Source organism: Erinaceus europaeus, chromosome 8, assembly GCF_950295315.1.
Source record: "Erinaceus europaeus chromosome 8, mEriEur2.1, whole genome shotgun sequence".
Taxonomy (NCBI): Eukaryota; Metazoa; Chordata; class Mammalia; order Eulipotyphla; family Erinaceidae; genus Erinaceus; species Erinaceus europaeus.
Genome location: NC_080169.1, coordinates 37,199,449 through 37,271,537, shown reverse-complemented (window position 1 = coordinate 37,271,537; position 72,089 = coordinate 37,199,449).

The following is a 72,089-nucleotide window of genomic DNA, read 5'->3' as shown; positions in this document are numbered from 1 at the left end:
CTAAATGCCACTGTTCGTAGCCAAACACCCCGCTTAAGCTGGCTTTCTAATGAGCCTGTCTGGGTGGAACAGTGGCCTTTACCTAGGGATAAGCTAAAACTTTTAAAAGAGCTCATCCGAGATCAGTTGTCCTTAGGACTCATTCGCCATTCTCGAAGCCCATGGAATACTCCTGTCTTCGTGATTAAAAAGCGCTCAGGAAAATGGTGCCTCCTTCAAGATCTCCATGCAGTAAATAAGACCATGCAGGTCTGGGGCTCCCCTCAAAGGGTTTTGCCTTTTGCTACTGCAATTCCCACAGGAATTCCAATCATAGCTATTGATATACAAGATTGTTTTTTCTCTATTCCCTTGCATCCACAAGATTGTAAACGTTTTGCCTTCTCTGTTCCGTCTATTAATAACGCCAGCCCTGCTGATAGATTTGAATGGGTGGTGCTGCCCTAGGGTATGGCCAACAGTACTATAATTTGTCAGGAGGCTGTTAAATCTGCCCTTATCCCATATATTCATGAGGGCCTTAAAGTTTTTCATTATACAGATGATATTTTAATATGGGGAAAATCAGATACAGATCTCTATGCCTTACGTGATTTTCTCATTCCTGCATTAAAGAAAAGCGGCCTTAATGTAGCCCCTGAGAAGATACAGCTAATCCCTCCAATATCCTTCCTAGGTTCAGAGATTTCTCTAACGCAAATTCGTCCCTTAAAACCTAATGTTACCTTCCCTTCTAACCTTACTCTTGCTTCTTTACAAAGTTTTCTAGGAAATTTAAATTGGCTTAGGTAGTATCTATCTGCCTACAAGCTGCCTCCAACCACTGTTTGACCTGTTAAAAGGAAACAAACAGCCCTCCTCAAAACGTAAGTTAACTCCTGAGGCCTCCTTGGCACTGGAAAGGGTTAACCAGGCCCTCCAGGACATGCACCTTGTTTGATTCTCTCCCTCCTCTCCGGTAAACCTTCTAATCTTCAACTCCACCCCCACAGTAGTAGGGGCATTGTGGCAAGACCATGGGGTTCTCATTTTAATAATTTTCTGTTTGTTGTTAAATGTTAGTTTTACTCCACTGTGGTCTGAGAAGATACTTGGGATGGTTTCGATGCTCTTCAATTTATTGATGCTTTCTTTGTGGCCTAACATGTGGTCTATCCTTGAGTATGTGTTATGTGGATTTGAAAAGAAGGTGTATTCCAGTTTTTTTGGGGTGAAGGACTCTGAAAACGTCCAAGAGGTCTAGTCTGTCAATATCTTCATTTAATTCTCTTGTATCTTTGTTGATTCTCTGCTTTGTTGATCTGTCTAAGTGTGAGAGTAGGGTATTTAAGTCTCCCACTATTATTGTATTACTATTGATGTATTTTTGAAATTCTTTCAGTAGGTGCTTGATTTATTTAGATGGTCCCTCATTGGGTGCATAGATGTTAATAATTGTTAAATCTTCTTGGCTGATTGATGCTTTAATGATTATGTAGTGTCCTTGCCTATCTTTTATTACTTTATTTAATTTAAAATCTATTGTGTCTGAGATGAGGATGGCTGTTTCTGCCCTTTTTTGTTGTCTGTTAGCCTGTATGATAGTTTTCCATCCTTTCACTTTAAGTCTGTGTTTATCTTGTTGAGTCAGATGGGATTTTTGTAAGCAGCATATGGTTGGGTTATGGTTTCTGATCCACCCCCTCCCCACTATGTACTTTTTATGGGTGAGTTTAAGCCATTGACATTTATTGATATTATGGATTTAATGTATTGTAGTGCCATTGTTCAACAAATTTGTATTTGCTCTGATATATTGCAAGTATTATAGTGCTGTTCTTGTTTATAAAAGGTCTTTTAGGAACTCTTTTAGAGCCGGTTTGGTGATGTTTTCCTCCTTTAACTGTTGTTTGTCTAAGAAGGTTTTGATTCCTCCATCTAGTTTGAATGAAAGTCTAGCAGGATATATTATCCTTGGTTGAAACCCTTTTTCATTCAGGGCTCGGTAGATATTTTGCCATTCTCTTCTGGCTTTTAGAGTTTGAGTGGAGAAGTCTGCAGATAATCTTATGGGTTTTCCCCTGTATGTGACTTTTTGTTTCTCTCTTGCACCCTTTAGGATCCTTTCTTTATCCTTACTCCTTCTCATTGTGACTATGATGTGTCCTGGTGTCTTCAGGTCTGGGTTCATTCTGTTTGTTACTCTCTGTGCCTCTTGAATCGTGATGTCCTTTCTGTTATTCAGGTCTGAGAAGTTTTCTTCTATTATTTCCTCTAGAATGTTTGCTTCCCCTTCCTCTCTTTCTTCCACTGGCAGGCCAATTATATGAATGTTACTTCTTTTGAGATCATCCCATATGTCTCTGTTGTTGTTTTCAGTGTCTCTCAATTTCTTTTTGATCTCTTTCACCTCTTTCTTAGTTTTTCTAACTCATCTTTTTTTGAGATCATCCCATATGTCTCTGTTACTTCTTTTGAGATCATCCCATATGTCTCTGTTGCTGTTTTCAGTGTCTCTCAATCTCTTATTGATCTCTTTCACCTCTTTCTTTGTTTTATCTAACTCATCCTCTGTCTAATCCTTTTTTTCTGCTTCTGTTAGTCTGCTTTCCCTTCCCTCAGCTTCTTTCTTCAGTTCAGCTATTTCAGCTTTCAGTTCTCTAATTGCCTCAAGATAATCCGTATTTTCCTTGGGGGTCTCAACTGTTGTTTCCCTAATCCTGCTATTCCTATCCTCCAATGTTGTTTTCATTTCTGTGATTAATAAGTTTATTATTGCTTGCATACTTTTCTTATCTATGCTTATTTCTGGCTGATTTGTAGTTTCTTCTGAGCTCTTGTCTTCTTTCATTGGAGTAGCAGTTTTATTTGTTTTTGATTTACCCATTTTTTGATTTATGTGTTTCTTTTTTATGCTCTGTTGTTCCTCAGTTGTTGTGTCTTAAGTACAAGCAACACTGTACTAAATACTTTTATGACAAATGCAATCACCAACCTCAGGAATTACAATAGCAACTGAAGCAAGTATTGAAGCAGTTTAATCAATACCTGTTAGCCAAACAATGTCTCTAGTCCATGAAAAATTAGCAACCAAGTCCAAGTGAAGAAGAAAGAGAATGGAAAAGGGAAGAAGGGATCCAAGAATAGACAATTATGCAAATCTACTATCCACCGTATATTCTAGCGGTAGCAAGAGGAGAAAGGGAAGTAGAGCAAAGATACACACATAGAGAGTCCTCTCTAAGTCATATTTCTTCCCCAAAATAATTCACAAATTCAGAGAGACAAAGAACGAAGAAATGTATGATAAGATTAAAAAAAAGAGAGAGAGAAACAAGAGAGAGAAAAGAGAAAAGATAAGAAAAAGAGCTGTAAAGAGCAGTGAAAGGAAATTTTTTTAATTAATTACTTATTTTTTAATTTTATTATTATTTTTTAATTTGCTAGGAGGAAGAAGGGGAGAGTCTGTAGAGGAGGTATGAGTAAGGAGACAAGTTCCTCTCACAATAGATAAGATGCCCACTACCATAGCAATGAAAGATACCCTAAGAGTCAATTCTGGTCAACCTAAAGGAGGGTGGGGTAAGAGATATGCCTTTATATTAATAATAAAATAGAGTAGGGTAAAAAACCCTGTCCCAGATTGCCTAAAGTCTCCTGAGCAGAGGCAGCTGATTGTTAAGAAAGAAAGGAAAAAAAAAAAAACCTCAGGACTAAACAAGAATAGCAGGAATAGACAGTTATGCAAATCTACTATCCACTGTATATTCTAGGGGTAGCTAAAGGAGAAAGGGAAGTTGAGCAGAGATACATTGAGAGAGAGTCCACACTGAGTCAAACTTCTTCCCCAAAATAATTCCCAAACGTGTACCAGTGAATTCAGAAAGCTGAATAAGGAAGGAAGGAAGGATGACAAGAATGAGAAAAAAAAGAAAAAAAGAAAGAGAAAAAAGAAAAAGATAACAAAAAGAACAGTAATAAAAAGAGCAGTGAAAGGAAAGAGTTTTTTATTTATTTATTTTTTATTGTTTAATTAGCTATGTGGGGGGGAGAGAATGGGTAGGGGCAGTAGGAAAAGTGAGACAAGTTATTTTAGCAGTGAATAAGTCACCCGGTCCCCTAGCAATGGAAAATACACTAAGAGTTAATTCTGGTCAACCTGAAGGAGAGGGGGAAAGGGGTACACATTTACCTTGTATTAATAATAAAATAGAACAGAGTCAAAAAACCTGTCCTGTCTTCAGCTTGGATGGCTGCAGATTGCCTCAGGCCCCCTGAGCAGAGGCAGCTGGTTGGCTACTTAGAAAGAAAAAAGGCCAAAGGTTTAGAATGAATGACACTCCCTGGTGGGACAGGAATCTTGGTAAGGAAAGAAACTCAGCAGGGGAGCCTGCTAGGAGCATATCTCTGGTCCCCAGGGACTGGTTATGGTGGGTAGGGGGGATGTGGTGCGCTTGGGGAATAATAATTTAAAAGAAAAAAATGTTTTCCCTTTCTTTTTACTCTATTTTGTAACCCAAATTAAGTTATAGTCACCTCCTTGGTGTCACCGCTAGGACCCCTTATTGACTGGCCTACTAAAGGCAGAAAACCCTACCGTTTCCAGTCGATGTGGTCAGAGCTCAATCCACTAGCAGTTTCTCAGTCCGCCATCTTCCTGGGGAGCCTCTACTATATAGCTGTTGTTTTTGCCGGGCTATGTTGTTTTTGCCGGACTAGCTTCATGGGTGTGTAACAGACGACCAGGGACTCATGGTTGAGCTGTAGGCTGCATGGTTGAGCTGTAGGTTGAGCTCTTTATTCATGCAGGATGCAGCACAATCTAAGCCGAGCTAAGCTAAACTCAAGGTACTCTAAAACTCACAATGCTGTCTTTATATATACTTGCCAAGTAGGGTGAAAACAGGATGTGACATAGAGAGGGTGGAGAGAAAAGTGACTGGTGAAAATCAGAGTCTGACAAGGAGGGGGCAGAGCAGGCGAGAATCCTATCACTGAACCACCAATGCCCTGGAGGGAGGGTGGTGCTTGTTAACAGTGGTTATGCAAATAGAATGCAGTGGTTATGTAAATAGAATAGTGTTAAGCAGGGGGGATTTAAACCAAATGAAACAGAAGGGGTCTCATGCATACCAACAATTCCACCTTTCTTTTTAACTAATGGCCATAGTATTAGGATTGTGGGGTGAACAGAAACCTATATCGTACAGGCATTTTCAAAAGAACTGGCATAAGACATGGAAAACAAAATAGGCGAGCAGCAATAACCAGTGTGATGCCAAGGGGAATGTTTCTTACCTCAAAGGGCAATGCCTAGCAGGTGAAAGGGCATTTCTTGCCTCTGGGAGTGCTTCATGCCTCTGGGGGCATCTCTTGCCTCAAAGGGCGTTTCCTGCCTCTGTGGACATCTCCTGCCTTTTGGGGCACTTCATGCCTCTGTGGGCATAACCTAATAAGGAGGGGGAGTTTTCTGCCTCTGGGGAAGAGCCTGCAGGCGAGGGGACATGGTCTATAAAGTCTCAAGGCAATTGGCTGAAGTTAGTCTTTGAGAAACACAGCAATGTGTACCAGTAAGTCCGATGGAGGTGTCAGTCCAAAGTAGCTGACCACAGAAGAAAATGCCAGAGGATGAAACGCTGCACATCTGTCTCGATGGGGAATGTCGGCCACCAGAATTCTGCTTTTCTGTAGAGAGTGAGCTTTGGAGTCTGTGAATCTGTTTCTTTAGGTCGTGCCAGGTCACCTCATTGGTTTCCGGGGCGGGGGGGGTGTAGTCATTCCATCTTGTGGGCGATGTCAGAGAACAGGATCCAAATGGATTTCCAGAAATTTTCATTTGAGTAGATGCTTTTTCATGTGAAGACTTGACAGCTGAAATTCACTTACTTGTCAAACAAAACTTGTAGCAGATTAGAAGTTTACTATAATTGATAACTCCATTAAAATTGGAAGTCCTTTCTAGTATGATTTTAAGGTTTGTTTAAACAGTTTAAACTCAATATAATGTGGAAAGGTAAACAGAAGAACCACAGTTAAAAGCCTCAGGCATGAGAATAATTAACATAATCATTGCACTATCTGCCCCACCCATAACTCATACAGTTTTCAGGATTAAACATTTCAGATTCATGTCAAGACATAAAAGAGAAATCAAAGGAGGGAAAAAACAATTTTTTGGATTGTTTCTGGATGTCTCTAGAAATCATGGCTGCTGCATTCAGCATTTTTTTTAAGTCAATGTCAAACAAAAATTCAGTCATTCAAATCATTCTCTTATGAAACATAACTTGAACCAGATTATCAAGATCTCACCATGTAGGATTAAGAGTCCCCGGAGGGTGTCCTAGTCCAAAAAGCTCCTCGAAATTCCATTTAGGGTGCTTCTGACTGTTCCTGCTGGATTGCTTCAGGCACCCATTTTATAAGTGTCTTCACATCGAAGAAAGAATCCAATCAGGAGAGTAGAACTAACCACGTGTCTCCATACTTGGGAACTGCCAGGGTACTCGAGAATGTTCTTCAAATCAGAGTAGTCCTTCTCCATGGGAAACATGCGAGAAGAAGTCCAGAAAGTCCCAGGGAAAATCCCCATGCATATCCCAAGGTCTACGATCACGGTCATAAAGAACCAAACTGTGGCCCGTAGCAAAATGTAGTCCTTTTCCTTAGGTAACATGGGAGAGGGAATCCAGAAAGTCCAAGGAGAAATCTCCATGCATCTCCCAAGCTCTATGATCCTGGTCATAATAAACCAAAGTTCCTGGTCAGGGAACCGAAATGTGGCCCAGAGTAAAATGTTCCAGAGACAAAGAAACTGTCTCATAATGAAACAGTAGAGGCTTTGGCAAACCTCTTCATAAGTAGAAGAGAAGACCACAATGCATAGGTAGGCAAAGTCTTCACTTATCTGGTCTAGTCCCACGTTGTAGTGCCATATGTTGTTTTCGACGGGTTATGTTGTTTTCGCCGGGCGGGCTTCACGGGCGGGTAACAGACGACCAGGGACTCATGGTTGAGCTGTAGGCAGTATCTCTTTATTCATGCAGGATGCAGTACAATCTAAGATATAGCATTCTATCAGTCTATACTGTACAGTTCTAATACAGCATGTTTGTTTTTTAAGCAAAGTAATTACTTCAAATTTCATTATTATTTAGATCATGTTTTATCTAACATATTGTTTTAAATAATATTTATTTGTATGTACATAAATAAGTGTACAAATTTAAACTTAAGTTTTTTAAAATATTTATTTATTTATCTTTATTTATTTATTGGATAGAGATAGCCAGAAATTGAGAGGGAAGGAGACGATAGAGAAGGATAGAGACAGAGACACACCTGCAACACTGCTTCACCACTTGCAAAGCTTTCCCCCTAATGGTGGGGAAGAGGGGCTTGAACCAGAGTAGTTGCACATTGTAACATGTGTGCTCAAAAGGCCCTAAACTTACATTTTATTAAATGATCCCCCAAGCTTCTAATTTCACCAAGTTACGTCTAAATCTATTTTCCTGATTAACATTTTAATTCCTTCTATAGCTAGTAGTTGAAATGTTGACTCGGATATAATAATGTAAAAACTTTACAATATCTTTTCTCAGAATATGTTCAGTCAATCTTCTTCTTTTCTCTTTCAATATGCATTTATTGAGTACCTTGGTTGTTCCAGGGACTATTCTAAATTCTGAAGGTAATAGTGGTTGTTTTTTTTAATGTTTCTTATCTTTCCCTCCGTCCCTTCCTTCCTTCCTTCCTTCCTTCCTTCCTTTCTTTCTTTCTCTATTGGTATACATCCAAAAATTGAGAGGGAAGGGGAGATAGAGAGAGAGAGGGACAGAGAGACACCCGCAGCCCAGTTTCACCACTTGTGAAGCTTTCCCCTACAGTTGGGGACCAGGAGCTTGAACCTAGTTCCTTGTAAACTGTAACCCAGGTGTGCCACAGCCTGGCCCCAGTGAAGGTAATAGTGTTAAACAAGATAATTCATTGCCTTTTTGAAACCTTCAAAAAGTTTCTAGAAGAGACAATCAGTGATAAAATATGCAACTTTTAGCAAAGACAGTTTAATACTTCTTAAACTTACTTTTCAGAATGCTGATATGATATAACAAATATGAATGATCTTTTTTCATTTTTATGAGCATAAGGCATTTTATTTAGCTTAGCAATGAAGACGGCAATAAGGTATTTATTACTCATGTTAAAAAATAAATAAAAACATAACAAACCAAAAAAAAAAGCAGAAAGCACAGATTGTGTCAATAGGTACAAAACTGACTCCTCATAATAGGTAAATTTCTTTCATAAAATTTAAAATCTTTTCCATTGCTGTCAGTTTCTATAATTTATAGATTTTTAAGATAGTTCAAAGGCCCTTTTCTTTTCTAAGTCACACCTACACCTATTACTACTTCTGAATGCCTTTTATTTTTCTTTCTTTTCTCTTCAAGTTCTGATGGAATTGTCACTTGGGGCCCCTGATCACCTTCCCTCTTCCTCTGGGAATATGGACTAAAATTCTTTATGGAGTACAGGGGTGGGAGTCCTGGATTCTGTTATTGCTTCTCCACTGGATATGCCCATATATTTTTAAAGTCCGCCTATATAGCAATGTATTATTTCTTTTTTAAAAAATTTTTTTATTGTATTTATTTATTTTCCCTTTTGTTGCCCTTGTTGTTTTATTGTTGCTGTTGTTGTTTTTGGATAGGACAGAGAGAAATGGAGAGAGGAGGGGAAAACAGAGAGGGGGAGAGAAAGACAGACACCTGCAGACTTGCTTCACCGCCTGTGAAACGACCCCCCTGCAGGTGGGGAGCCAGGGACTAGAGTTGCGCCATGTGCTCTTAAGCGCTGTGCTACTGCCCAACTCCCAACAATGTATTATTTCTATGGGCCTGCTACCACATAACCTTGAAATAGTTATATTCTAAATTAATATAAAATTGTATTGCATCTTACTATCAACAAAATAACAGAACAAATCTATATTATTTCTTAGGGAACTTTTGGGAAACCTTAAAAATCATTTCAGGCATAGTGAAATTGTTTAGGTGTCTTGAACTGTTTTCATTATTTTTTCAGTTCATAGATAGATTTCAGGAGTTAACAGAGGCAGCCTGAACTCTTTAGTAAAGTATTATTATGGGTGTCTGAGTACTTGCCACCTGTTTAACCTAAATGACAATTTTTTTAAATTAAAAAAATGCTGTATTAGAACTGTTCAATTATGATTGGTCTTAACATTCCTCTTAATAGGTGAACAGATGAGAGAAGATTTTCACAGTAAACACACACACAAATCCCCGTGAATAAACTAAAAGGCATAAGACAATTAACAAGTCATGCAAAAGATTTCTGTTTATCAAAAATCTGAGTGAACAATATTACCATAGGGAAATAAAGTATTTATAACTTACTGGAATCTTCCAGAAATAAAGTAAAAACTTTTGTGTGACAGTGTGAAAAAAAAGGCAAATAATACTAAAATGTTATCTTGAATATCTTCTTTTCCAATATAGATAATATAAATAAACGCTAATTAATTCCATCATTTCAATTCTTGGCTTTTTTTCATATTCACGACACTCAGTGTTTATTGTAGGGGACATGAGATTTAAGCATGCCTGGAAATTACTTAGGAGGTGGTTTGTGACATAAAGCTATTTTCATCATATTAAGGTTTTATTTGCATTTATCATTTTCATTATCTCACAGTATGCACTGGAATTTCCAGAACTACATGCTGTGTGTTATATTGCAGTGGACTTGGATCAGAAGCAGGTTGTCATTTGCTATGTAATTGAACTTCATTAATTGATTTATATATTAAAGACATTTACAAAAAATATAAAGTGCAATCACACTTATAGCTAACTTATTCTTTTTTAATTTTTGGTAAAACTAGGGCCTCACACAGGTATGATTTCACCACTTCAGCCCATTTTCTTCATTCAGGTAGAGATAAAGAAATAGAGACACACAGAGAGAGAGAAATCACAACACTGCTTCCATTGCCATAGCACTTCTTATGTGGTGTCTGGGCTACTACTAATTTTGTTGAATTTTAATTGTTTTCATTTTCATAAAAAGTTATGTTTTAAACATCTAGTTGATGAATTACTTCTGTCTTAAAATAAACCAGTAAACAGTATTTAAGAATATGAAAAATGCTATAGTTCCAAAATACAAAAAATAATTTTGAGGCCTCTGAAGTAAACAATTTATAATAGTTTAAAGCTATGTAGAAACTCAAAAGATTGGGAAAAGCTACTTTTGGAAGATTCAATACCTTTTCTTTAAATCACACACACACACACGCACACACACACACACGCACACACACACACAGATGAGGAGAAAGAGTAGTGTGTCTCTGTCAATATGTTCCTTGTGTTGCCTCAACCACTACATTTACTGTTATTTTTAAGTCTGAATAAGAGTCTTTTGTTTCTGAAATCCTAAAAGGAAACATATTTCTTAAAATGTGACTTGAATGTGTACACAGGCTCTACTTTTATAGGATACACAGAAATTCTGAACTATAGTAAAGGAAGTAACAGCTGGATAATAGCAACAAAATGTAACTCGGAAATATAAGGGGGAATAGAGAAAAAAATAATAAAAAGTCCGTATTTTAGAGATGAACAAAATTTCATTAAAATTACAAGTTATTATACAGAAGAATTACAATGTTCACCAGGAGGAATTTTGAATGTATCAAGAAACAAGAGCACAAGAAGGTCAACTGTCAGAATTACAGCCAAAGCAAGTAAGTTAGGACATGAGTCAGTAACACTGAATAGCTTACACCTCCCAAAAAGGGTTAAAAACTTGCGCTTATCTATGAATTTGCTGAATTCAAAAAGGAAACTGTAAGAAACTTTCCTTATAAAGATGCTTTTAACTCTTGGGGATTTTGTTTTATTCTGAGAAGAAGAAAGAATGAAAAGACAAAAGAAAGGGAAAAAGAGGAAGAATTACATTAGTATCAGTCCTATTATTGTATCTTGTTAGGAAATAGTCAAAGGACAACAGAATATAATGAGTATGGTGAGTGGGAGGAGAGAAAAAGTCAAGCCAATCTGAGGGATTTACAGAAAATGTGTTGTGCTGTCAAGGAGGGTACAACAACACAATAGAGAAAGTTGCCCGTGTATTTATGGACCAAAAAAAGTGCCAGACTCTTAGTTTTTAATAAATCTTCATGAAAATAAGATATATGGAGGTACTAAGTATTAAAAATAATTTTGGAATGTACTGAAAATGATTTTACTAGACTAGAAACACCCATATAATTCAGGAGTGTGTCTTTTCTAGAGGATACTGCACCTCTTAATTAAAGTTTCAAAGTCAAGTCAGTCCATTAATTCATCACTTACATTTCTAGAAACTTACCTTCAAGGAATAGACATTTTACATAGTATTAAAATAGAATTGTAAATATTAATAAAGAAATAAAAGCAGTCTTAATCCAAAATTCACTGAAAAAGCAAAAATTCATTCATGTAATACGATACTCTTGAACCGAGGAAGTGGTTTAGCCTGTAGAATGTATTCTTTTTTTTTTTTTATTTAAGAAAGGAGACATTAACAAAACCATAGAATAAGAGGGGTACAATTCTGCACAATTCCTATAAACCGATCTCCATATCCCATTCCCTCCCCTGATAGCCTTCCCAATCTCTATCTCTCTGGGAGTATGGATCCAGGGTCGTTGTGGGTTGCAGAGGGTGGAACGTCTGGCTTCTGTAATTGCTTCCCCGCTGACTGGTCGATCCATACTCCCAGTATGCCTCTCTCTTTCCCTAGTAGGGTGGGGCTCTGAGGAAGTGGAGCTCCAGTACACATTGATGGGGTCGTCTGTGAAGGCATAAGACCCACGGCTTAACCACAGGTACCACATATGATGGAGTAATGGTCTTTCTCTTTCCAATAGGATAATAAATATTATAATAAATAATAAATATTTCTAAAGCATAAGTGATATCTATAGGTAATGAAGTTTTATCATTGTCATGTTTATCACATAAGATAAATCTGAAATATTAGTGTCCACCTAGATAAGAATAGTAATAATTTTTCATTATTTCCTCATTCACTCAATCAAAATTCAAGAGTTCATAAAGTGTTGATGCTGTTCTGCCCATAGGGCATACAAAAATAAATTTTAGGGGATCAGGCGGTAGTGCAGCGGGTTAAGCATACATGGCGCAAAGCATAAGGACCAGCTAAGGATCCTGGTTCAAGCCCCCCTGGCTCCCCACCTGCAGGGGGTTCACTTCACAAGCAGTAAAGCAGGTCTGCAGGTGTCTTTCTCTCCCCATCCATGTCTTCCCCTCCTTTCTCTTGATTTCTCTCTGTCCTATCCAACAATGACAACAATAACACCAATAATAAGAACAATGATAAAAACAACAAGGGCAACAAAAGGAAAAATATGGCCTCCAAGAGCAGTGGATTCACAGTGTAGGCACTGAGCCCCAGTGATAACCCTAGTGGCAAAAAATAAATTAATAAAAAATAAATTTTAAAAAAGATAAAAAAATATCTCTCCTCCTGGAACTCTCATTCTAGTTGGAAAAACAAACACAAAGACAACAATAAAAAAGTATACATAATAGGTTATCTTAGTACTAAGGAGGAAAAAAAAAGCAAAGAAATTGGATGGTGTAGGTTTAAATAAAGAGGCCAAGGAAGGATACACTGAGATGGTGAAATTTTTATTAAGATATAAAATAAGAAAAAAAAAAGCACAGAAATTTCTAGAGGAGTAACATCATACACAGAGAACAATAATGACAAGGTCCCTGAAGGCTAAACATAGATGGACAGGAGTGAGCAATGAGATATGCCATAAGAGAGGACACCGTATGCAATGGAAAGGATTTTGTCATTGGAAAGAACAGAGGAGGACAATATAGTGATTAAAAAATAAAAACTTCATGTGACTTTGGCTGGGATTTAAACAAATGGGAGGTTTATTACATAGCAGGTTATTTAGGTACAGCAAAATAGCAAAGGGGCTAAGATCTGCTAGTCATGATGGCGGAGAGCCTTGACTATCTTAGGTTTGTTAGCAGTGCTTGGCTACACATGTTCAGGTCCAGGGGAAGTGATATGGTGGTCAGAGGAAAAGAACAGCAGGCAAAGAGCAGGAAGAACAGAGAGAGCAGGACCAGAGAGTGCAGGAACCTCTCCAGACTTTGTCAGACATTCGCTTAAATAACTTTCTATAAACCTAGATAGAATCCTTTGTAGGTTAGTGTAAGCCTGTAATATGCTTGGCAGACTGATGTCAGCCATATGCTAACTATGCTCATGTCCCAAAAGCAGGAATGTTCTATGTCTTACATTAGAACAAATTTACTTGGCTGTTCAGAGTAGATTGAACTGAGCTAATAGTAGAAAGGTGTAAACTTTCTAGTTAAGTCAACAAAAAAACAAGAGATTTGGACTTGAATATAGTAATGGAGATGGCAAGAAGTAAGGAATGGGGATTATTTTAAAAATCAACAGAATGTTATGTCAGATTCAGATATAAATGAAATATATCATCAAGATTTATTTCTTGTATAGCAAAGGAATGTAGTCATTTTTGCTGAGTCAGGAAAAAAGAGTATGTGTATGATTAATAACATAATTTGGTTGGAAGTTGACCTTGGCAGTTTTAAATATTAAGTTTTAGGCAATTATGAAAGCTCCAAATAGGCAATTTTATTTATCAGTCAGGAATTCAAAGGAGAAAGCCAACCTAGAGCTAAATATTTGAAAATGTCAAACATATTAAAAAGTCATTGATGAAATACTATTAAAATATTGCTAATGATGACATATTACATTTTTATAATGAATATCTATTACCCTTACTATCATAAAGAACAAATTCAAGCAATTCTCAATAAAATCAGGAACAAAAATATATCATAAACAATAAGATAATCATCATTATGATAAAGATGTGTGTAAGATAAAGAATAAGCTAAATGATATTGAGTTCCTCTTAAATTAGGATATGTTTTGGAAATTTTTATTGTAAAATACATTTGTATTCAAGCTAAACACTTGATAAAGTACACAGAGCTCTTTTTCTTATACTGTGAATTATTATTTAGTAGAGAGTGTTCTTTTACTTAAAAATAAAAAATCTGATTTTAATTGTTCTTACTGGTCTTAAAACAAGATGGTGCATTAAAAAAAACCTCATGAGAATATGTATTATAATATTGTAATTTCATCTTTTCCATACAAACTTATTTTTTAGTTCATCTATAGCACAATGTATGTTTACTATAGTAACATACTTTAAACATTTAAATAATGATACTTTGCAAAGGCCTCAGTTTACCAGCAATATCTTTAAACATAATCATGATCCAGGAAGCAGCTGTATCCCATTTCCGGGGGTGGGGAGGTAGGAGGTGGGAGGTGGAATTGGGGGTTTCAGCATACTGAATTGTTTAAAAGAAGCAATATAGTGGTGAGTTTTTTTCCTTGTGATTTAGTTTGAAATACTGTGTCTAAAATGCTGAGCTTCAAGTCCCATAAAGCTTGGTATGCTTTGCAAAAAGCATTCCCAGTTTAATTTAGGCCAGGCTTTCTTTTGCTTTGAAGGGATAAAAAAGAAACAATAACCATTCTTGGTTTTTGCCTTAGGATTTAATGTAAGATTTCCTCTATGTTCATAATGACATTCATAGCAAGCTGAGATAATTACTTAATCAAGGAATGAATGGATGAACCACTGAAATAAAAATAAACCTTCAAGTCACATTTTATCTAAATAAGATATAGATGTAAGCCTTAAATATGAATGTAAAAACTAGTGGGCATTTTTTACGTATTTATTTATTTGTTAGATAGAGACAGAGAGAAATCAAGAGGGAAGGAGGGGATAGAGAGGGACAGAGAGATTCCTGCAGCACCACTTCATCACTTATGAAGCTTTTCCCCTGCAGGTGGGAACTAGGATTTGAACCTGGGTCCTTGTGCACTGTAACATGTAACCAGGTGCATTCCCACCCAGCCCCAAGAGCGCATTATATATATTTTATTTATTTATTTATTTTGGATAGAGAAAGAAATTGAGAGGAAAGAGGGAGATAAAGTGAGAGAAAGACACTTGCAGCATTGCTTCACAGCTTGTGAAGCTTCCCCCACCAGTTAGGCACCTGGGTCCTTGTTCAGGGCAAGGTCACCACAACTAGGCCCCTTAAAGGGATTTTTTTTTAATTATAAGATTTACCTTTCAGTTGTAGTCTTAGACATACATTGTATTTAAAACCAATTTTTCAATGTGCCCCATTTTAAAATTATAAAATTTTAAAATTTAATAAAACATAGCATTACAATTTATCGATTTGTAGTTAGTTACTGGAGAGGTGTGGCCATGGAATAAAAAGGATTGAATGGTTTCTCCTCCCCGAACATTAAATAAATACAACAAGGGACCCAACTGAAGTCATAATCTACAGCTGAGGGTTCTGCAGCCTCAGGTGGGTAGTCATAAGTGGTTGGGGCAAAAAGGGGCGGGGGTGAGGAACAGAGAAGTCAGCTCATAGCTCCTCCAGGCAACATGGTGCTGAACTGTGCCATTTTGGCAATTTCACTTTAAACATAACAAGCAATGAAGGTTGTACTAAATGCTGAAAGAAATGATAAAGGGGCTTAAAACCTCTCAATCTTTTACTCAGGGTATTTAGCCTTCTGAATCTGATGCATGCAAGGACACAATATAAAACAGAGCATTTGTGGGGAATCGGGTGTTAGCACAGTGGACTAAGCGCACATGGTGTGAAGCACAAGAACTGGTGGAAGGATCCCGGTTCAAGCCCCCTGCTCCCCATCTGCAGGGGAGTCGCTTCACAAGCTGTGAAGCAGATCTGCAGGTGTCTATCTTTCTCTCCCTGTCTCTTTCTTCCCCTCCTCTCTCCATTTCTCTCTGTCCTATCCAACAATGACGACATCAATAAAAACAACAATAATAACTACAACAATAAAATGAAAAGGGCAACAAAAGGGAAGATATATATATATATATATAGGCATTTATGACCACAAAACAGCACAAAGCACCCCCCTCCCCACTCCATTCCTCCTGGTGTGGATCATACAAACAAGAGAAACCTGGAGAACACAATAGCACCACATGCTGGCCATCAATAACCAGCACAGAGCAGCAGCAGCTGCATCTCTCTACTCTCTCCAGTCAGACACAAGTCAATCCAGGCAAGTATGATTAGTGGATTGAATGGTACTGAGAGAGGGACCTCATAACACACCATATACAATGGTTAAACCAAAAAGAAACGTTGGAGAAATAAATCATGACAAAGTCCCAGATAAACCCCACCCCCCAAAGGGTTTTGAGGACAAGATACAAACACTAATTGAGCTATTAGTCACAGGAGTGAGGAGAGAGTCTAAAAATAATATCCTCAGAAATGGGGAAATAGCAAATAAGACTCCGAAAGAAAGCATTAACTCTCTGGAGGTAACTGGAGAGCAGAAAGCTAAAATAACTGAGCTAAGAGCACAACTAGCTAAACATGATAATATAGTATCATAACAGGTTACAAAATAACTGACCTATAGAAAACAACAAAGGGGAGAGAGAATAGAATAAATGAGACAGAAAACAGAATTAGCAAGATTGAGGACGAATTAGAGAAAACTAAGAAAGAAGTAAAAGATCTCAAAAAGAGCCTAAGAAATACTGAAAACAACAACAGAGACATATGGGGTGACTTCAAAAGAAGTAATATGTGCATTATTGGCATGCATCTGTCCTATCAATTTCATATGAAGGCAGAATTTAAATTTAAGATAATAACCACATGGAATATATATTCTAGTTTATATTATCAAAAGTCTATAAAATAATAACTAAAATGTTAAAGAATAAAATGTAAATACAATTACTAAAGGAAATAATAGGAACTACCTGAAAATATTTGGTTACTTAAAGAAAATGAAGTGAAAAAAATGAGGGCAGAGTGGTGGCCCCCACACCCCACCTGCAGCATGTCCACTTCACAAGTGGTGTAGTAGGTGAAGCAGGTCTCTCCGTATCTCTCTGTCCTCTCTCAATTTCTCTCTGTCCTAAAATAAAGTAGAAGAAAAAAATCAAAAAATGAATTGCATAAGAAGAAATCTCAATAAACACAGCAGCAGCAACAACAATAGAACAAAAAATGGAGAGAATATGAACAGAATCTTGACCAAAGAAGAGATATAAAGGATTAACAGACATATGGAAAACTGTTTACAGTCACTGATAATGACTAAATATGAATAAAGACAATAATGAGATACTTTTATTTTTGTGAGAATATTGTACATTAAAAAGGCCAGAAACAAGTAATGGTAAGTCTCTCTCTCTCTCTTTCTCTCTCTCGTGTGTGAGAGAGTGTGTGTGTGTGTGTGTGTGTGTGTGTGTGTGTGTGTGTGCAGTGGGGTGTAACTTCCACACTTCTGGTGGGAATGTAAAATGATCCAAGCCCTGTGGAAAACAGTCTGGAAAATTCTCATAACACTAGAAATGGATGTATTCTATGAGCCAGGAATTTCTCTCCTGGGGATTTAGCCAAAGAAAATACAAGCACCTATCCAAAGATCTATATATGCTTAAGTTCATAGAACCATGATTTATAATCCAAAGATCTATATATGCTTAAGTTCATAGAACCATGATTTATAATAGTTCAATCATGGAAACTTTATTCATAATGGGCTTAGCTCCAAAAAGATGTTTATAGACTTGCAAATGAGCAAATAAATAATTTTTGCATCTATTTCTATCAGAAGTGAAAAAAATACAAAATGAATTTCAAATTTGTTTTTTTGAAGAAGATAATTTTGACAAAGAGATGTGTATATTATTTATATAAAATTATAAAAATGGCTGGGCAGTGGTTTACCCAATTGAGCTCACACAATGCCATGGTGCAACAAACCAGGTTCAAGCCTCTAAGCACCACCTGTAGTGGTGTGCTTCATGCCAAGTGAAGTAGAGCTTCATGTAGCTACCTTTCTCTGTCCCTTACTATCTTCTCCTTCCCTCTCAATTTCTCTGATCTATCAAGACAAAGAAAGAAAGAAAAGAATGAAGAAAGAAAGGGAGGGAGGAAAGGAGGGAGGGAGGGAGGGAGGGAGGGAGGGAGGGAGGGAGGGAGGAAGAAAGGAAGGAAGGAAGGAAGGAAGGAAGGAAGGAAGGAAGGAAGGAAGGAAAGAAGGAAAGGAAAGAAAGGAAGAAAGGGAGGAAGGAAGAAGAAAAAGAGAAAGGAGAGAAATGACTGCTGGAAGTGGTGGATTCATTGTGCATGCATTGAGCCCCAATGACCCTTGTACTATTAAAAAAATATTTTAGAAAAACACAAATTAAATGATTTTGATGAAAATTATAACAATATTTTCTTGGTGGCAAATGAAAATTGGCTGGTAAGGAACAGATGAAATTTTGTAGATTGGTAAACTTTTTTACATCTTTATTAATTTACAGGTTACATGTATGTAAACATTTGTGATGAGTTTCAATCTTCAAATCTAAAAATCATGCATCATATTGTTATTTGTTTTTAATGTAACCACATTATGAAACCATTGCTAGTGGCATTTACCTGTTGAGTTGAAGCAATGTGTTCCTCAAGTACACATTCTAAAGACTACTGCTGTCATAAGATGCTATAAAAATTCTTACAATGCAGGAAATTTTAAAAACAAACAATTTTCTTTTGTCCTTAGTTTAATGCGTCCATCATGACAAAAAAAATGTATTATAAAACAAATTGAATTTCTTCTTCTCTCCTTTGCCTTAAAGTAATTTCTTCAGGTAAGTAAACAAGTATTCCATGTCATAAATGAAGAAACAGAGATTTGTTGGTAGAACATAGAAGAAAAAAATGGGTTTTTTTAACCAATAAGCAGTCTTGTTTCAATATACTTATATGTAGAATAACCAACTTTTAAGAAACTGAATGATTGTCCAGTTCAACACTACACACTGATCTTCAGGTTAAACTGTTGAATTATAAAGTTAACCTGAGACTATTATCTTCAATGAAATAATGTAGAATATCTTTTTAAACCAGACTTATTCATTTGCTTTCATTGAGAGAGAGAGAGATGTCAGCACATATCTTATCTCTGGTTTATGACAGTCTTGGCATTGAATATGAGACCTTAGGGTCTCAGGTAAGCCAGTCTGATAAGATTCTAGCTGATCTAGCTTCTGAGACAACTCATGAAAACTGAAATGAAACAATGAAAACTATGCAAGATAGTTCATTAAAAATGGGTTGGATAATAAGACATAAGATCTGAAACTATAAAATACATGCAGTAAAATAAGGGATGCACTTGTTGACATTCATTTGATGGGTTTGGGAATTCAGTTCCAATGGCAAGGAAAATACAAGCAAAAATAAACAGAATGGGCACACCTGCTAAAAAACACATTAGCATTAATGAGCACTCAGATTCAAGTCCCTGGTCCTAACGTGCATTGAGGGAAGCTTTGCCAATGGTGAAACAGAGCTGCAGGTGTCTCTCCTTCTCTTTATCCTTCTCTCCTGTCAATTCCTCTATTCCTCCTAAAAAATTTTTTTATAAAAACAAGGAAAATATGGTCACTGTAATTAGTGGATTTGTAATGCAAGAACTGATAATCAGCAATAAGTCTGGTGGCAATAAAATAAGAAATTAAATAGAGATTTTTTAAAAAGTAATAAATGGTACTACAATAAGCTGAAAACCTGTTAAGAGTTGAGAGATAACAAAACAGTTTATACAATATACTTTAATGCCTGAGGTACAGAAATACTAAGTTCAATCTTATTGCCATAATAAGTCAGAGGAGAAGAACAATGTTTTCATATAATAATATTATTATTATCTTCTGCACAGTAAAAAAAAACCTTGCTTTAAAAGCAAAAGTTAGGGAGTTGGGCAGTAGCACAGCGGGCTAAGTGCAGATGGCGCAAAGCACAAGGACCGGTGTAAGGATTCCGGTTCAAGCCCCTGGTTCCCCACCTGCAGAGGAGTCGCTTAACAAGCAGTGAAGCAGATCTGCAGGTGTCTATCTTCCTCTCCCCCTCTGCCTCCCCTCCTCTCTCCATTTCTCTCTGTCCTATCCAACAATGAAGACATCAATAAAAACAACAATAATAACCACAATAATAAAACAACAAAGGCAACAAAAAGGGAAAATGAATAAATAAATATTAAAAAAAGCAAAAGTTATTCTAATGAATAAAATCATATTTGCAATTCAAACATCTGGCAAGGGAATATTTAAGACATTAAAATACACAAATAACTCATAAAACAACAATTAAAAATTAAACAACCCAAGCCAGCCAAATAGCTCACTTGAATATGTACTACTTTGGTATGCATACAACGAGGTTCAAACCCAGCCCCAATAGCACTGAAGGAAGCTTTGGTCTGTAGTCTCTTTCATTTTTTCTTTCTCTTTCTGCCTATATTTTTAATAATAATAATGACTACATACCAAAGAAGTACACCCAGAGAGTAGGAGAAAATAGTTATGTGTCATACATTAAACAGAGGACTGATAACTAAAATACACAAAGAGCTCACCAAACTCAACAATAAAAGACAAAAATTACACTGAAAAATGAGAGTAAGATTTGGAGAGAACCTTCTCCAAAGAAGAGATCCAAGAGGATACAGGCATATAAAAAAAAAAAAAGTTCAAAGTAACTGATGATCAGGGAAATGCAAATAAAACAATAATGAGATGTTGTTTCACAGCTGTGAGAATGTCACACATTAGAAAAGACAGAAATATCTACTGTTGGGGAGACTATGGTAGGACAGCGACACTCTTTCATTGCTGGTGTGAATGTAAATTGGTCCAACTCCTTTAGAAAACAGTCCGGATCTGGCAGTGTGATGCCTCCGGTTCTGTTCTTTTTTTCTCAAGATTGTTTTGGCAATTCTAGGTCTTTTCTGGTTCCAGATAAACATTTGTAGCATTTGTTCTATTCTCCTAAAAAATGTGCTTGGGATCTTGATGGGGATAGCATTAAATTTGTAGATGGCTCTGGGTAATATATTCATTTTGATGATGTTAATTCTTCCTACCCATGAACATGGAATATCTTTCCACTTCTTTGTGTCTTTTTCAATTTCTTTGAGTAGTGACTCATAATTTTCAGTATACAAGTCTTTCACTTCTTTGGTTAGGTTTACTCCTAGATATTTTATTGTTTTTGTTGCTATAGAAAAAGGAACTGATTTCTGGATTTCAATTTCTTCTAACTTAGTGTTTGCATAGAAGAATGCCACTGACTTTTGAATGTTAATTTTATAGCCTGACACATTACTGTATTGCCTGATGATTTCCAAAAGCTTCTTGCTGGATTCCTTAGGTTTTTCCATGTATACTATCATGTCATCTGCAAATAAGGAGAGTTTGACTTCTTCTCTTCCAATCTGTATGCCTTTAATTCCTTGCTCCTGCCTGATTGCTATGGCAAGAACTTCCAACACTATGTTGAATAGTAATGGTGATAGTGGGCAGCCCTGTCTAGTACCTGATCTGAGGGGAAATGCTTCCAGTTTTTCACCATTGAGTATGATGTTGGCTGTAGGTTTTCTATATATAGACTCCACTATCTTGAGGAATTTTCCATCTATTCCCATTTTTTGTAGTGTTTTGATCATGAAGGGATGTTGTATTTTGTCAAAGGCTTTCTCTGCATCTATTGATATGACCATGTGGTTTTTGATCTTGCTTTTGTTGATGTGGTGGATCACATTGATTGATTTACGTATATTAAACCAACCTTGCATGCCTGGGATAAACCCCACTTGGTCATGATGAACTAGAAATGGACCTACCCTATGACCCTGCAATTCCCCTCCTGAGGATATATCCTAAGGAACCCAACACATCCATCCAAAAAGATCTGTGTACACATATGTTCTTGGCAGCACAATTTGTAATAGCCAAAACCTGGAAGCAACCCAGGTGTCCAACAACAGATGAGTGGCTGAGCAAGTTGTGGTATATATACACAATGGAATACTACTCAGCTGTAAAAAATGGTGACTTCACCGTTTTCAGCCGATCTTGGATGGACCTTGAAAAAATAATGTTGAGTGAAATAAGTCAGAAACAGAAGGATGAATACGGGATGATCTCACTCTCAGGCCGAAGTTGAAAAACAAGATTAGAAAAGAAAACACAAGTCGAACTTGAAATGGAATTGGAGTATTACACCAAAGTAAAAGACTCTGGGGTGGGTAGGTGGGTGGGGAGAATACAGGTCCATGAAAAATGATGAATGAAATAGTGGGGGTTGTATTGTTAAATGGGAATCTGGGGAATGTTATGCATGTAAAAAAAAAAAAAAGAAGTAGAAACGCAAAGCAGAAATTGACTGAGTTTGGAGTATGGCACCAAAATAAGAAAGCAGAAGTACACTAGAGTTTGCAGTGAGTACCCTCCCTAACACTTCCTCTCCACTATTCCAAGCTTTGGGTCCATGATTGCTCAACAATTTGTTTGGCTTTGTATGTTAACTCTCTTTTCAGCCACCAGGTTCCAGGTGTCATCAGGATGCCGGCCAGACTTCCCTGGATTGAAGACCCCACCAATGTGTCCTGGAGCTCAGCTTCCCCAGAGACCCACCCTACTAGGGAAAGAGAGAGGCAGACTGGGAGTATGGACTGACCAGTCAACGCCCATGTTCAGCGAGGAAGCAATTAAAGAAGCCAGACCTTCTACCTTCTGCAACCCTCAATGACCCTGGGTCCATGCTCCCAGAGGGATAGAGAATGGGAAAGCTACTGGGGAGGGGGTGGGATATGGAGATTGGGTGGTGGGAATTGTGTGGAATTTTACCCCTCCTACCTTATGGTTTTGTTAATTAATCCTTTCTTAAATAAAAAAAAAAAAGAAAAAAGAAAACAGTCCGGAGGTTCATCAGAACTTTAGAATTGAATTTATCTTATCACCTAACAATCTCTTCTTAAGGATTTACCTAGGGAAAACAAAAACATCAATCTGAAAAGACTTATGAACATCAATTTTCATAGCAGTGAAGTTGGTAATAGCCCAAACTTGGAAGCAGCCCAGATGCCCAACTACGGATGAATGGTTAATGAAGTTGTGGTACATACACACAATGGAGTAATCTGCAGTTGTTAAGAATGATGAGGTCATCTCCTTTGTAATAGCATGATCAGAATTTGAAGGTATTATATTCAGTGAGACAAGGCAGAAAGAGACATGATCTCACATATAAGTAGAACTTAAGAACAAAAATGTTAAGAGTAAACATAGGTGAAACTTGGGCTGTGTGTGGTATATTGCACCAAAACAAAAGACTCTGGGGAAGGAAGGTAATGGACAAGATGAAGGGACATTGGGATCCTGTTACATTTCCTAGGCATCAATCAAGGAGAGATGAGAGCTTGTGTTTATGTGTTAAAGATTATACTGTAGGGGCCTGGTAGTGGCACACCTGGTTGAGTGCACATGTTACAGTACACAAGGACCCAGGTTCGACCTCCTGGTCCCCACCTGCAGGCAGAAAGCTTTGCAAGTGGTGAAGCAGGGCTGCAGGTGTTTCTCTGTCTCTCTCCCTCTCTATCACCTCATTCCCTCTCCATTTCAGGCTGTCTCTATCTAATAAATAAAGATTTTTAAAAAAGATTATACTGTAAACATTAGCCCCCAATACAATTATTATTATTAATAAATAAAAATAAAAAGTAAGTAAAATATTTTATAAAGACATTTATAAACTATCCTATTAAAATGAGGAGATGATGACCAGGGAGTCTTCATAGTAGATAAGTTACTGGGCTCTCAAGCATGAAGTCCATAATTTGATTACAGGCATCCCATGAGCCAGAGTGATTCTATGATTCTCTCCCTCCCCACCCACTCTTCCTGTCATTAATTAGTACATTAATATTTTAAAAAAAAATAGGTAGAGGACCTGGACAGCTATATCTCTAAAGAGGACATGTAGATGAAAAAAATTTTATGAATCAGAAACTGAAAAGCAAAATAATCAGATATCACCCACACTCATAAAAAAATGACTATTATTCAAAATGTAAGAAAAAAGCATGGAAGCCAATTCTTATACAGTATTGGTAGAAAAGTAAATTGATGCTGGGCTAGCTTCACAAGAGAAAGAGACCAGGAACTCATGAGGTCCTGGTAATACAATTCTTTATTCATATGGGAGCTCCAGAGGCGGGTGTGAGCACTGTGGGTTAAGCCATGTGGTGCCAAACTGCAATGGCCAACTCCAGCTCTACACGCCAGCCCTTCTCCAGGTTGGGACACAGGAGAGAAAAGAGAGAGTAAGAGAAGTGAGCCAGCCCTTCTCCAGGTTGGGACACAGGAGAGAAAAGAGAGAGTAAGAGAAGTGAGCGAAACCAGGAACAGAAGTGGGCTTTATAGGGTAAAAACCAGAAGTGGCAAGTGGGGAACAAAGATGGTTGGGAAAGGGCGTGGAGAAAAGGAAGAGCAGGACCCTGGATCTATACTCCCAGAGAGATAGAGAATGGAAAGGCTATCAGGGGAGGGGGTGGGATGTGGAGATCGGGTTATGGGAATTGTGTGGGATTGTACCCCTCTTATTCTATGGTTTTGTTAATGTCTCCTTTCTTAAATAAATTTAAAAAAAATAAAAGAAAGAAAAGGAAGAGCAGGAAGGTAGAAAGCTTCCGTAGCAATGGTTGCTAAGGTTTTAACTGGCAGGATTAATGTACCCTGCAGGCAGGGCAGGTCTCGAGGTAGAAAGAAGGTAGGTCAGGCAAAACAATGATTATGTAACTAGGCCACAGTGTCAGCAATGGAGCATGGAGCATAGCAAAAGTGGAGGCTGGCTTAAGGCCCAACAAATTGGCACCACCATTATGGAAAGCAGCATAAAGATTCCTTAAAAGTTTAAAAATAGGTGTCAAGTGGTGGCTCCCCAAGTTGGCAACACTTGTCACCACTCCCAGGAACCCAGGTTCAAGCGCCAGATCTCCACCAGAATGGGAGAGGCAGTGCTTCAGGTGTCTTCTTTCTCTCTCTACCTTTATCTACTCATCTTCTCTCAAATTCTCTCTGCACTATCAAATGTAATCAAGGGAAAAATAGTCACGGCGAACAATGGATCTGTCATGCATGCACCAAGTTCCAGCCACAGCAATAACCCTGATTGATCAACAATATAATTAAAATTAAATATATATTAAACTAAATTAAAAGCAGAAACTCTATTTCAGTTAACTTTCTTCTTTCTAGGTATACATACCTGAAAATTCCAAAAACACATATATAGAAAGATAGTTGAAATCCAGTGTTTATTGTAACATTATTCACAATGGCAAAGAAATGGAAAAAAAAAACTTAAATGTGCATTGACTAATGGATAAATGAAAACAATATGATATGTGTATATAGTGTTAATGTAAAAACAATGAAATTCTGCCATTTACAACAACATGCACAGACTTACTTTGTATTATTCTTAATGGATTAATTAATATGGAAAATTACAAACAACATAATTTTACTCACAGGCGGTTATAGAGAAAATAAACAAGAAACTAAGTAAAGCAAAAACGAGTTTTTGGACTACTTGTCTAATTAGTGTGTGCCAGAAGGTAAGGGGGTAGTTTAATAATGACAACAGGGACAAACATTTGGTGAAGGACTTAGAGTTTAGTATTAAAGGGCAGAATTGGATTTTTAATGTTGAATGTAATGCAGCATAAGTAGATGTTGATTTTGAAGGAGACAGGTCTAAAACTTACATAATGTTATTTTAAAATAAAAATTTTAACTTACATAATGTTATTTTAAAATAAAAAGGTTTTTTATTTTAAAAGAAATTTTTGTCTAAAAGTATAAATTACTTTACAATGATTAAATGTGTATTCCACATTATCTTGTACGCTAAAATTAAATCAGAAATCCTGATCAATAGTCTAGAAAAATGTATTTGTTAAGAAAAAAGACTGAATTTTTAGTTTCTTCAAAACTTGAATAGCAGTTTCATATTGCAGTAGATGCACCCAATAAATGTGTGCCTTTATTTCTCAACTAAAAGTGGAGGGCTCAAAACCCCAGAAAGGAAACATTTGTGTTGGCTTTTTTTTTTAGCTGTCCTCATTGAGAATATATACACAGCTAAGAGAAATAGGCCTGTTAAGTTTCCATAAAACCACCACCCATGACACCACAGAACACTTTGTTCCTTTTATTGGTTTTCACATTCCGTGAAACTTGGAGGTGATGATGGGAAGAAGGTTCATCAGTAAAGAAATGAAGAAGTTATATTGCATTAATTAGAATCTTGGTTCTTCTGTTTAATTTTTTTTTCTAACAAAACTTTATTTTTCTAATACAAGAAATGGTTTCTATTTCATTATGGAAATTAAGTAAATTTTAATTGTTTTGAAGCGATGACTTGCCAAAGATACCATTCAACCCTAATATTTATTTTCTGTTGTACTCTAAAATTTAGAATTATGATTATCAGTTCTGCATTCTTAATGCGTTGAATAAAGCTGTAATACAGTGTTTTAGCTTACCTGGACATATTAAAATTTATAACTTTTAACCTGTGGATAAACAAATGTTATTATTTCTCTCTCTCTCTTTTCCTTTTTCTTTTTTACCTCCAGAGTTATTGCTAGGGCTCAATGCCTGCACTTCAAATCCACTGCTCCTGGAGGCTATGTTCCCCCCCTTTTGTTGCCCTTGTTGTTTTATCATTGTTGTTGTTATTGCTATCATTGCTATTGGATAGGACAGAGAGAAATCAAGAGAAGAGGGGAAGAGTAGGAAAGATAAACACCTGCAGACCTGCTTCATTTCTTGTGAAGCAACCCCCCCTGCAGAGGAGAGCTGGGGCTCCAACCAGGATCCTTCAGCCAGTCCTTGTGCTTTGCACCATGTGCGCTTAACCCGCTAGGCTATGGTCCAGCCCCCATGTTGTTACTATTTTATGTGGCTCTTTTGATATTTGTCCCAAAGCACTGTATAAAACAACTGAAAGTATTATTTACAAATTTATTTCCATTCATTTATTTTTGTTGTCAGTGCTTCACCACTTTTAGACTTTTCTGGGTATAGAGTGACAAAAATGGAGAGACAGAGAGAGAGAAAAGTCACTACAGCACCAGTTTCACCAGAATGTTAAGGCCCAGGCATGGTTTGTGTCAGTGACAAAACAGGGACATAATCCATACTATCTTGCCAGCCCTTGCTTACAACTTTTAACAAATTTAAAGAGTAATTCTTATTTATTATTTTACAAGAGGATAATAATGCGTATTATTCATTTTTCATATAAATGCAGTTTGTTCTTTGTAGATTAATACATTTTTAGACTATAAAATCACTAAAATGAGAATTGTACTAAAAGAAGGTATAAATAGTATTTAATAAGAAAAGTGGTGGGCATTTGAATTCAAAGATTTAATTGGAAGTAACACTAAAGTATTTTGAAAATTTGTTAAATCATGCAGACTGAGTGAAAAGTTTTATCAGAGGAGAAGCAATGTTCATTTCTATTCACTGACGTGTGATCAACTACTGAGAAGATAACTAATTTTGTAACATGTACTTAATCACTTAATACTTAAAGCTTCATTGGATAGGTGTTTGTATTTTCTATAAATTATTTGGGAGAGTTCTTTATCATTAATTTGTGGTATAATTGTGCTTGTAGTTTTAATCTATATACCAAGAACACTTAGTTAATTTGAAAAATCCTAATCAAGATCACAAAACAGAGATTATTACTTGGAGCCTTACATAGCAGAGTGGTGGTCATGAAGTTTAAACAGGTCTGAGTTTAAATCCCTGCTCAGTTAGGTGGCATAGTAATTAGTGTAAGGAAATATAAATATGATTCTCCTATGTTGAAATGAGTATTGAATGAAATAATATGAATTCTATGCACTTCTACTTTTCTTCAGGTGAGGTATAAAAGTGTCACTTAGCTCAATTCCTCAAAGTAGTATCATTGCCTGGAGCAATCTTGGGTTCCCTTCTGACAAGTAGACTAACTTAATTCTGTTACAGGAATGCTTTTGTTGTCACTAGGGTGACATTGCTCCAGAATAAATTTTATTTGTAATGGCAGGGACAGATTTAGAAAGACAGAGACAAAGACACCTCAGCACCGAAGCTTCCCTCAGTGTATCAGGTGCAGGGCTTGCACCTAGGTCATGCCCATAGCAAACGAAACACATTATTCAAGTGAGCTATATAGCCATTCTCAAAATATTTGCTAGTTTGCCTCAGGAGACCCTTTCGTTTAAATTCATTATAAGAATGTCTAAAATAACAAGAAAATTTCATGAAGCTGGTAGGTTGAATTACTTCCTCCTGTGCTTAATAGTAAATGTTACACCCAATTTGACTTAGAATCTGCTTTTATCTTAGCTTCTAAAAGATAGTCAAATTTTGAATGCTCCTAATATCTAGCAAAAGGAATCCAATATTTTTCTACCTTAAATGGCAAGATTTTACATATAGCATTATATAACTATATGGCATATTACATGAGTAATACACTTAAATATTGTGAAATGACTTCTATAGTAAGAAAATATTAATAATTCTAGAGAACTAAACCTGATTTGACTAATTCATAGTTGTTATTAATGTCTTAGAATATCACTTATTTCTTTGCAAAGATCAATATTTTAAGTGAACCAGAACATCATGCATATTATCAGAAGAACACATCACCCTTTTATTTTTATTTATTTATTTTTAATTTAAGAAAGGATTAATTAACAAAACCATAAGGTAGGAGGGGTACAAGTCCACACAATTCCCACCACCCAATCTCCATAACCCACCCCCTCCCATGATAGCTTTCCCATTCTCTATACCTCTGGGAGCATGGACCCAGGGTCATTGAGGGTTGCAGAAGGTAGAAGGTCTGGCTTCTGTAATTGCTTCCCCGCTGAACATGGGCGTTGACTGGTTACTCCATACTCCCAGTCTGCCTCTCTCTTTCCCTAGTAGGGTGGGTCTCTGGGGAAGCTGAGCTCCAGGACACATTGGTGGGGTCTTCAATCCAGGGAAGCCTGGCCAGCATCCTGGTGGCATCTGGAACCTGGTGATTGAAAAGAGAGTTAACATACTAAGCCAAACAAATTGTTGAGCAATCATGGACCCGAAGCTTGGAATAGTGGAGAGGAAGTGTTAGGGGGGTACTCACTGCAAACTCTAGTGTACTTCTGCTTTCAAGTATATATTTTGCAGTAGTTTATGGATACGTGTGCACATAAGCTCTCTCTCTCAGAAACTGGTGTATATCTAGGTTATGGGACTTTGTTAGAAAGTGAACCACCTGAAATTAGAGTATACTATAAAAGGAAAGGTCTCACCCGAGTAATGAAGCTGAAGGGTTGTCATTCCACTCGTGAAGTCTCTGAACACAGACTGAAGTGAAGCATGTTGAGGTGGCAATCGTTGTGTTGGTTAGGTTGTGATCGGCGGATACAATATTATTTAGTATGAATTGGGAGACGCATACGGGAAAGTGGGCCCTATCCAAGGGTTCCAGGACTGGCGGAAGTAGGGGCTCTATAGTGGAGATGTGAGGTTCCTGCTGTCTTAGGGTTCAAAAAGACAATCGATAATTAATGTTATCATCACATTATTTGGTAATTGGGTTAACTTTGAAAAGTCATTTTGTTATGGTTTGCTGTACAGTATCTAGTATCTTGTATATAGCTGTGCTATTGGATGCTTCTAATCTACTTGGTCTAGGCTTTTGAGAGAGCCCGCATATCAAATACACAGCCTATATATTAAAAAGATACAGTTTGTGTTTTGAAAAACTTTGAGATATACAATTGATTTTCCCCCTCTCGTATTAATCAACTACTGATTTATATATCTACATTTTGCTAGGAGTGTACATAAACACCATTCCCACCACCAAAAGACTGTGACCCATCCCTCCCATGCACTCCCACCCCCCAATGGCCCAGGAAGCTGCATGTCTACCCCTCACCACAGGGTTTTTACTTTGGTGCCCTACTTATAATTTGATCAGGCCCTGCTTTTAGTTTCCCTTTCAGATCTTCTTACTCAACTTCTGTTGATGAGTGGGATCATCCCATACTTATCTTTATCTTTCTGACTTAGCTCACTTAACATAATTCCTTCTAGCTCTGTCCAAGATGGGTCAGAGAAGGTGGGTTCATTGTTCTTGATAGCCGCATAGTATTCCATTGTATATATATATACCACAGCTTTCTCAGCCACTCATCTGTTGTTGGGCACCTGGGTTGCTTCCAGGTTTTAGCTATTATGAATTGTGCTGCTATGAACATAGGAGTACACACCTCTTTTTGGTTGGGTGTTATGGAGTACTTGGGGTATAAGCCCAGGAGAGGAATTACTGGATCATATGGAAGGTCCATGTCTAGCCTTCTGAGAGTTTTCCAGACTGCTCTCCACAGAGGCTGTACCAATTTACATTCCCACCAGCAATGTAAAAGGGTTCCTCTGTCCCCACATCCTCTCCAGCATTTGTTGCTGCTGTCCTTTTTGATGTATGCCATTCTTACAGGAGTGAGGTGGTATCTTAGTGTTGTCTTGATTTGCATTTCTCTGACAATCAGTGACCTAGAGCAGTTTTTCATATCTTTGTTAGCCTTTTGGATCTCCTCTGTAGTGAATGTTTTGTTCATATCCTCTGCCCATTTTTGGATGGGGTCATTTGCTTTTTTGGTGCTAAGTTTGCTGAGCTCTTTATATATTTTGGTGATTAGTTTCTTGTCTGATGTATGGCATGTGAAGATCTTCTCCCATTCTGTGAGGGGTCTCTCTGTTTGTTTAATAGTTTCTTTGGATGTGCAGAAGCTTTTCAATTTGATGTAGTCCCATTGATTTGTTTCTGCTTTAGTCTTCCTTGCAATTGGGTTTGATTCATCAAAGATGTCCTTGAGGTGTATGTGGGAAAGTGTTTTACCAATGTTTTCCTTTAAGTATTTGATTGTTTCTGGTCTGACATCTCGGTCTTTGATCCATTTGGAGTTGATTTTTGTTTCTGGTGAGATAAAGTGGTTCAATTTCATTCTTCTGCATGTTACAACCCAGTTTTCCCAGCACCATTTATTGAAGAGAGCCTCCTTTTTCCATTTAATCCTTTGGGCCCCCTTATCAAAGATTAGATTTCCATAGGTTTGGGGATTTATTTCTGGGCTTTGAATTCTGTTCCACTGGTCTGTGTGCCTATTTTTGTTCCAGTACCATGCTGTTTTGATGATTATCACTTTATAATATAGTTTAAGGTCTGGGAGTATGATGCCTCCATTTCTGTTTCTTTTCCTCAAGATGGTTTTGGCAATTCTAGGTGTTTTCAGGTTCCAGATAAATGATTGTAGTGTTTGTTCTATTCCCTTAAATAAGCTTGGTGGAACTTTGATGGGCATTGCATTAAATTTGTATATGGCTCTGGGGAGAATATTCATTTTGATGATATTTATTCTTCCAATCCATGATCATGGGATATCTTTCCATTTCTTGGTATCAGTTTCTATTTCCTTGAGTAGCGACTCATAGTTTTCAGCATACAAGTCTTTCACTTTTTTGGTCAACTTTATTCCTAGGTATTTGATTGATTTTGCTGAAGCAGTAAATGGGAGTAATTTCTGGATGTATTCTTCAGATTTAGTGTTTGCATAAAGAAATGCCACTGATTTTTCTACACATCACCCTTTTAGATCTTATAACTCCTTTAGTTCTTTATTTTGAGTTGACAATGAATTATGTAAAGCACTCATGTATTTTTTATGATTTTTGCCTCCTAGATTGCACACAGAAACATAAGCTTTCTAGAACACTACTAAGTTTTTGAACTTATATTTAGTGTAAGAGGCAAAGAACATGCCTTCTTTCTTTGTTCTTTTTTTAAATTGACACCTCACTTATCAGAATAGGATTTAACCCAGTCTCAGTCACTTTGAGTGTGTTTCCCAGTCCTATGAAACCACAGAATAGTTTCCAAAAAAGTTAGTATAGTTAAGAATTACTTGTGTCTGTCAGTTCATACTTGCTCATGGTAGTTGACTTAGAGCAGGCTGCTCCTATGCTAAGTGAGGACTCTGAAATCCTCACAGTGGTTCACAACTTTTATGCATAAGGTGGCACTTCTCTAGTTGCACTAAGCTATTGTACCCTGATTTTTCTGCCATTTCCTTAGGGTGAAAAAAGCATCTTGGAAATTCTTCCTATTAATAGAATCCCACTATTGGTCACTATTGGAAAAACATCCCTAGTTCCAAGAATGTTAGCATCCTCATTTCCAAGAAAATTTCCCACATACACAAGCACACACACAACTATCACCTTGGTCTCACAATGTTTTCTCCTTACTGTATCTTTCCCCAGAGAAAACTGCTGTTTGATTTTTAAATAGTAGATTAGGTTTATCTGCTCTTAAATCCATATAAGCAGAATTATATAATGTGTTATCATTTTCATGTATGGATTATTTCACTAAACATTTTTTATGATTCCTTTATATTGCTTGCACCATTCATTTTTTTTTCTTTTTTTGCATTTTTAAAATGTATTCATAAAATAAAAAGTAGAAAATATCAACAAAACCATAGGTTAAAGGGGGTAAAATTCCACACATTTCTCAGCACCAGAATTTCATATCCCATCCCCTCCACTGAAAGCTTTTCTATTTTTTTATCTTTGAAAGCATGAACCCAGGGTCATTATGGGGTTCAGAAGGTGGAATGTCTGGCTTCTGTAATTGTTTCCCTGCTGCACATGGGTGTTGGCAGGACGATCCATACTCTCAGCCTGTCCCTATCTTTCCCTAGTGAGGCAGGGCTCTGATGAGATGGAGTTCCATGGTACACGGATGAGGTTGTTTGCCTGGGGAAATTAGAATGGAGTCATGGTAGGACCTGCAACTTGCTGTCTGAAAAAGCATTAAGATATAAAGAAGAAGAAATTGTTTAATAATCTGGAACCTAAAGGCAAGAATGTAGCAGATGAGATTTGGGGTCTCCGTTTTGGAAAAAGTTAGTAGGTCTGTTTTACGTAAGGCTTCCATGACTTTACTAAATTTTTGCCTGATCCTGGCAGCTAACATGCAAGGTGAGCAAAAAGGTATTATCTGGGGAGATGGTATCAGGGCTGGAAATAAGACTAGAAAGCTAGTTCAGGGAACAGTGAACTTTTATGTCCAAGTTACAAGTCTTCAAATTGCCTGAAGCATCCAAATTTGAAAAAAACGAATCTATTGGATACACACACACACACACACACACACACACACACACAAATATCCTCATATTTGCAATGGCTGAAACAGAAATGTAAGTAGATGTTAGTCTGCTATGCCTAATAATTAAAAGGTTTAAAACAAGCTATCAAACTGTTAGTAAAGCATACAGTCCTACACCTTTAGTTCCAGAGTAACCTGAAAGGATAGATTTATAGCTTATGCTTGAATGTGGAAACATGAGGAAGCTAGTCTAAACATCCCTGCCCTCTGGAGTTTCACACCTACCTAGGCCTCCACCCACACAGCGTTAGTTTGCATAATCCAACAATCCAGGCTCGGCATCTGTGTGTTTTCTATATTTCTACATATAATTTTCTCTTAGCCAAACCTTGAATCTAGAAAAGTATACATTAGTGTAGTAAATTAAAACTGGACTGAAGTACGACGGGCAAAGAATTCTGGGCTTGTCCTCATCAGGGTGGTGGGCCATAAGAATGATGGGGTTTACAGTCAACAATATTTATACACCTTTCCCATATTTGGGAGCCACTCTCTTCCCTGATCCAGCTTTCTGGTCCCTTTTCCATCCATGACATCATCTCCCTAGACAATAACTTGGATCCACCTGCAAATCAGATGTCAGGCTCAGGAAAAAAAAAAAAAAAAAAAAAAAAAACCTGGTATAGTCATGGGCCCTTTGGAATGTAACTAAAATAGGCCTACTGTCTACAAAATGGAGACCCACCAAGTCTTCATCTGAACTATTCCAGCCTTTAGGTTCATGACTAGTCAACAATTTGTTTGGCTTTATATGTTAACTCTTTTTTCAGCCACCAGGTTCCAGATGCTAGCATGATGCCAATAAGATTTCCCTGGGCAGACAACCCCACTAATGTGTCCAGGAGCTCCACTTCCCCAGAGCTCTGCCTCAGTAAGGAAAGAGAGAGACAGGTTGGGAGTATGGATCAACCTGTCAACACCCGTGTTTAGCAGGGAAGCAATTACAGAAGCGAGAACTTCCACCTTGAGAACCCCATAATGATTCTGGGTCCATACTCACAGTGGGTTAAAGAATAGGAAAGCTATCAGGGGAGGACATGGGATATGGAGTTTTGGTGGTGACAGTTGTACCCCTCTTATCCTATGGTCTTGTCAGTGTTTCCATTTTATAAATAAAAATTTAAAAAAAAAGAATGTGAAACTTTAAACTATCATACTCCTTGATCCCTACCCAAATTATTCCTTATTGGGAGAAGTGTGGTCGAAGACAAAGGCATAAATCTGAGCATAGCAATGTGAAACTAAAATTTACCCAGAGCTGAGTGGTGCTTTGGTTAAATAAAATTGCTGTAGTGTACTTGCTAGGCAGTGGCAAAGGCAACATTAAAATACAGACAGTCTGGCTGCAGAATCTATAGGCCTGGCCAGGAGGCTAAGCTGGTAGGTCTACTGTGTGTTAGGTGTTTTATGAGGTGTTTTATATAGATTAGCTAATTCAAACTGTGACATAGGTATAATTATCTCTACTTGACATACAAGAAAGTAAAGAGTAACTAATTTGCCAAAATTATATAACTAATAAATGGCTGAGCTCAATTTTACTAACTTGCCAACAAATTCAGTTTCAGACGTGATTGAATTATATTTAGGACACAGCATGTGAAGTCAACACGTAATATTTTCAAAGATGTTTTTTTAAAAAAGTCTGTTTTTTCCTTGAAATTTACATAAAAGAGTCAAGCGAGAGCAAGAGTCAAGCATTCAGGCATTTATTTTACATGCCTCATCTTTTAACAATTCCAAGACAGGAGAGGCATTACTTTACCTCATGACACACAGGGAAGATGTGTGATTTTATTTCCAGTCCTGCAGCCCAAATCAAAGCTTGAGTTGTGAAAGGTATAATTGGCATTAACGGTACTTAATTTTTCTCAGGAAGAAAAAAAATTCTGTTTTTTAGACATGGAAAACAACACAATCATAATGTATTGAACACCTTATTTCATTTCTATATAAATCTATGGATAAGATTACCTTGTGATTTCATATTTCCCTGTGAATACAATAAAATCCTAAAAAAACTGAAGGAAAAAAAATCTTCACCAAATCATTCAATATGCATTCCTCAGTAGATTCCAGAGCTTGGAGCACATACAGGGAAAGTATGGAAAAAATGACTGCCATGGAGCTCCTACTTAGAAAGATTTAATTTTCCTCTGAGCCCTCAGTGTAAGTAGAGCGGCAGCATTTTATTGTACATATGTCACACATTTTAGAGTTGCCACTGACTTGAGCATGTGCTTCTTAAATATAAAAGGAATTAAAATCTAGAAAATGCTCTTAAAGAAAACAGTGCACTTTATATCCATGAACATCAAAGAGATATTTAGCCAGAAATCAAGCTTGCAGAAATATTCATTAATTATTTTTGGCTAAAATTATGCTCTTCAATCTTCTTTTGTTTGTATTTTATTTATTTTATTTTTGAGAGATTCAGAGAGAAAGACACAGAGAAACACCAGAGCACTGATCAGCCCTGGTTTATTGTGGTGTGGGAGACTGAACCTGGGACTTCAGAGCCTCAGGCATAACAGTCTCTTTGCATAACCACTATGCTATCTACTCCCGCCCGCTCTTCAATCTTCTTAATCAAATTTATACAGACTTTGAAAATCATAGAAGACAGGAAAAGAAAGTCCCTTCATCAATAGGCCATTGGTAGTAGCACACTGCTTATTATTCCGTAGTGTGCATGTACCACAGCTTTCTTAGCCACTCATCTGTTGCTAGGTACCTGGGTTGCTTCCAAGTTTGTGCTATTACAAAGTACTGTTATGAACATAGGTATACATACCTCTGTTAGATCTTGAAAGTATCCAGCTGAGTGAAATAAGCCAGCAAGAGAAGAACCAATACCAAATCATCTCACTCATAGGTCAAACTTAAGAAGAAAAGGACAGTAAGAGAAAACATAAGGTGAAACTTGGATTGGGTGTGGACTTTGAGGAAGGGGAGAAAAGGGATGATGGGACATTCAGGTCCTGGTATATGAAGGGGGAGTGTCCTAGGTTGGGAGAGCAAGTGTCTCCCAGACACCTAAATACCTATTATGGGGAAATGAGAGGTTGTGCCTATGTAACTCTTTTGTAAACCACTAACCAACCCCTGCATTTTAACCCCGCACATTTTTTAAGTATGTGAAAAAATAGTAGCAAATTAAGACTGGTAATTAGAAAAAAGCAAAATGAATATAATTATCATAAACTACAAGGGCTTCTATAAGATAGAAATTTCTGCATCACTTTTAATAAGTGATATTTATGGTTATATTAACTATGTAGCATTATTGAGTACCATGTCAAGTATAAGCTTACAACCCTGCCGATTCTGCTGTCACTGTTGCTGTGTGTAACTTTCAGTGGGTGTCTTTTAATTCCTCCCAAACTCTTTTCATAACCACCCTAAAAATGTCAATATTATGGGGCACCTGGTTGAGCGCACAAGTTACAATGCTCAAAGACCCAGGTTCTAGACCCCAGTCCCCATCTGCAGGGGGGAAGCTTAGCGAGTGGTGAAGCAATGCTGCAGATGTCTCTCTGTCACTCTCTCCTCCTCTGTCTCCTTCTTCCCTCTCAATTTCTGACTGTCTCTATTCAATAAAAATAATAAAAAGTTAAATGTATTTTTGCAAAGCATATCTGTGCTGCTTGTATAGTTTTGAAACAGAACTTTTTCAAGAGTGCCTTTCAAGCAGTGAATGAGAGGCCCATGGTGAGAACAGACCCCATACAGATGCTGGCACTGGAGATGCCTGGGTGTAAATCCCACTGAACAGGTACTTAGCAATCCTTCTGGGGCATGGAGCCACCAGTAATCTAGTTGTCACAACTCCCTTCTTCAGTGATAGGTTCTTCTTGGAAGAATGAGAGCCAACCTTAGCAGTAGTTGGGCTTAGGAATAAGCACTTAGAGCAAAGAGAGCAAACTACTTGCTCACTTCCTTGCCAGCACCAATAGTAGGTAAACAAATTCATCAATATGCTGGTTTGGAAAACATCTATCAAAGTGATGCATTTTTTAAATAGAAGTATTTGAACTCTGTCCTTTTATTTATGATTTATAGTTCACAATGTTTATTTTTCTTATTGTTTTTGTAGTACTTTTACTGTTAAAGAAAAGAAATTACATCAAAAAGGACATAATAGCATATGATCATCCATGAGGCCACAGTAAGGGCTGAAGAAGGTATTTTTATTCACTTAAAAAATCCCAAGTGAGAAATATAATATCTTGAGGGTATGTTATAGGCAAGGAAACATGTTAAGTGTTTAACACATATTTGGTACTCATAATCACTCTGATAAAATATTTATTTTTACCTATCTTACAGATGTAGAATTTAAGGTGTTAAGAGCTGAAGTAATGTACTCAGAGTTCTACAGCCACAGAAATGATTTGTGGTTCTACTTTTATTCAACAGAGAATCTATTCTCTGTCATTAGGTGTAGGTGTTATAGAGCAAATTGCTCATTATTAAGTATTAATTTTCAAGTAAAGTTATTTTATACTATGTTAATCATTACTCATTAATATGATTCTATATGAATTTAGAGTATTTCCATAAGATTTTACTGTTCATCCTATAATCTGTTTCTAATAGAAATTCTATAGAGGGGGTCCGGCGGTGGCGCAGTGTGTTAAGCGCACGTGGCGCAAAGCACAGGGACCGGTGTAAGAATCCCAGTTCGAGCCCCCGGCTCCCCACCTGCAGGGGAGTCGCTTCACAGGTGGTGTCTATCTTTCTCTCCCCCTCTCTCTGTCTTCCCCTCCTCTCTCCATTTCTCTCTGTCCTATCCAACAACAAAGCGACGTCAACAATGGCAATAATAACCGCAATGAGGCTGCAACAACTAGGGCAACAAAAAAGGGGAGAAAAATGGCCTCCAGGAGCATGCAGGATTAATGGTGCAGGCACCGAGCCCAGCAATAACCCTGGAGGAGAAAAAAAAAAAAAGAAATTTTATAGAGATATTTTATCCTAATATGGTTACATAGTTAAAATTAAATATTATCATACAGAAATAGAAAAAAGATTCAAAGTCTCTAGAGTACAGAGTCCTGTACTGTGCACAGTAGTTTTTGTTTCTATGTGGCTATTTTTATTTATAATTTTTATTTATAAAAAGGAAACGATGACAAGAACCATAGGATAAGAGGGGTACAACTCCACACAATTCCCACCACCAGAACTGGATCAGGGAAGAGAATAGCTCCCAATTATGGGAAAGGTGCATAAATATTGTTGACTATAAACCCCATTGATTTGATCTGATCTGATCTGGGGCCCATATTCAGCTTAGGAGCCTATGTAACCTCTGCATCCCTGTAGATGCAATATTATTTGATATGGATTGGGAGAGGCATACGGGAAAATGGGCCCTATCCAAGGGTTCCAGGACTGGGGGAAGTAGAGGCTCTATAGTGGAAATGTGAGGTTCCTGCTGTCTTAGGGTTCCAAAAGATAATCGATAGTTAATGTTATCATCACATTAATTGGTAATTGGGTTAACTTTGAAAAGTCCTTTTGTTAGGGTTTGCTGTACAGTACCCAGTATCTTGTATATAGCTGTGCTATTGGTTGCTTCTGATCTAGTTGGTCTAGGCTTTTGAGAGAGTCTGCATATCAATTACACAGCCTATATATATTAAAAAGATTCAGTCTTTTAAGTGTTGATTCTCTAAAAAGCTTAGACCAGGGAGAACAGATGCAACCAGTGGCATTACTCTATGTGTGGCTATTTTAGCTTAAATGATCAAAAATCAAATGAAATGGGATAAAGAATAGGAAAGTTATCAAGGGAGGGAATTGGATACGGAGTTCTGGTGGTGGGAATTGTGTGGAACTGTACCCTTATCCTATGGTCTTGTCGATATTTCCATTTTATAAATAAATAAAAAATAAAATGAAATAAAAAAGCATTCTTTAGTAGCTCTAGTGCTTAATAACTATACAAAGCTGGGAGTTGGGCGTTAGCGCAGCGGGTTAAGCACAAGTGGTGCAAAGTGCAAGAACCTGCATAAGAATCCCAGTTCTAGCCCCAGGGAACCCCACCTGTAGGGGAGTCACTTCACAAGCAGTGAAGCAGGTCTGCTGGTATCTTTCTCTACCCCTCTCTGTATTCCCTTCCTCTATCCATTTCTTTCTGTCCTATCCAACAATGAGGACACCAATAACAACAATAAAAAGGACAACAAAAGGGAAAATAAGGAAATAAATAAATATAAAAAATAACTATACAAAGCTGTATGACAACCCGTAAAGCCTGTAGTAGATGATATACATTGTTGAGCTTTTCCATCACTACAGAAAGATCTATTAAGTAGCGTTGCCCTCTTCCTCACTTTAATGCTTTACATTTTAGATTAAAAAGCAGACAATTGGAAGTTGTGTGGTAGCGCAGAGGAACAAGCGCATGTGGCGCAAAGCGCAAGGACCGGTTTAAGGATACTGGTTCGAGCCCCGGCTCCCCACCTGCAGGGCAGTCACTTCACAGGCGATGAAGCAGGTCTGCAGGTGTCTATCTTTCTCTCCCCCTCTCTGCCTTCCCCTCCTCTCTCCATTTCTTTCTGTCATATCCAACAACGACGACATCAACAACAACTGAATAATAACTACAACAACAATAAAAAACAACAAGGGCAACAAAAGGGAAAATAAATAAATATAAAAAATACATAACTTTAATTAATAATTAAATAAATATAATTTCCATTAAAAAAGCAGACAATTATTGTTTGCATAGCAAATAACTCTTGACTTGTACTTACTCATACAGCTCTCTTGTCCCCACACCTTACATATTAAGTTTTACAAGAGAAAATTTATCATAAAATAAAATTGATGTGAGAAAAACTACTAAACAATTATATGGAGTACTACAGGAAACTTATTTATTGATTATGACATTTCAACTTGAGAGTGGGGGTGATACTTTTTGTTTCTTTTCTGTAAACTATAGAATCTATGGCAAAGGTAGAACACATTTACTTAAATAGCTTGTTTATTATCAAAGTATTTCATTACCTCAGAGTAAAAATAAAATTATTGTAAAATTTGATTTTTGTACCTTTGACATTTTTCTTCCAAAATATACTTACCTGTAAAAATTGACCTCTTGGGAGTCGGGTGGGTGTAGTGAGTTAAGCGCACTTGGCGCAAAGCACAAGAATTGGCAGAAGGATCCTGGTTCCAACCTCCAGCTCCCCACCTGCAGGGGAGTCGCTTCTCAAGCAGTGAGGCAGGTCTGCAGGTGTCTCCCCTTCTCTATCTTCCCCTCCTCTCTCCATTTCTCTCTGTCCTATCCGACAACAATGACATCAACAACAACAACAATAATAACTACAACAATAAAAACAAGAGAAACAAAAAGGGAATAAATAAATATTTAAAGCAAAAACAAAACCATAAAAATTGACCTCCTGTGTTAAATAGTTACAATTTAAGAAGCTGTTTTCCAAATATTAATTTTGTGACAGAAATGTGGTCTCTTCCAATTACATCTAAATAAACTAAAATGTAAGCTACTAATGCATTTTATGTAAATAAAAATGATTTCCAAAATTTTAATATTCATGGTACTTAAAGTTGTCTTTTCTTTGTTGCTATTTTCATGTGATCAATCATATGTAGATTGGCATCTAAATCTATTTTTATGAGACTAATACTTAATATAAACAATTACAAACACATAGATGAAGAAATTTTTATAAAGACATTTTTTTCTCTATAAATATTTAACATGAACACATAGAATCACTTGACAGTTTATTCTCCCTGTGATAATTGCAGCTGACTTTAAATACTATTCCACTGGGTCTTTGCAATAATACTAGTACTACCGCTTTGTAAATCATGCAAGTGTACTAGAAAAGATTCAACATGTTTCAGTTAGTAATTTTCCATGCAGTGATCTTGTAATACAGAAAACTAATATAGTTGTATTCTGGTTTACAGACAGAAAAAAGAGGAAAGAAAGAAAAAAGAGAAGAGAAAAAGAAACACCAGGCCAAGATTATTTGAGAGCTTATTCACTAAAACAAAACACAGCAATGTAAACTTTGGGAATCTTTTATTTGATAGATCACCAAGGGTCACAAACTACATGAATCTTTTAATTTTCACATTTTTAAAATCAGTATTAGTGTTAAAGAACCTGAACAAGGTAACATCTAATGAATATGCTCAATAAAATGCAGGTATGCTTATCTTCTCAGATATATTATTTAAAAGATTGAATGAACTATTGTTGTTGTTGTGGAGAAGAGAGAGAGAGGAGGTCTGGAACAAGTGGGGTACACAAATATTTATTATAGGATGGGGGGGTGGCTCAGGCCACATGGAGTCAGCCGACAATGGCCGTCCCCACTCAGAGAGAGCAAGAGCGCAACCCAAAGGACCCCAGCGAGAGAGAGAGTGAGAGAGGGAGCCGAGAGCCCTGGGGGGGAGGGGAGTGAGGGGGCTTTTATTGGGCAATAACCAGGGGTGACATGTGGGGGCAGGATTGGTTGAAGGGGGCACTGCGGGGCATGGTAAAACCTGGGGGTAGAGACTGCATCAGAATAATTCCTCAGCATCATCTCCTCCTTTCCCTTTATATGTAAATGGACACAGTAAAGAAAAATGGAATGGAGCAGACTTAAATGTTTTTAAGGAATTCCGTGCTCAGATGGGAAGATGTAGGACTTTCTGTGGAGGAGGGAAGGCTTAAATGGCTGCCAACCTTGTGAGATTTATGTGTCCCCCTGTGCTCAACCCCTCTTTAGAGAGAAAAACTTACCTGGAGGGACTCATCTCATAGGTTTAAGCACAGCCTGCTCAACCATATCTTCACAATATCTCTACATATTTTTCTGTCTTTCTATCTAGTCATAGCATAAGATGGTTCAAAGTCTGTAAAAGACTATTGTGGAGCAGAAACCTTTTGGGCATAAACCTAAATGATATAGGGACAAGTAGGGGAGTAGTAAAAGCCAGTGTGGTATGAAGGGAAGGGTTGGTGTGTAAAGGAATGTTACCTGCTTGGGGGGGGAAGGGGCAAGGGTACATAATGAGGGCGAGGTGGGAGGGCATGACCCACCAAACAGAGGGGCTATTTGGCATTGTATAGTCCTCAATGCAACAGTCTGTAAAGTCTATGACCTACTCAGGATCAGTCTATGAAAAACCAGCAGCGTGAAGGGAAATAAGCTGCCTTAAAATTGTGTAAAATGTCTATAGGGTATGCCAGCAAGTCCGATACAAGTCTCAGTCCAAAGTAGATGGCTAGGGGAAGAATTGGCAGGGGATGAGACGCTGCATGAGGGAGGTTAGCCGCTGGAATTCTGCTTTTCTGTAGATAGCCAGCTGGAACCGCCAACATGTGACAGGCAAATCAGAAGCAGGAACGGCAAGTAGGCATTAAGAAAGTTCTGTCCTTGGAGTCTGTGTATCAGGTTCTTCAGATCGTGTTGAGTGACATCTAGGGTTTCAGAGGGTGTGTCACTGTAGTTGTGCTGTCTAGTGGGTGACGTCAGGGTGTGCAGGGGTTCAGATGGTTTTTCTGGGATTCCTGTGAAAGAAACACAATCTGCTTCTCGTGGTTAATTTGAAGTTGTAATAAGTTAGAGGTTTATTATAGTTGATACCTCGATGATTATAATTGGTTTAAATATCTTTATGATTTTATTTAAAGGTCATCTAATATGACCTCCTGTAGCAGTCTCTACAGCAGGATCTTGAGACAAATTTTAGTTAAAATATGTATTTTAAACAGATTCAAATTGCTTAGAGAGTTAACGCATTTTCATGACAATGATTTTAACATTTACAGTGCCAGATTGATGCCAGATCTGTTGTGGATTAATTTCCACAAGATAGTTTACAGAGCACTTTAGGGGGCCCTCCAAAGGTGTCCTGTATAGAGAATTTATATTTTAGTTTTGGGAATGTATAGTCAAGTTAAACATTTAGACTTTTACCTTAAAAAGTTACCTTAGCAAATTAATTTTTACCTAGTCTGGTAATAATGTAGCTGCAGGGTTACACTTTTGACCGTTAAGTTAGTGTTACCAAACTTGAGACATACCTATAAACATTTAGTTATAACACACTGGAGGAAAAAGAACTTTTGTTATAAAAACATATCATTTTAAAAACAAATTTATATCTGTCATTAGTCACACAGTTTAAGACTAAACACTCACATGTATACCAAAACTATATATAAAAATCAGAAGAGGGAGAAAAACAAAAATTTTGGAATGTTTCTGGACATCTCCAGAAACTTTGGCTGTGTCCAGCATTTTTATATAAAGCCAATTACCTTTTAGAGTACTCCGAGCAGATGGGTCATGCAAAAAAAAATTTTTTTTGTCATTCAACACACTCACTCACAAAACACAACTGACCAGTTATAACATAAGACATTCAGGGAAAAGGTAGGAGAGAGGTCTCTGTGAGACACATTTTGTAGGTTCAGCCATGTCGTATTATGGGTCCTGGGATGTAACCTGCATCTGGTCCTCTTGTAGTATTTCTTGTTCTTCAGGGATAACAGCGCCATCCTGCGGTATTGTCGGACATGACAGGCAGGAACCCAGACAGGTTTAGAGAAATTTTGAGGGAAAACACATGCGAAACCCCTTCCCACGGTCAATAGGGGGTCAGACCCTTTCCAAATTTTATCGAGTGGGTCTCTCCATTTGATCTTAATAGATGGGAGGGTAGATGGTGTTTTCCAGTGAAGAATAATAGGGGGTAAGTCCGAGTTATTGTAAATATTAAAGAGATTTAATGTAGTTAAGGCTTTTGCTAGCTGGATATTCGGGGGTACATTCCTCCCTTAACTTTATTTAATTGAGCCTAAATGGTTTGATGGGCCCTCTCGACAATGCCTTGTCCCTGTGGATTATAGGGAATGTCTCTGGTATGAGTAATGTTCCAGAGGGAACAAAAATCTTTAAAGTGTTTGCTGGTAAATGCCGGTCCATGGTCAGTTTTCAGTTGAAGAGGTTAGCCCATCACAACAAAACAGGAGAGCATATGGCTTACAAGCTTTTTAGCACTTTCTCCTGTCTGAGCTGTAGCCCGCATAAATTTAGAAAAGGTATAAATTGAGACAAACACATATTTTTGTTTGCCAAAGTTTGGTATGTGGGTACCATCAATTTGCCAAATAGCATTAGCTTTTAAACCTCGGGGGTGAACCCCAAGGGTCTGGATAGCAGGTGTCTTTATGAGACTTGCACAAGAGAGCATGTAGCAAGGATATGTTTTAACTGTGGTACAGGAACATCAGGGAATCAAGCTTGAAGGCCTTTAAGATTAACATGGGTTAGAGAATGAAAATTAGCAGGATCAGAGACAGAGACTGGGAAAGTTCCTGTGGAGGCAAGGTGGTCAAATGCAGCATTCCCTTCAGACAGGGAACCAGGAAGAGGGCTGTGGGAATGAAGGTGTTGAATATACAGTGGTTGGGTTCGAGAACAGAGCATAGAGGCGATTTGAATCAAGAGAGGGGAAAGTGGGTTGTCATCAATTTTCACATAAGAACGAGCAAGCCATGGAAGTAAGTTAACAGTATACACACTGTCAGAAAAAAGGTTGAAGGATTCTGGTACAGCTTTTAGTGCAAGAAAAACAGCATAAAGTTCTTTGTACTGAGGGGAATTCTCAGGAAGCTCAGTAAAGAGAGGTTTAGGAGATTGTTTGTCTGGGTAATATATAAGGGCAGCAGCTCCCCTTTTTCCGCCATCAGTAAAGATAGTAGGAGCAGAGGGAATGGGATCCCGAGAGAAAAGTTTAGGTGCTAGTATAGGCAGAAGAGGTAAAGAAGCTATCAATTTATTAGAAGGAAAATGGTTATCTATTAGTCCTGGAAACCCCAGGAAGCTTAGGGCAAAGTGGGGATGATGGTGTATAAGCCACTCTGTATCTGTGAGAGAAAAGGGCAGAATAATTAAATCTAGTTCTTTCCCTAAGACCTGCACAGACCTATTTCTCCCTTGGCGAACCATGAATGCTAACGCATCTATCTCAGTGAGGAGTCTTGGAGCTCCTCCTACTGGCGTGTGAAGCCACTCGAGAACCCCATGGTCTTGCCACAATGCCCCTACTACTGTGGAGGTGGAGTTGAAGATTAGAAGGTTTACTGGAGAGATGGGGGAGAATCAAACAAGGTGCATGTCCTGGAGGGCCTGGTTAACCCTTTCCAGTGCCGAGGAGGGCTCAGAAGTTAACATACGTTTTGAGGAGGGCTGTTTGTTTCCTTTCAACAGGTCAAACAGAGGTTGGAGGCAGCTTGTGGGCAGATAGAGATACTGCCTAAGCCAATTTAAATTTCCTAGAAAACTTTGTAAAGAAGCAAGAGTAAGGTTAGAAGGGAAGGTAACATTAGGTTTTAAGGGACGAATTTGCATTAGAGAAATCTCTGAACCTAGGAAGGATATTGGAGGGATTAGCTGTATCTTCTCAGGGGCTACATTAAGGCCGTTTTTCTTTAATGCAGGAATGAAAAAATCACGTAAGGCATAGAGATCTGTATCTGATTTTCCCCATATTAAAATATCATCTGTATAATGAAAAACTTTAAGGCCCTTATGAATATATAGGACAAGGGCAGATTTAACAGCCTCCTGACAAATTGTAGGACTATTGGCCATACCCTGGTGTAGCACCACCTATTCAAATCTATCAGCAGGGCTGGCATTATTAATAGATGGAACAGAGAAGGCAAAACGTTTACAATCTTGCGGATGCAAGGGAATATCAATAGCTATGATGGTAATTATATCAATAGCTATTGTATATCAATAGCTATGATGGGAATTCCTGTGGGAATTGCAGAAGCAAGAGGCAAACCCCTTTGGGGGGAGCCCCAGACCTGCATGGTTTTATGTACTGCACGGAGATCTTGAAGGAGGCACCATTTTCCGGAGCCCTTTTTAATCACAAAGACAGGAGTATTCCATGGGCTTCGAGAATGACGAATGTGTCCCAAGGACAACTGCTCTCGGATGAGCTCTTTTAAAATTTCTATTTTATCCCTAGGTAAAGGCCACTGTTCCACCCAGACAGGCTCATTAGAAAGCCAGCTTAAGCGGGGTGTTTGGCTACGAACAGTGGCATTTAGTATTGGGGGTGCTGATTAGATCTGGTCTCGCGGATTGAGTGTTACGCTCTGCAGAGGCATCTGTGGATATCCTAACATCAAGACATTCCAGAAGATCCCTGCCCAGTAGGTTGGTGCTAATATCAGCTACCAAAAGGTGGAAGTGTCCGGTAGAACCTTCCAGGTCTTCCCACACGAGCAAGTCTCGTGTGCGAAATGATGGGGTCACCCCTCTTACTCCATGTATACTGGGTCCAGGGAGAAGTTCCCAATCTTGGGGAACCTCTTCTTGCCTTAAAATCATCTTTTCTGCCCCTTTGTTAATCAAAAATTTAAAAGGAATATTGCCAATCTTTACTGTCATAGAAGGGTGACCCCGTTCTAAAACAGGAGTGGTCCACAAAATCTCAGGCCCCGAATTTGTACCATTCAGGGGTGTGCCATCTTTGTGAAAATTTGACCAACAATCTCTCTTCCAGTGAAACCCTTTATGACATCTTGGACAGACCGTACGTGGCTTCTGGCTCCCTGACTGAAGGCCGGGTTGTCCTGATTGGAGGTGCGTTGCCCTGACTGGAGGCGGGATTGCCCTGACTGGAGGCGTGGTAGCTCTAACTGGAGGCGGGGTTGCCCTGACTGGAGGCGTGGTCACAGGTTATCTGGACATTGGTTACGCCAATGTCCTTGGCGACCGCACTGAAAGCAGGCCCTGTTTTGATTACGTGGGGTAACTGCATAAACCTGTGTCATAGTGGGTGCCCCATAATTGCCTGATGTAAGTTCCTGTGTTGCTAAAATCCAATGATCTGGGTGCAGGTGTTTAAGATTAAGGCATGCCTGACGGCATTGTGGTATCATGCCATCCCAGACAATAGAGCACAGGAGTAGAGAGCGGACGTCATGATTATAAACCTTTCTCTATAAGCTTGTCCTCACCATTGAGATGAAGCTTGCTAATGATTCATCAGTGCCTTGACGAAGAGAGTTAATGGAAACTGACAAATCTACATTGGGTCGGGTCACCCTTTCCCATGCTTGTGTTGTGTAGATGTGTACCTGTTCAAAATAACCAGTTGGAAACCTGGATTCTGCCTGCTGAGTTCCGGATTCAAACACTCCTGCTCCAAACAGAGCATCAAAATTCCATTCTACCTGTTTGTTACTATTTTCCTGCGATTGTCTAGAGCACTAATTGCGGAAGCATGCTTTCCACTGAAGATAGAGGGGATCTGGGAGTGCATAACAAGCCAGGTCTTTCCAGTCCTGGGGGGTGTTAAGGTGCTGGTAAAAACTCCTTAAAATGGACTTAATCCATGGTTCATGAATTCCATCATCCCTCACTGCTGGTCTGAGTTCTCTTAGCTCTTTAGGGGTGTATGGGTGCCACGCCTGAGGGTTTTGTCTAAAGGGGGCCACGTTTACCAGGAAGGTGTGGATGTTGTCTGATGATGCTGGGGAGAGAGCTACGGAAGTGGAAGGTGCCGTGGAAACTGCTGTAGTGGCCACAGGGGAAACTGAACATGTATCTATGGGGATGGAGCTCTCGGGGAGGACTGCACATGGTTTAAGGTCCTTAAATGCTGAAAAAATATCCTTTAACTCTCATATCTCAGCCACAAGGTCTCTTAATGATGACGTATGAGCAGGGGGAGTGTTTAGGGAAGCAGGAGCCGGAACTGCGGGGTCAACAGAAGGTGGGTTTAGAGAACCAGAAACCAGAACTACAGGGTAAACAGAAGGTGGGTTTAGAGAAATGAAAACCGGAACTACGGGGTCAAGAGAAGGCGGGTTTAGAGAACCAGAAACGAGAACTACGGGGTCAACAGAAGGTGGGTTTAGAGAAACGGAAACTGGAACTGGGCCGGGAGGATCAGCTGGGGGTGGGGTCAAAGGGGGAGCCTCCAAACATGTGTGCCTGTCGGTGGGAATGGAAGCTTTGGGTCTAGCTGCTGATCGCTTAGGGCGCCTAAGTCTTAAGCACATATGCTTTAACTCTTGTATCTCAGCCTCAAAGTCGCGTATCCTCAAGGCAGACCACGTGGTACATATCTTGTAAGTCGCAATTATAGCTATGAGAACCCACGGTGTAGCGAAAATTAAAGTGTCTCTGAGAGTGTGAATCTGTCCCAGGAGAAAAGGAGATAATGTCTGGGACATCTCCTCATAAAACGAAAAAATTCCCATGGTGGAGGGAAACTCAGGGCCACAGAGGCGGCCAGATGCCACTTACCTGTGTCTGGGCGGCTTTTAGGGACCTCAGGCAGGGCCACCCAATGGGGCATGGGTGCGGAACACTATGGGTGCCAGATGTTGTTGTGGTCAGGTGTCAGGCTGCACCGTGGAGAAGAGAGAGAGAGGAGGTCTAGAACAAGTGGGGTACACAAATCTTTATTATAGGATGGGGGGGTGGCTCAGGCCACGTGGAGTCAGCCGACAATGGCCGTCCCCACTACCTCACCATGCAGAGAGAGCGAGAGCGCGACCCGAAGGAGCCCAGCGAGAGAGAGCGAGAGAGGGAGCCGAGAGCCCAGAGATGGAGGGGGGGTGAGGGGGCTTTTATTGGGCAATAACCAGGGGTGACGTGTGGGGACAGGATTGGTTGAAGGGGGCACTGTGGGGTGTGGTAAAACCTGGGGCCGGAGACTGCATCAGAATAATTCCTCAGCATCAAACTATGTTTGCTAGTATCTATGAGGTAGATTAGGCATGACGTTGAGCCCTGACAATTATAACACTTGAAGATGCAGAATCTTTTTTTAAAGATTTTTTAAAATATTTATTCGTTTATTTATTTCCTTTTGTTGCCCTTGTTGTTTTTTATTGTTGTAGTTATTATTGTTGTTGTTGGAGGACAGAGAGAAATGGAGAGAGGAGGGAAGATGTAGAGGGAGACAGAAAGATAGACACCTGCAGACCTGTTTCACCCCTGCAGGTGGGGAGCAGGGGCTCGAACTGGAATCCTTCCACTGGTCCTTGTGCTTTGAGCCACTTGCACTTAACACGCTGTGCTACTGCCTGGCTCCTGAAGATGCAGAATCTTTCACCTTTAATATTCCGGTCCATCTTTCCCTACAATTAAGGAGTTTCTAATGCTACTTCATGAAGATGAACACAAGCTATTTCCTTTCAGTGTAAAAATACCATATTTTTTTGTTTTTCACATTAACTCTTTCTCATCCAAGTTTTATTTTTAAAATTTTTCTGTAGTGTTTTTTCTATTAATGTTTTTGACATTATTGAGTGTATCTTAGCAGTTTCCTTACAGTATAGTTGTACTATAAAAATGAATCAGGGATCAGACTGTGGCATACCAGGTTGAATGCACATGTTACCATGAGAAAGGATCCAGGTTCAAGCATGGAGTTTGCACCTGGAGGGGGTAGACTTCATAAGTGATGAAGTGATGCTATAGGCATCTCTCTTTCTCTCCTCCTGTCTATTTCTTTCCCCTTCTCAATTTTTGTATGTTCTCACAATAATTTGCAGAGTCAACAAATGAAAGCAAGTAGAAAGACCTAAAAAGACACCTTACAGTACCTAATGAAATAGTTTCTACTTAGACCTAGATACCCTCTTCACCTACTTCCTATTACATGTCCCTCAATCAATCCAAAGCTAACTGTGTCAGACAAAATAAGGACTACAAAAGCTGAATAAAGGCAAGAGACTGCCATACTTCAACTATAACTACCAGTTATCACTACCAGTCCACCACATCAACTGGGGCCCTGGTCATTCCCACACAGACATGATGTGCCTAGCCCTCTAACAGATCCCTCTCACCACTGTCACTGGTCATCTCCATCAGGAACAACATAATGAACCCCTTTGTGGACCCCTATAGGACCTTGCCCTCAATGTAGATTAACAATGGTAGGGAATGTTCCATTCTCCAAAGGGAGGTTGTACAACACATTCTACCTACTGCTGGAGGAAGATGGGTCCTGAAATTAGTGCAGCCTAGCATGTTCCTAGTCAGGATCAGAGAATGTGAGCTCAGACCTACAGGGATGCAAAGGTTAAATAGACTCATGGGCCCCATATCAAATTGATGGAGTTTACATATTTATACACTTTACATATTTATACACTTTCCCCATATTTGGGAGCTACTCTCTTCCCTGATCCAGCTTTCTAGTCCTTTTTCCAACTATGATACCATCTCCCCAGAAAATAACCTGGGTCCACCTACATATTAAATGTCAGGCACAGAAAAAGTCTAGTAAAGTCATGGGCCCCCTGGAATATACCTAAAATAGACCTACTAGCTTTTTCCAAAATGGAGACCCCAAATCTTCATCTGCAACATTCCATCCTTTAGGTTCATGATTAGTCAACAGTTTGCTCTGCATTATATCTTAACTCCTTTTTTTTATTTTAATTTTTTATTTAAGAAAGGATTAATGAATAAAAACATAAGGTAGGAGGGGTACAACTCCACACAATTCCCACCACCCAATCCCCATAACCCACCCCCTCCCATGATAGCTTTCCCATTCTCTAGCCCTCTGGGAGCATAGACCCAGGGTCGTTGAGGGTTGCAGAAGGTAGAAGGTCTGGCTTCTATAATTGCTTCCCCGCTGAACATGGGCGTTGACTGGTCGGTCCATACTCCCAGTCTGCCTCTCTCTTTCCCTAGTAAGGTGTGTCTCTGGGGAAGCTGAGCACCAGGACACATTGGTGGGGTCTTTAATCCAGGGAAGCCTGGCCAGCATCCTGGTGGCATCTGGAACCTAGTGATTGAAAAGAGAGTTAACATATGAAGCCAAACAATTTGTTGAGCAATCATGGATCCCAAGCTTGGAATAGTGGAGAGGAAGTGTTAGGGAGGTACTCACTGCAAACTCTAGTGTACTTCTGCTTTCAGGTATATATTTTGCAGTAGTTTATGGATACGTGTGAACATAAGCTCTCTCTCACAGAAACTGGTGTATATCTAGGTTATGGGACTTTGTTAGAAAGTGAACCACCCGAGATGAAATTAGAGTGTACTATGAAAGGAAAGGTCTCAACGAGTAATGAAGCTGAAGGGTTGTCATTCCACACATGAAGTCTCTGGATACAGTCTGAGGTGAAGCATGTTGGTAATCGTTGCGTTGCTTAGGTTGTGATCGGCAGATGCAGTATTATTTGGTTTGGATTGGGAGATGCATACGGGAAAGTGGGCCCTATCCAAGGGTTCCAGGACTGGGCTCCAGTTGATACCATAATGCCAACTTGAATTCCCTCGGCAGATGACCCCACCATGTGTCCTGGAGCCCCACTTCCCCAGATCCCTGTCCCACCAGGGAAATAGACAGGTTAGAAGTTTGTCTGTCTACTTATCTATCTTTATACCTACCTACCTATCATCTATCTATATGTGTCTCTTATTGAAATAAAATAAAAATACTAAAAAACATAGATCATAAATGCAGAGTTTGTACATTAAAATATAGTAGGGACTACCTGATTGTGTTGTTTTATGGAAGGATCTTATACTAGAAAATTTCCCCAGAATTTTATTCTCCAATTTATTCATAGGAAATTGATTTTCTGAAATAATACATAGTGGAGACTCAGATAAGAGAAAAGTTCCTGCAAATAGTCAAAGTACATGCATTTTTTTTACATGTGCATGGTATCTGCAATGGGTCAGTTATTCATTCCCAGAAAAAAAGAGACAAGCTAAAAGAGGGAGAGATACCACAGAACCACAGGATTCTCCATTAAAATAACATCTTTCCATGTGATGCAGGTGTTTGCATCTGAAGCATATGCCTGTGAACATAGATACCCAAAGTAATGTGTTATCTCTCTGGCCCAAGTACATACAGTTTGAAAAGGAAGGAGCTGGTTTTCAAAGACCTAAGCAATTTGACTTCAGGAAGAACAGTTGCCCACCTACTTTTCTTCAAATCTATTTCATTTCTCATTGTCATAATATTCATTCAATTCTTAAACCCTTATTACTTTTATTACATCACCCCTGTGTTATTATTTCCATGATTTTTTTCTCTCAGTGCCACTTGGCCTGAGAAATTATGCAGTGACTAGAGAAACAAAAATACAAGCATGACATATTGTGTTCTCCAACATTTTTCTTAAATTTTTTCCTTTCCATTTACTGAATTTGACAGAGAGAAATTGACAGATGGAAAGGATATAAAGAGGAAGAGAGAAAGACACCTGCACACCTGCTTCACACTTATGAAGTGTCCTCCCTGCAGGTGGGGAACAGGTGCTAGAACCCAGGTTCTGTGCTTAATAATATGTGCACTGAACCAATTGCACCATCACCAGGCCCCCAAACCATTATTTTTTAATAATGAGTACATATGTTAGATATAAAGTGTTATTAACCAGAATAATGTTAATTTATTAACGTTGGAATAATTAGTTTTTTGAGCTATCATATGTCAGACTTCATGCCATGTTTGTTCTACTTCCTCAGACTATCCTTATGGTGTAGGATTTCTTCCCTGACTAAGGGAAGGGACCATAATCCCCTTGACAATATGTACTAAGAATACCATGTGATTTCAACTCAACTTTTAATTACAACACTAAGATGTGTAATTGCCAGAAAGGATTTTTTCCGCAATAATTATCAAATTTGAATACTTTATTCATCAGAAATGCTTCAAAAGTACTCTATAACTAAAAAAAAAAACTATTCTTTTTGAAGATTAAACAGTCACAGAGGAAGTTGAAATAAATTTTTCTCATAGTAAGACACTTGTGTTTCTGCTACTGTCTCCTCCCACTGTCTATAAAATGTTTATGTATCACAGATCATAAAGAACACAACTAAAGACAGAGATTCACAGGGTAGAGGTGAGGTAATCTGTTCTCTGCAAACAATCTATACACCACTTGCAGAAAAACACAGACTTTTTTGGCATCTGTTTTTAAGGTTACAAAAACTGAAATGATCTACAGACCTCAAATAGCTTTGAAAACTTTAACATAACCTCCCTTATTAAAAACTAACAGCAGTTGAAATTCATTGCATTATAGCTATTTAGTCTTCCAGATTTTATTTCTGCAGCTATTCTATTATCATTTAGGCCAGTGCCAAAGCTGTTCACTGAATTGGGGGGACACTTCTTTTATTGTTGTAATTATTGTTTTTATTGATGTTGTCATTGTTGGATAGGACAGAGAGAAATGGAGAAAGGAGGGGAAGACAGAGAGGGGGAGAGAAAGAGACATTTGCAGATCTGCGTCACTGCCTGTGAAGAGACTCCCCTGCAGGTGGGGAGCCAGGGGCTGGAACAGGGATCCTTAAGCTGGTCCTTGCGCTTTGCGCCACCTGCACTTAATTCAGCACTACAGCCCGACTCCCTGGGGGACACTTTTTAGAGTTTAAAATAACAGTGCAAAATGAATAGAATTCTATTTATTGCCCCTCCACACTTCCAGCCTTGAAAAAAATCCAAATCAAATACTTTTGAAGATGGTTGAGAATCCTGTAACTGGAAGGTTACACATGTCAGGAAATCAGCTTCTTGAGTTGGTGAAATTTCTGGCCACTTCATGGTCAGGTCAGAGAAACTGGCTAATATACAACTCAACAATCAATCAATTACAGAAAGCATCACGACAGGGGAAAATAGTAGGTGACTGTAAGACCACTCCCAACTAAAACCTAATCTGTTCCCACTTGATGACTCCATTCTTTCCCCTTCCCACAATACATAAGATGTAATCTTTTCACCTAGGTACCTGAAAACCCATTCCAAGCCACAAAAACACCCCCAAAAGTTTAAAAACAAAATTAATATGTTTTGAACATATTCATTAAACTAATAAAATCAAATAGAACATAAAAATTATGTAATGTCCATTAGAGTGAATCATACTATGTAAGTAGAAATGACAAACCAATTTAAAAAGAAAATCCAGCTAATTTGGAAATATAGATTCTTTCAGTAAGTCTTTTTTATTTTGGTGGTTTTTGTTTGTTTATTTGTTTACCTCCAGGGTTATCGCTTGGGGTCCATGCCTGCACTACAAATCCACTGCTCCTGGTGGCCATTTTTTTCCACCTTATTGGATAAGACACAGAGAAATTGAGAGAGGAGAGGAGATAGAGATGGAGAGAGAAAGATAGAAACCTACAGATCAGCTTCATTGCTTGTGAAGCAGACTTCCTGCAAGTAGGCAGTGGGGAAACCTGAACCTGGATCCTTGGGCGGGTCCTTGGGCTTGGAACTATGTGTGCTTAGCTTAACCAGGTGCATCCCCACCCGATTCCCAAGAGTAAGTCTTCATTTAGGATATAAAAATTTCTTTGTGCACAAGTATTAAAATAAGATTCATTTAAATTTACTGCTTAATAAAAACATTGGAAGCTTTTAATTCAGTAAATGCAAGAGACAGGCTTGTCCCTAATATTTGCAGGCAATGTGAACTGCACACTCTGAGTCTAATATTTTAAAGACAAATCAAGGCACATAAGAATCATGCTTCGAGTATTTCTCACAAGGACACTTGAAGCCTGTTCCCATACTGAACCTCATAATTTAAGCTCAAGGTATATTCTGCCTTCAACTTGAAATATTACCTACGTTTTCAGGTACTGAGCAAGGCAGAGATTGATCCAGCATTGAGAATGCCAGGACCTTTGCTGGAATTGCCCCTGCTCAGAGTGGGGCTGAACTAGTCAAGTGTACCAGAAAATCAGTATGGGCATGAAATTCTCCTGTTTCCCATGCCCTCCCAACTCAAGATTTCTGGGCAACCTTAATCATTTCCAAAAATTGCTATGCCCTGGCAGAGGAGAGACTGGAATTCAGTTATGAAGGAAATCCAGTCTAACTAAACACCTACTTTGGGTGATTTGAGGCAATCATCTTAAACAAAAGCAGCCTCCTTTCCTTTGGATTCCAGGGAAGTGGGTGTGATTTTCCTCTCCTTCCCAACTTCCTTTCATTCCTTACAACAAACAAACTGGTTTTCATTAGTTTTGAATGGAGTGTGTGTGTGTGTGTGTGTGTGTGTGTGTGTGTGTGTGAGAGAGAGAGAGACAGAGAGAGACAGAGAGAGAGAGAGATAGACGAGGGATAATTCAAACCATTTCTCCATAAAAATGCTTGTTACCAACTGGTTACTTTACCAAGTCCTTTCTTAATGGGTCAAAGGAGGGGCAGGCAAATAACATAATGGTCATGCAAAGAGACTTTCATGCTGGAAGCACCAATATCTCAGGTTCAGTCCCTAGCACCACCATGAATTGCAGTAATTCTCCCAAGATCACAGATATGGTTTTGGACTGACTGATATATATATATATATATATATATATATATATATATATATATATATATACACATATATATGGTAAATATTATATATAGCATATGTATTATATATTATATATAACATATATTTTTATTTTTAAAAATTTTATTAGAGATTTAATATTTATAAGATTGTAAGGTAATAGAGCTATAATTCTATACAATTCCCACCATTAGAGTTCTGTGTCCCATCCTCTCCATTGGAAACTTCCCTATTTTTTACCGCCTGGAAGTATGGACCACAATTCTTTTTGGGGTGCACAAGGTGGGAGTTCTGATTTCTGTAATTCCTTCTCCACTGGACATGGGCATTAGCAGGAGATAATGACATATTTTACCATTTAAGAAGGATGATTAAATGTTGTATAGTTAGGTAGTCACAAGTTTTTATCTGTAGACATGGTTGAATTGCTAGACACAGCAGAAAAAAATAATGAAGGTGACATGAAAATGATAAAGCAGCATAAATCTTTTTGAGTCTGTAAGCTTTCAATATCCCCAGAGCTGAGTCCTATATGATATTAACAGAATCAGTAGCAATTCCCTATGGAAAGAATGGAGACACAGAATGCTGGTGGTGGTAATTCCAGTGTATAATTATACTCCTACTATGTTATAATTTTGCATATAAATACTAAACCCCTAATAAAAACGGAAATAAAATAAAATATATCATTATCTTATTACTAGATTGAATTTTAATAAGAAAAAAATCTCCCCTCCAGTAGACTTACTTTTCTTGATTTTTATAAATTTTAATAGTGATTTAATAATGATTAACAAAATTATAAAATAACAATTCCATATAATTCCCACCTCCAGAGTTCCATATCGTATCTCCACTATTGGAAGTTACCCTATTCTTTATTCCTTTGGGAGTATGACACAATATGTCCTGTGGGGGAGACTTACTTTTCTCCATCTCATGTGATTTTCTAGAATGGTCAATTAAGAATGGTCTTTTTTTTTTCTTTTTTTTTCTTTAATTTAATTTTATTTTATTTATTCCCTTTTGTTGCCCTTGTTGTTTTATTGTTGTAGTTATTGTTGATGTCATTGTTGTTGGATAGGACAGAGAGAAATGGAGAGAGGAGGGGAAGACAGAGAGGGGGAGAGAAAGACAGACACCTGCAGACCTGCTTGACCACCTGTGAAGGGACCTGCCTGCAGGTGGGGAGCCAGGGCTCGAACCGGGATCCTGACGCCGGTCCTTGAGCTTAGCGCCACCTGCGCTTAACCCGCTGCGCTACAGCCCTACTCCCTTGAGTGGTTTTCTTAGGCTCTGTTCCCAAGCTGAGTTGCAGATTTGATCTAGGAATAGACTGAGTATTTCTTTATTTATTTCTTTTTAAAAATATTTTATTTTTTTAATAATGAGAAAAATAGTAGGAGAGAGATAAAGACTCAGACATCACTCTGGTGCATGTGCTGCCAGGGATTGAACTCAGGACTTCATGCTTGAGAGTCCAATGCTTTATTCATTATGCCACCATCCAGACACTACACTGAGTATTTCTTATTCTGGTACCATGGTCTGGTATCGTCATATTAATATAACAAATCAGGCTATCTTGAGTGTAAATAAGGGAAATACAAGTTCCTTTTATTAGAAATCAAAATTATGTTGGATTGGGGTTATCTGAAATCATCTTGCTGACTCTTGGAAAGAGTCTCTGAAATTGAATATAAATAGAAGTTATGAAGCATGAGAGACAAAGTCCCAGTGAACTTGTTTAGATCTATGAAACCCGCTGTGTTTTGTTAAAAAAAAAAAAAGTAACTCTCTTTCTTCAGTTGTCTAAAAATAATTTAAATTGTGTTTGTGTTACTTGCAATAAAAAGTGAACCGAACAACTGAATTTAATTCCAAAGGCAACAAGACCATATGATCCTAGGTAAATCTATCCAGATGTCCCACAAATATCATTTTTTAAAAAATAAGGACTGGCTGGTGGTGCACCTGTTCCAATGCACAAGAGCCCAAGTTTAAGCCCCTGACCCCCATATATAGGGTTAAAGCTTGCAAGTGGTGAAGCAGTGCTTCAGGTGTCTCTCTGATTCTCTCCCTCTGTACCTCTCCCTCTGTACCTCTCCCTCTGTACCTCTCCCTCTGTATTCTCTCCCTCTGTACCTCTCCTTTCCCTCTCAATTGCTGGATGTCTCTATCCAATAAATAAATAATAAAAATTAATAAAGAAACTACCAAAAATATAGATGTGTCTTATTTTTCTATTCTATGAAAAAAAATCTTTTTCCACTGTATCTTATATCAATATTAGAAAAGAGAGAAGGAAAGGAAGAAATGAAGAAAAGTAAGAAAGGAAGAAAGTAAGATTCCCTGATGTTCCATTTCTACAAGAACTACACAAATTTACTCCAGGCTATTCTTAAATTGATCTCTTCCTCTGTTCTTCTATTATTCTTACTTGTTTAACTTTCCTTTTCTCTCAACTATTGGAATAACTATTTTTCACCTTTCTCCACCTCCAGTTTTGCTCATTTCAAAAATATACTCTATGTTTTCTCTAGAGTGAGACTTCTGGAGCTTAACATGTAAACTCACATTAGTAGCTTCAATTACTCATCACTGTCCAAAAATTAAAGTTTACATTCTATAAAATGAATTAATAAAAATATTTTATGATTTACCCTCCACAGAATGAATTAATAAATTTCTTTTATGATTTGCTCTCTACCTGAGCATTTCTTTTTTTTAATTTCTTTATTGGGGAATTAATGTTTTGCATTCGACAGTAAATACAATAGTTTGTACATGCATAACATCTCTCAGTTTTCTATATAACAATACAACCTCCACTAAGTCCTCCATCATCCTTCTTGGCGCCTGAGCATTTCTAAACTGATCTTTCATTCCTAGTCCCCAAATAATCTAGGTCCACAATAAATTATTCCAGCTCCTCAGAGGCATTGATTTCTCTATAGGTTTTTTTTTTTTTTTTTTTTTGCCTCCAGGATTATTTGCCATGGATCCATGGATCCACTGCCTCTGGAGGCCATTTTTCCCATTTTTGTTGCCCTTGTTGTAGTTATTATTGTTGGATAGGACAGAAAGGAATCGAGAGAGGAGGGAGCGACAGAGAAGAGGAGAGAAAGATAGACACCTGCAGACTTGCTTCACCGCTCCGGAAGCAACCCCCTGCAAGTAGGGAGCTGGGGGTTCTTACACTGGCCCTTGTGCTTTGCGCCATGTGCGCTTAACCCACTGCTCTACTGCCCAGCCCCCTCTCTACATATTTTTATCTTCTTTACCTGCAGTGGGCTTTCCAACATTTTTCCTCAACAGAAACAGCTCTGTTTTTGTCCCAGAACTTTCATTTTAGGAGACAGTCGTTTCTTTGTTGTTGTTGTTTGTTTGTTTTTTTAGTACTTTATTGGAGTTTAATGATTTATAGTACAGTTGTTGATACATGTACACAACTTCTCACCTTTCCATCATAGGTGTCTACAGAACACTCTTATCCCAATTTATGTACTCCTTCATTAATCATTCACTTGTAGACTACTGTAAATGGCCATGATGAATCCCAAAATTTATTCAGCACGGTCTAAGCCATTCAGCTGACTCCATATACCAAAAAAATATCACATGTGCAGTACCAAATATACATCTTAAGTTTATACCAGTATGGCCTGAAGTCACAGGGATTGTTGTTTATAAACAGGCCACTCTTGTTTCACTGTCTCTAAACCTCTGAACTGGAGATCTTTCTTGGCTTTCTTCAGTTTCTTACTTCAGGCATGACATAAATGTTCAATTAGATTTCCACTGTAAAGCACCCCCATTTCAGGTTACTTTGTAGAGAAAATCTACTGCAGCCAGTCAGTTGAAACCCACCCCTTACTTTTATCACTCGATCTTTTCCATGTGGACACTTACAGCCCATCAGACATTCCTTTTAATTCTGGTAAGCATAAGGTATGGCCATGAGGGCAATTTAAAGCTCTAATGGTAATCACAAAAAATTAAGTCTTTGGGGGTCTAGTGGCAGTACATCTTGTTGAGCAGACATGTTACCAAGCTCAAGGACCAGGATGTCTTTCTTTTTCTCCCTTTTTCTATTTCTCCCTTCCCTTTCAATTTATCTTTGTCTTATCAAAATAAAATAGAAATAAATGGTGGGAAAAAAGGGGAGGGGAAATGGCCACTGAGCGTGGTGGATTTGTAGTGCTGGCACAGAACCCCAGTGATAATCCGGGCAGCAATAAAAAAAAATAATAATAAATAAATAAAATAAAATAAAAATTTCTGTTGATTTTAGATAGAGACAGAAAGGGAATGACAACAGGGAGAGTGAAAAATACCAGAATACTGAGGTTTTCTTCATTGTGGTAGAGGCCAGGCTTGAACCTCGGTTGTGCACATGGCAAAGCAGTGCACTATCCAAGCAAGCTATTTTGCCACCCTCAATCTTTTTTTTTTTAATTATTTAGCAATTTTTCCTGTTTCTTGGTTTTTCAGTCTCTAAATTAAACAAAAGTTCTTCTTTATTGTTCCAAAATGCTGGCCCACAACATGGACTTCCTCATTCTGAAGCAGAGAATAGTTGAATCCAGCTACAGTGTGACTCATTCATTTTACGCAATTATTTCAGTCCATCTCAATAGCCTAGTCTGGTGAAGATTTTCAAGATATCAATACTTGGGTGAAGGTGGTTTGTCATTCTAGCTCACACTAATGCCAAATGTTGGATTTTTAGAGTCATAGGTGTTCTGTGAAACCCTCAGTGCCCAGGAGGGACATACTGAATACATTCTGTGAATTCTGGTAAACACATCAAGGTAATAATTACTTCCACATTTCCCCTTTAAATACACATTTTTACTCAGGGCCACAGCTTGCCCTTACATACACCCAATGCATTTCAGATTTATGTGTAATTTAAAGAAAAAATATTGCTAAGGTGAACCAAATTTATATATGAGTTCTTTGTGCAAGTTATTTCAGAGCTACAAAGGCGGTGTCCCCGTGCTTATATACAGTGTGTTTCCTCATAATGGCTTTCTGCCATAAACTGTAGTACTTTTCTTATGGTTCCCTAGATCTCAATGTGAAAAAAAATTTTTTTTTATTTTTTTATTATTTTTGAAAAAAGACTTCTTATGTACATTTTTAGGATAGAAGGACTGGTTTACATTTTCAAAACCTTTAATCTGGATATAGTAAAATAGGTGATATGGTGGGGTCAGGGGTCTAGTGAATTGTAATGCCATAGAAAGAATTGGATCCTTTTCTTATTTTAGAAATAAAGGAAATAAAGTATGAACTTTTTCCTGTATGGTAACCAAAGAAAAAAGGTAATTAAGTATTCATAAGATAAAAAAATTAATAAAATATTTTATAAAATAAAATTTATTTAAATTTTTATTTATGGATCTTCCTTCTTAAATATATATATACTAATTTAATTTCATATTTTTAGAATATCTCTACACTTGCCAATTAGACTTCTATTTTAATACTTTTTAAATATTCAGTGTTAATAATATCATTGATAATATTGTTAATCTTAACAGATTTTGATTTTACTAATATCTAGGAATGAATATTTAAAAATATATATTTTGTTGAATAGAGACAAAGAGAACTCAAGAAGGAAAGGGGAAAGAGGGAGAGGAAGAGAGAGACACCTGCAGCACACTGCTTCACTATTCATCAAGTTTTCCCCCTAAAGTGAGGAATGGGACTTGAACCCAGGTCCTTGCAATTGGCAACATATCCACTCAACCAGGTGAAGCAACACTTGTCTCCAGGAATGTCCTTAGTATTTCTTTAGCTTTCAGTCTCCCTGATAGAACTAGTGTTCTTAATTTCAACTGTCCTTTCTAACTACATTTGATTCAAGAATATCTGGGACTAGCTTTAGGGTATGGGTTCTTTTTGTGAATTGCTTTTAGATTTTCCAAAAACAGTTGAGAGTTTATGGATGCACTGAGAAGTGAGTGGTTTTTACTGTGTCCCTTAATATTATTGCCCAAGCATTCAATTAAAATACATATTCAAAAATTTTTTCTGTGGCTTTGGGAACACTAAACTTAAGTGCACCTTGTGAGTCAAAAAGTGTCTTTTCAGAGACAATAAAAAAGAAAAACAACTGAAAATTTAAGTACAATGTTATGTTTTATTGACAGGAGCAGTTAAAAGGCCAGATATGTGCTGCCAGGTATGTTACTTTAATGAGTAACTCTCTGGCATCTTGTCAAAAGGTAGGATTTGTAACTGGAACAGCCTGATGGGATAGAAGTCATTTAGCATTGACTTTTCTGCCTGTGGCTGCAGAAAATTATTTGCATTTATCTGCATAACTCTACTCATGATCTTATGTGCAGCACTCTCCATAGAGTTTTTAGTGGAGGAAGTTGATCAGGACCAGATAAAATATCATTTAATAATTTTCCTTGACTGCTTGACTAAATTTTAAATTAAAAATGACTTTCGAGTACCCTCACATGAATTATATTCTAACCTAGATTTAATTGGCCCGTTTTCCAAATGGAAAACGTAGAACTCAGTAAAATAATCATAATTTTTTTTTTGTCTTTACTTGAACCTTTGGAATGAGTGAAATAAAAGTTGTAGTAAACATGTTTTACAAAATACATTCCTTTAGTCACATTATTAATCTGTTGTAATTTACATTTATTAAATATGACTTTTACTAGGCAGAGAAAATCTGTATTTTTATCTTTCATTAGAAGCAAGACAACTAGGTAGAATTATATTACTCAAATATCTAGTTTACAAAGTGAAACAATTCTACATAGCAGTGAAAAGGTGTCATAAGATAAGTGAAATTTTATGCCTATATTATAATTAACAGTAGTTTTCTTCCTATCCTTCAGTAGCTATTGGTCATTTTTTCACATTACTCAGATGCATCTTCGTTTGTATATCTCTCTATTACATCATCCAAACAGCAATTTAAGAAAGACTGTGACCAAAGAATGAGCAAGAAATGTGTAAGGCTACTAACTGCACTTATCTCTGAGATAAGTATGGTGCAGCTTATGGATTGATTCTTCCAGTAACTTTTAAAATTTTATATTTAATCACTTTTAGCATTAATATACTTATGTTCATTGGGATGTTAATGGTTTACAGCACAGTTTTGGCACATGGGTACAATTTTTTATTTTGCCATGATAGGTGTCTGCAAAACATTCTCACTCCTGACCTAGGTCTTTTTCCATTACGATGCATCAGAACTGAAGCACCCACTCCCTGTACCTCTCCTTGCCCTTCTGTCCCAGAATACTTTGCTTTCATACAAATCACCAAAGCAGTCCAAATTTACTTTGTATTTGCCCTATTGTCACCTGTGTTATCACTGGGTTCAGTCCGTGCACTACAAATCCTCTATTCCTGTAGGCCATTTTTTTAATAGGTAGAAAGGATAAAAAGTAAGAGGTAGAGGGGAGGTTGAGAGGGAGAGAGAAACAAGAGAGACTTGCAACGCTTCTTTATTGCTTGTAAAGTTCTCCCCTGCATGAGGATCAGCAGCTTGATACTAGTTCCTAAATCGTCATAATACATACATTCTGTTGGGTGTGTCATCACTCACTCTCCCCCATAGTTTTTTTTCTTCTCTTTTGTTTAAGATCATATAGTTAGCTGGCAAAAATGGCTGTGGAATCTTAATTATGATGTTCAAATGTAATGATTTTATACTTAACAATCACCACATTCATTTGAGGAAACTATTTGACCTTAACTTTTCCTGAGAAATTTGAATAAAATTTAGCATATATCATAGGATAGTTGGGGAGATCAAATTATATTAGTACAATCAAGGTATTTATCCTAAACCCAGGCAGGTGGGAAGATTCATTCCGCTATTTCTCAAGTGTAAGATGACATAGAAGTTAGGGAGCAGAGAAAAATAATCGCTGCACATATTGAGCTTGCTAATCTGCTTATAAGGTGACAACATTTACTATAAACCTACTTTTAGCATCTCATCTCATCTCAGCAAGTTAGCTGACTCATTTTCCTGTGCTAGTAAACTCAGAAGTGCAGTAGGTGTTCTGACAGTGGAAAACAACTACAAGCCCAGTCACTTCCTACTTCCTTAATACCAGATAGCCGACACACCTGCCAGCTGAGTGCCTTGCTTACTATGAAATGCTATCTATTAAACTAATTTTTGACTTTTAAAAAATACTTGAGTGTTACTTATTATTGAATAGAGATAGAGAGAAATTGAGAGAGGAAAGGGAGATAGAGAGGAGAGAGAGATGGAGAGGCATCTGCAGCACTGCTTCACCTCTCATGAAGTATTCCTCCTGCAGGTGGGGACCAGGGGATTGAACCTGCATCCTTGTGCGTTATGATCTGTGTGCTTAACCAAGTGCACCACTGCCTGGTCACCTGCAATTTTTTTTCTGACAACAGTTAATTAATTACTAAGAGAAATAGAAAGGTGGAAATATATATATGATGATTCAAATTCACAAAATTTCCAAGAATGATGTATGAGTTTTACCTATGTTTCCTCTAAAACAACAATAATCACTTCTGCAATTTTCTGCTCATGATTGCAAGGGGAAGACATATAGTTGCACATGTATTTATTTAGCTGTTTTCTTCAGGAATGAATGCATATCAGAGGGCTGAACCTGGTGTAATGTAAGGTGGATTTCAATAACAGAAACTTCCCATAATGTTTTTTTCAGAGTTATTTTTTTTAAGTTACACACTTAAATGGAGAATGAATATTAAAAAGAAGCATATTGAGGTCAGGTGGTGGCACACACTGTACAGTCCATATGTTACCATGTGTGGACACCTAGGATTAAGGCCTCAGTCCCCTCGCAGAGGGGAAGCTTCATAAGTGGTGAAGCAGTGCTGTAGGTATCTTTCTTATCCCTCTTCCTCTGCTTCCCTCATAATTGCTGTCTCTATCAATAAAGAAAGTGTGAAAGAACAAAAGAATGAATAAATGAAGAATGGAAGGAATAAAAGAAAGGGAGGGAGGGAGGAAGAAAAGAAATAATAAAAATGGCTGCCAAGAGCAGTGGATTTGTTCTGCAGGCACAAAATCCCAGTGATAATCCTGGTGAAAATGAAGGAGAGAGAGGGAGAGGGAGAGGGAGAGGGAGAGGGAGAGGGAGAGGGAGAGGGAGAGGGAGAGGGAGAGGGAGAGGGAGAGGGAGAAAATATAATGTATTTTAATTTTTAATTATATTTTATTTATTTATTATTGGATAGAGACAGAGAGAAATTGAGACCAGGTAATGGCACACTTGGTTGAATGCACACTTATACTACACAAGAATGTGAGTTCAAGCCCATGATTCGCACCTGCAAGGGGAAAGCTTCACAAGCGGTGAAACAGGGCTCCAGGTGTTTCTGTCTCTCCTTCTCTCTCCCCCCTCCACTCTAAATTTCTCTCTTTCATATCAAATTAAATAAACAATTAAAGTTTTAAAATTTTTATAGACACAGAAATTGAAGGGAGGAGGGAGTAGAGAGGAAAAAAGACAGATAAATAACCTACATCCCTGTTTCACCACTTGTGAACCTTCCCCCTTATGAGTGGGGACTAAGGACGTGAACCCTGTTCCTTTTATACTGTAATGTGTGCACTTAATCATATGTACCACTGCCTGGTCCAAAGAGATAATATTTTCCAATAAATAATTTATAATATGGCACTGTGGACACAACTTAACTTGTAATCTATTATTTCTGCCTCTATTATTCCACTCACTACTTCTTTAGGCACACAAGCATATTTAATCTCTCTGTTAAAAGCAATTAATATCAACTGACTTTTGTTTTTAAAAGTAATAATTAGCACAAAGACCAGAGTAAGAATCCCAGTTGGAACCCAGTCTCCCCACCTGCAGGGGAGTCGCTTCACAAGTGGTGAAGCAGGTCTGCAGGTTTCTATCTTTCTCTTCCCCCTCTGTCTTCCCCCCTCTCCATTTCTCTCTGTCCTATACAACAACAAGGATATCAATAACTACAACAATAAAACAAGGGCAACAAAAGGGAATAAATAAATATTTTTTAAAAACATTTTTATCTTAAAGATATTTTATATATGATACTAGATGGGAAAGTATAACAGCTGTGGTACCACTGACTATGCATTTTACACAACCACTAACCATTATCATTATTATTTTATTGCTACCAGGGGGAATCTCTGGGGTTTGGTGCCTGCACTGCAAAACCACAGCTCTCAGTGGCCATTTTATTTTATTTTACAAGACAGAGAGAAATTGAAAGGGGAGGGGAGATAAAGAGTGAGAAAGAGAGACATCTGCAGGCTACCTTCACCACTACTGAAATGTTCCTCCTGCAGGTGGAGAGCTGTGGCTCAAACCTGTGTCCTTGACATGGTGATAAGTGCACTTAACTGGGTGCACCACCACTCGGCCCATACAACCGCTAGTTCTGATGCTGATAAGTGTATCTGAAATGAAGCACATTCACTGTGTCATAACAGAAATATTTTAAATTCACTTATATTGATAAATAGAAATTAGAGTTTCTTTTTTTAGTGTGTGGCAAAATAGTGCACTGTTTTAAAAGAGACATGAGGCCCTAGTTCTAAATGAATTATACTTTATTAGGTCAGTAATTTTGCTTCCCCTCAACCTTCATATCTCTCAAAAGAAGTTATGTAAGTTAAAATACCATTTCTTAAACTTACTGAATCTTAAAAAATTCAGAGTACTAACTAAAATCACATTTTCCCTTTTCTGAACATTGCTAATCATCAGATATCATCAGTGAAAACAGAACTTTACCAAATATTCAAAATATTCAATATTGTAAGAAAACCTAGAGGAACACTGGATTATGTGTTTTTTTTCCTCCTCCTCCTCCTCCTCTCCTCCTCCTCCTCTTCCTCCTTTTCTTCCTCCTCCTCCTTCTCCTCTTTCTCTTCTTCCTCCTCCTCCTTCTTCTTTTCTTTCAACTCAGGTTCCCCAACCTCAAAAAGCTACTGTGTAGGAAGTGGTAGCAATCATCTTGTCATTATTATATTACCTATGAATATGTTGGTGACAGATTTACTTATTGTAATAACAGGACAATTTAAGAGCTAAATTCCTCTAAGGGTATATTATTTTGCTATTATTACATAGTAAGTAGCAAAAATTACACTAACTAGTACATACTAGTGCATTAAAACTAATATACTGTATATCATCTTTATAGAAAGGTTACTGATATCAAACTGAATGAGGTTGATTAAATAGGTAAATAAATTTTACCTTTCTACTTTCTAGTCTTATCTATAGATCCAGAATTTTTTGCAACAGACTATTGTAAGACATAGAGAATGATAAAGTGTTACAGATATTGTAGAAACTTCAGCTTGATATGACCCTGAATCCTATTAAACATTAAAGATATCAGGCGGGAGTAGAAAGCATAATGGTTATGCAAAGAGACTCTCATGCCTTCGCTCCAGGGTCCCAGGTTCAGTCCCCTGTACCACCATAAGCCAGAGCTGAGCTGTGCTCTGGTAAAAAAATAAATAAATAATTTTGTCATAAAAATTAATGATATCAAATATAATAAAGTTTTATAACATGCATTCACATAAATCTTTGTTCAGGCTCAAACATCCACACATGCAAACACACTCATGCATCCACAAATATGAGCACATGCACACCCTCTTTATAACACATGCTATGCCACATTCTCAACTCTGGATTGAGTTTTCAGTTGATTAAACACATGAAACTGAAACTATCCAAATAAACTCTTTTGGCAGTTACTGAAAGTCTTTTGAAATAAGCCAGAATGCCTCTACAGTCAGTGTTTCCATACTGAATCAGTCCCTGTCACCGTGATATTATGTTTATTTTTTATGTTGGAACATAGATTTCTTCTTTCATTGCACTAGCTCTGCAGAGATAAAAATAAAAGGTAACAGCAACATTCTGTGGGTTTGAAGACCTCCTCCCTGGGGAAATCTTATGTTCTCATTCTATTTACAACCTATTTATAACAAGGTTTTGTGAGTACTTTGTACCATTAATTTTAGACTTCCATCTCTTCAAAAATGTAAAGTGTTTTCTAGTCATAGTGTACATATAATACTGCTTAATACTTAGTGATTTTCTCATTCCTTCAGTTTCTTGGTCCACATGATCAGTTTAAGCAATATGATAGGATTCAGATGCAAGAGACCCATTTGACAAATTCTAACAGTAGTTTGAAGACATTCTCAAAATATTAAGATTGTCTTTTTAGCATCCTTTATTAATCAAAAGCAAAATATTTTGATGCACCAAATTTAGAACCCAGGAACAAGATACAACAAATTAAACATACTCAAAATTTAACTCATAGCTTTTTAATTTTTTTATTTATTTTTATTATTGAATGGAGACAGAGAAATTGAGAGGAGGGGTTAGGTAGACAGGGAGAGGCAGAAAGGTATCTTCAGGCCTGCTTCACCACTTGTGAAGCTTTTCTTCTGAAGGTGGGGTCAGGAGCTTGAACTGGAACCCTTGTGCACTATAGTGTATGCACTTAAACAGGTATGCCACTGTCTGGTCCCCAAACTTATAATTTTTTTTTATTTCACTAGGTCTGGAATTTATTTTATTTTATTAGTTATAAAAAGGAAACATTGACAAAACCATAGGGCAAGAGGGGTACAACTCCATACAATTTCCGCCACCAGAACTCTGTATCTCATCCCTTCCCCCTGATAGCTTTCCTATTCTTTAGCCCTCTGGGTGTATGGACCCAAGGTCATTGTGGGATGCAGAAGGTGGAAGGTCCAGCTTCTGTAATTGCTTTCCCGCTGAACATGGGCATTGACAGGTTGATCCATATTCCCAGCCTGACTATTTCCCTAGTGGAGGGGGACTCTGGGGAATTGGAGCTTATAATTTCTATAACCTACATTAAACTGTATCTCCTTACTCTTAAAAAACCCTGCTTTACTTTGACTGGACTTGGTGTATTGCACCAAAGTAAAAGACTCTGGAATGGGCGGGAGAGTTCAAATACTAGAACAAGATGGGAGAGGAACTAGAGGGAGTTGAATTGCTATGTGGACAACTGAGAAATGTTACATATGTACAAACTACCGTATTTTACAATCAACTGTAGACAATCCACCCAGTAAAGAAAAAAAAGAGGAAAAAAATGTCCTATTTTATATAATAGCATCAAACCAAGGCTTCAAATCATGAACTGATAATACTACTTTATATCTTTCCTACTCACCAAAGTTCTTTATTCATCAAGTGCTATTTATTTTATTTTAAAAATATACCTTAATTCTCATCTCTCTGTTCTTTCCTCTTGGTTGAGGCTTCACAGTAGGTAGGACCTCATGGAATCAACTCATCTCCCTATCAGTAACCTACTTCCTAAATCCTAATTTTCTTTAACAATAATCCTATTTTTAAAGCATGAATATGAGGACAGGGAGGAAACACAGGAGTAGAACACCTGTCTTGAACAAGTGAGAACCTAGTTTCATTCCCTGGCACCATATGAAAGCAAAAAAGACAAAAATCTAATAAAAAATCCATGAATAGTTTAGCAGTGCTTCTCTCACTCTCTTTCTTCTCTCTCTCTCTGTCTCTCTGTATGTGTATGTGTGTGTGTCTCATAAAACCCAAAAATAAGTGTAAATAAGACCATACATTGGGTCTGAGATAAGAATAATGAACCCACCTTCTCTGACACATCTTGGATGGAGCTAGAAGAAATCATGTTAAGTGAGTTAAGTCAGAAAGAGAAAGACAAGTATGGGATGATCCCACTCATAGAGAGAAGCTGAGAAAGAAGAGCAGACAGGGAAAAACAAAGTAGAATTTGACTGAGTTTGGAGTATTTCCAAAGTAAAAACGCTCTGGGTGGGGGGAGAAGGTAGATTTTTAACTTTACTATAGGTGGATGTTGTGGGGACACAGACTTTTGGTTGTGGGAACAGTGTTAATATACACTTCTACTAATATAACCTTATAAATCACTATTTAATCAATATGTGAGGGGAAGATTAGATTTAAACTCTTAAATGTTTTTATGTATAGTCTACAGTTCTGAATATATACGTATAGTCTACAGTTCTGAATTTATACTCATTCAATCTAAGCACTTAAGGTTTCAAACCTGACTAAATTTTAACAATGGACTCAAAATTTTAGTACATATCTAATAATGACTGTTTAATTGAAATATTAAAATACCTATAGTCTTAGACCAGAAGCAACTGCCTGTGTTACTTTATAAGATATAGAAATATGTAAACCAAACTTCTTAATAACTTGGTTACAGTAATAACTATTTATTGCCTTTGCAAACTACAAGACATCAGGAACTCTCTCCATTCTCTATAAAAAATATTTTCATATGGCATGTGAGTACCTTTAAAATCTGTCTTTATAATTTGACTAAAAATATGACATCTAAGACTAATGTACTATAATGTCTTTTTTAAATGATTTTAAAGATTTATTTGTTCATCTTATAAGAGAGAGAGAGAAAGAGATTAAAGGAAAGTTCAGAATACTACTCCTTTCTGACATATGGCGGTGTCAGAGATAGGAACTGAGACTTCCAGAGCCACAGGCAATCAAATACTGTGCTCAATGGATACTTCCCTAGCCTTTTATTGCCTGCAATCTTTGGTAAACCTCCCTTTCTTCAACACTAATTTTTCCATTTCTTAATTATATCTCATTGTTAACTGTACAATAACCCCAGAGATTATATTTTCTTATCTCTCATAACAATATATTCATGCTCCTTCTAGAATATTCCAGTTCAGCCTTTTGTTGTGTTCCCTAGGATGTTTTCAACCTCTTATCCAAAGTACCTCCTACTGTACTATACTGAAGAGAGTAGTATTAGAAGGTGAGTGCCATATGTTCCTCCCCCAAAGTACATATGCATGGTTATTCCTTGAAGTCTCTGGACATGACTGTGATTAGAAAAAGAGTCTTTGAGGGGCAGAGCCAAGATGGCAACTTGCAAGCAGTAGCTGGCATGAGCTCCAACAAACAGAAGACTGTGACTGGGATTCTCTGTATAGTGTAGGATATTGGGCCGTCAGCAGGAGGGTGAATAAGGGGTCCTAAGGGTGAGACCACACTTGGGCTAGCAAATGGAGGCCAGGGGGTAAAAAAAAAAAAAAAAAAAGGAAATTTTTTTATTATTTTTGAAGCTTACCCCTCCCCCCCACCCCTGACAACCCCCCAGGGGCTGGAAAGCCACTCTTAGAAGGCTCCCTGCTGAGCTATTTTCTTTACCAAGATTCCTGGCTCAGCAGGAGTGTCTTTCTAAACCTTTTCCCTTTTTATTTTCCTTCTCTTTTTTTTTTAAGTGCTCTTTTTTTTTTTTTTTAAGAGCTCTATTTGAGTGACAGAATACCTGAGCAATCCGAGCCTCACCCCTGCCTGGGAAAGACTACCTGGAGTTTTTTTTTTTTTTTTTTTCTTGGATACTTCTTACAATTAGCTGTCTTTGCTCAGGCTACCTGATCCAGAGCAGTCCAAGCTGCAGACTGACTGTTAGGGTTTTTTACTCTATTCTATTTTATTATTACTATTATGATATGTAAAAGGCAGTAGCCTTGAAATTCCCTTTTTATGCAGTTGTTTGTTAAGTGCTTTTAGTATGAGTTGCTTGTAGTATGAGGTGGAAAATTGTTTGCCCTTTCCCCTTGAATAAACAGGACCTAATCAGTGAAGGCCACCCATTGTTAGAAGGACCCTGCATGGGGACAAGCCTTATCAGGACCTAATCAGTGAAGGCCACCCATTGTCTTGTAAGTTGTTCTAAGGACCCTGCATGGGGACAAGCCTTATCAGGACCTTTGCACAGACTTTGTGGTGTGCTGTCTACCGGATGGGTGGTCATAGCTGATGGCAGGAGGATATGGCGACCCTGCCTGGTTGAATTCTATTGGTTATGTTATCTTACTATAATTGAAACTAGCCCGCGCTTTGCTTTGAATGGATCATGCTTTTGCTAAGTTTGAAATGATTGGATTTTGTGTTTGCTATAGCCTGTTATTGGATGTAGGTTGATAAGGTGATGTGTTCCCCCTCCCTGAGTGTAGTCTGAATTCCTATAAATTGTGTGGTATGAGCCTTGTTCAGGATTGAGCTTGGTAGACTAACACCAGTCACCATCTTGGCCCGGATTGCAATTCGTCAATAAACATCTTTGCTTCCTTGCAGTGGATGGTGGTTTGATTTATGCTCGCTAACATTATAAACATGTATCCCTTTGCTTCCTCCTTCTTTAGACTGACCAAAATTAACTGTTGTTGTTTTTTCCATTGCTAGGTGACTGGGTGTCCTATAAAGGGTGAGAGGAACTTGCTCCTCACTACCTCTTCCCACCACTCTCCTTTCTACTTCCTAGATAATTCAGAAAAAAAGAAAAAGAAAAAAACCTCTTTCCTTTCA